Consider the following 72,089-nt stretch of genomic DNA (forward strand, 5'->3'; position numbering starts at 1 on the left):
CTCCCCCTTTTCTGCCCCTAGTGCTTTCTATTGGCTAAAAAAAAAATGGCTGAAGCTGTAAAACGCTTGTAATACACTTCTAAAAATGCTCAAAAACACTGAAATAAAAACACTAGTAAATCTCTACGCTCAGGTATGAATGCAGCCAAAGTGTTGCTTACATTTTTGTATAAATACATCTAATAATAAATAAAAGAGTTTGGGCTGGGCATATACTTTATATGCAGCAGCAGCTCAGAATTTGGAGTAGACTGAGCCTGGGTTTACACTGATGCAGTGCGGAATTTGCAGCGGTTTCTGTGTGAATTCCGCACTGCATCACAATCGCACCCCATTCATGCGAACCACTGCGGGTGTGTTTGCTAAGTTAACAACACCCCAAAATAGGTCTGCAAAACGCGGTGCGATGTACAGAATTGGATCACATGGGTGAAAATACCCATGCAATCTGATTCTAGTGTGGACCAAAAAAAGGGTCCTGCACCTTTTTGGTGCAGATGCGATGCGATTTGAGATATACAAAATGTATGGCTCAAATCTCACTGCACAGAATTCGCATGTGATTTGCACAGAAATGCGGTACGGTTCCTATGCGAATAACATGCAATATGCTGTACCGCACAAGTGTGAATGCAGGCTGAAGGAGCAATTTGTGAGATGGTAAAGCTAGCCCTGGACACCAGCAAACAATCAAACGTATATAAATATTTAAAGTGTTGTGTGACATATACTTTTCTCAATTTGTTTACACTTAGGATTTTTTATCTTTGGTACACCAATAAAATTTGACTTTTTACCAAAAATATTCTAGACTTCATGCCACGTTAGACTCCTAAAGTAACCACTGTGTGCTTTTGATGCCTATGCCAAAGCTCTTTGTTGTTACTGATTCTAGGTTACGGTGACTACACTGAAAAACATTGAGTTGGCCCATCTAAAAAGTAAGCGTTTGAGCATTGTTCTTTTCTTTTAACAAATGATTGTAAGCTCCAAGGATCAGGCTATCCTAACCCTCTTGTATTGAACTGTATTGTTGCTGTATTGTCTCCTGTTATATTGTAAAGCGCTGAGCAAATTGTTGGCACTATATATTTATTTATTTCAGGTACTTATATAGCGCCGTCAATTTACGCAGCACTTTATATACAGTGGGGCAAAAAAGTATTTAGTCAGCCACCAATTGTGTAAGTTCTCCCACTTAAAAAGATGAGAGAGGCCTGTAATTGGCATCATAGGTAGACCTCAACTATGAGAGATAAAATGAGAACAAAAATCCAGACAATCACATTGGCTGATTTGGAAAGAATTTATTTGCAAATTATGGTGGAAAATAAGTATTTGGTCAATATCAAAAGTTCATCTCAATACTTTGTTATATATCCTTTGTTGGCAATGACAGAGGTCAAACGTTTCCTGTAAGTCTTCACAAGGTTGGCACACACTGTTGCTGGTATGTTGGCCCATTCCTCCATGCAGATCTCCTCTAGAGCAGTGATGTTTTGGGGCTGTTGCTGGGCAACACGGAATTTCAACTCCCTCCAAAGGTTTTCTATGGCGTTGAGAACTGGAGACTGGCTAGGCCACTCCAGGACCTTGAAATGCTTCTTACGAAGCCACTCCTTCGTTGCCCGGGCGGTATGTTTGGGATCATTGTCATGTTGGAAGACCCAGCCACGTTTCATCTTCAATGCCCTTTCTGATGGAAGGAGGTTTGCACTCAAAATCTCACGATACATAGCCCCATTCATTCTGTCCTGTACATGAATCAGTCGTCCTGGTCCCTTTGCGGAGAAACAGCCCTAAAGCATGATGTTGCCACCCCCATGCTTCACAGCAGGTATGGTGTTCTTTGGATGCAACTCAGCATTCTCTCTCTTCCAAACACGACGAGTTGTGTTTCTACCAAACAGTTCTATTTTGGTTTCATCTGACCATATGACATTCTCCCAATCCTCTTCTGGATCATCCAAATGCTCTGTAGCAAACTTCAGATGGGCCCGGACATGTACTGGCTTAAGCAGGGGGACACGTCTGGCACTGCAGGATCTGAGTCCCTGGCGGCGTAGTGTGTTACTGATGGTAGCCTTTGTTACGTTGGTCCCAGCTCTCTGCAGGTCATTCACTAGGTCCCCCCGTGTGGTCCTGGGATTTTTGCTCACCGTTCTTGTGATCATTTTGACCCCACGGGATGAGATCTTGCGTGGAGCCCCAGATCGAGGGAGATTATCAGTGGTCTTGTATGTCTTCCATTTTCTAATTATTGCTCCCACAGTTGATTTGTTCACACCAAGCTGCTTGCCTATTGCAGATTCAATCTTCCCAGTCTGGTGCAGGTCTACAATTTTGTTTCTGGTGTCCTTCGACAGCTCTTTGGTCTTCACCATAGTGGAGTTTGGAGTGTGACTGTTTGAGGTTGTGGACAGGTGTCTTTAATACTGATAACAGGTCTTTTGGCTAAGTCCGGGGCAATTTTTGCTACAGGCCTCAGGGCCTGGTCTGTGCACTATTTGGCACGGTACTACTTTTTTATTTTCTATTTATTTAATTTAACCACTCCCACGTCTTGTCACTTTTTCTGTTCTTATGTGTGTGTTTTTCACGGATGGAGGGTGTGGGTCCTCGGGCCTTACCTGAAGTCTAGGGGGAGGATGTGTGGCCCTACGGTTCCTTCCTCCCCTGATCCCTAGGGGGTTTTCTCTTCGGGAGAACCCCCTTGCCTAGTACTGGATGTCCGGCTTCAGCTGGGCATAAGGAACGGTGGTCCACCAGGCCTTTTGGCCAGGAGGACCAAATGGGAACCTTGTCCCTGTCAGGAGCTTCGTGCCCCGGGGGATCGGGTGAACGGTCCAACCCTTCCGGGGGTAGGACAAACACACCCCTAAGTGCACTTTTTCGTGTGGTGTTTTGCACTTGCACATTTTTTGTGAACACTTATGGGTTTTTTCGTTATAGTTGCACGTTTGCGGACTTAAAAAAAAAAAAAAAATAGTGGAGTTTGGAGTTTGACTGTTTGAGGTTGTGGACAGGTGTTTTTTATACTGATAACAAGTTCAAACAGGTGCCATTGATACAGGTAATGAGTGCCGGACAGAGGAGCCTCTTAAAGAGGAAGGTACAGGTCTGTGAGAGTCAGAAATCTTGCTTGTTTGTAGGTGACCAAATACTTATTTTCCACCATAATTTGCAAATAAATTCTTTCCAAATCAGCCAATGTGATTGTCTGGATTTTTTTTCTCATTTTGTCACTCATAGTTGAGGTCTACCTATGATGCCAATTACAGGCCTCTCTCATCTTTGTAAGTGGGAGAACTTGCACAATTGGTGGCTGACTAAATACTTTTTTGCCCCATTGTATATATTGTACATTCACATCAGTCCCTAACCCTCAAGGGGCATACAGTCTAAAGTCCCTGACTTACATTTATACATACACATACTAGGGCATATTTAGACAAGATCCGATTAACCTACCAGCATGTCTTTGGAGTGTGGGAGGAAACCCACGCAGGAACAGGGAGAACATGCAAACTCCAGGCAGGTGGCGCCGTGGCTGGGATTTGAACCAATGACCCTAGTACTGGCAGGCAGAAGTGCTAACCATTTAGCCACTGTGCTGCCCATATAAATCCTATATAATAATAATAATAACTAGAAAAGCTACAATTTCTGGGGAAATTGTGTGAAGTGTTCTTGCCTCCACCAGTAGTCTACAACTCACACTCTAGCTTTTGTCACTCTGCTGCCTGCTCACATACCTGGGTTCCTATGGCAACTCACTCTACAGCAAGGGCAGAGAAGAGCGGTTAATCACAAACTGCTCCAACTTGCTCACTTCACTGGCGGTTGCCATCTTCAAATGGTTGTAGTTTAAAAATTATAAATCCTACACTGAAGAACTTTATATTGTGAGAATCACAAGACCCAGACCTACATTTTTGATGCATAGTATGTCTCTGAAATATTACAAATGAAGGCACAGTCGCAGTTTAGACATTTTTCTTCAAATTTGAGGTGGCTAGAGTGGAGTTTCAATGAATGTCAATGAGCGGCGTGAGTTGCAAACAAATGGTCATATTGTGAAAACTATCAGGACTATGGCTTAGCCGTGGACATTTTTAGTGGCAGCAGAGTAGCTGAGCATTTTGATATAAGATTTGTGTAGGTGGCCTTGAAAATGAGGGAGTGATGGCAGTTTAGAAATCATGTCCTGATTTTTCAGCTCACTCTCTAGCTTTAGTGAGCTCCCACTCTAGTTTTGAACATTCCGCCATTCATTCCTATGGGATTAATTTCGCCACAAAAACGCCGATATTTTGTGAACCATTCGGCAAAACGTTTCACAAAGTAATAGCACACCAATCGGGAACAATCCGCACGTTTGGGTATATTACTGTCTATGTAGTGTAAAAATTGTGGGAGGAGTTAGGGTGGTAAATTTGGCTATAATAATAAGAATATATATGTGAGATAACAGTACGTGGTCTTGCCATGCAAGAACACTTAATAACATGTATGAACTGACCATCTCACAATATATGAAAAAGAGACATGCTGGCCTGGCAACTGCCTATGTGCAGCTCTGACACCCTGCCCCATGGTCCTAAACAGGACAACTGAAGACACACAAGTATTCCAGTTAATGAGATAGCAGGGCCGGGATGACATTCGTAGGCAGTCTTGGTGCCAGCTTATCTCAAAGAAAGCAATAACAATTGCTCAAGGTCTTCCAATCTGCCTGATCACTTTCTCAATGAGTGAGTACATTAGCATCTGTTGCGTGCAAACCTACAGACATTAGATTTTCTTCGGAACCATCCAGAGACCCAAACATCTATAAGCACCTAGTTATGAAACATCATTTATATTGAAAATGTTGGAGTCTATAAATAAAAAATCATGTAGAGCTGAAGGATCTCTCAATATAGCTCTGTGGGTCATTGCAAAAAAATATTTGTTATTTATTTACTTTATTAGAGGTACTAATATAGCGCTGTCAATTTACGCAGCACTTTACATGTGTATATCTATATTGTACATTCACATCAGTCTCTGAAGCTGGCTATGCACGTGTAGATTTTAGGATGAGAATATTCATACAAAAAGTCGTACAAAAATTCTTTGAACTTTCGGTGAATGGATGAATGTCGTTCAAAAATTGTCTTTTGCTTTAAACATTCGAGTTTAAAATGAATGTAATTTCTGAACGATAACCACATATACTGGCCGAACATTTGTTTGATCAAGAAATGTTTTCCTCCCTGCCCCTTCGAATTTTCCCATCACTGCATTTGAAATCAAACATCAATTTGACCACACTAACGATTAGAAAATCAAACAAATATTCTTGATTAAAAAATTCCTGAATTAAAATCTATACATGTATGGCCAGCTTAACCCTCAAGGAGCGTATAATCTAAGGTCCCTAACTCACATTCATACATACTAGGGCCAGTTTAGACAGGAACCAATTAACCTATCAGCATGTCTTTGGAGTGAGGGAGGAAACCTGGAGGAAATTCACACAGGCACAGGGAGAACATGCAAATCCAGGCAGGTTGTACTGTGGTTGGGATTCTGTTATTATAACAGTATGGGGTTTTTTAATGCTGGGAATAGTAAATACCAACAACAGTCTGATATGCATTTTGCTCCTGACAGAGATTGACAATTCTCATCATTTTACAATGTAATTTGTGTTGTAGTATTTTAGTGTAGTTGCCAAACTTCCCCAGAGCCTGTAGGCTGTGTTACATCACCTCTGCTCTCTAGTTGTGCACACAAAGTACAATGCCAGGACTTATGCAAATGAACTTATCAGATGGTCAGTCGATATCTTAGAAATGATTTACTGTTAAAGTCAATCAAATACAGACTGACATTGTGTTCATGGGGTTCAAGCATTATATTCTTTGAAAAACATTTCATAAATAAAATAACTTGATCCTTTCTTATAATCAAAATGTATCTTTCTAAATAGTGCCATATAAAAAGCAATGGTAATTTACAAAGAACAATAGGTACTTATTAACCTCAAAATCCAAAATGTAATATATTGCAGTTTACCAAAGATCAGGGGCGGACTGACCATTTGGAAACTCGGGCACTGCCCGAGGGCCCGGAGTCAGTAGGGGGCCCCATGAGATGCCCCTGGTACCTTTTTCATAGGCTTTTTTGAGTTTGGGCAAGGACACAGGGGGCCCATGATCCCCTATTGCCCGGGGGCCCCATGAGTTGTCAGTCCACCCGTTTTGACCTCATATTATATGATTTTGGAAAATCTAAAGGAAAATTGTACAATGTATGGCCAGCCTTAGGCATTTACAAGCGTCATGAGTTGTCAGTCTGCCCCTGCCAAAGATTAAATGTGGTGGCTGTACTGGTTTTCTTTTTTTAGTCGATTTCCCTTTCTTTTCACCTGATGATTCAGCCAGTAAGGCTCGGTTCACGTTATGAATCGCACAGGAACGCAAAGTGTGTTCCTGTTCCATTCCCATGCAATTCAGTGAGGTGCAATTTGAGCCCATTTATTTTTCAGCCTCGGTTCACACTATGAACTGCATGTGATTCGCACAGGAATCACAAGGAATTCCTGTGCAATTCACACGTGATTAAGTGAGGTGAAATATAAGCCCATTTATTTTGAATAGACTCAAATCGCACCTCACTGCACCGAAGAAGTGCAGGCACCTCTTTTGGAAGCCGCACTGCAATCACATTGCATAGTCAGTTTGTACCATGCGATCCAGTGTGGGCAAACTGCACTGCAATTGCAATGCATTTGGGGTGTTGTTAACTTTGTTCAGTGTTTTCTGCACTGTATATCTGTAAACATAGGCTGAATGGGCTCAAATCGCGCTGCATCACACCAAAAGTAGTCCATGCACTACTTTTGGAAATGCATTGCAACTGGGTCGCATGATACATTTATATCATGCTATCCAGTGCAGGCAAATGCACTGTGATTGCAACCTGCATTTGGGGAGTCATTAGATTAACACCTGCTGCACATTGCAGCTGCAGTGCATTTTGAAAACAGTGTGGGAAATGTACATGGACTGGGTGTTTCTCACACCTCATTCAAATGTGAACCTAGCCATACACATCTCCTGTATTAGAGTGCCTACACTCTGCATGAAGGAGCACAGGAAGCACTTTTCAACTGCAGCATTGTCAGTCCCAGGGAGTAGATGTACTATCAGATTTAAATATACTAAACAAATTGAAGCTAAACTCTATCTTTCAGCTTGTAAGCAGTTACAACAACAGTTTAGTTCCTTTTGGGATAAAGGTTTTACATAAATTATTATTATTATTATACAGGATTTATATAGGGCCAACAGTTTGCACAGCACTTTACAAAATGAAGGTAGCCATTACAGTTACAATACAATTTGGTACAAGAGGAAACAGAGGGCCTTGCTCATTAGAGTTTACAATCTAAGAGGATATATTAATAAAAGTCCATCATTGTAAGCATCCATCAGTGTTAAATGGTTTGTCTCAACCCTCTAACTGTTACACCTACAGGACAACTTGGTCTGTAATAAAACATCAGACTTATTGGCAGGATTGGCAAGTGAAAATAAAAGAAATAAAACATAAAAAAGAAAACTAATCAAGACATCATATCTTGATCATGGTAAACTGAAATATAAATTTGCCTTTGGGTTTCATACTGCACCAAATTTCACCTTTCACTTCCATTTCACCTTGCAGCATAATAAAATATATTGTTGATTGGTTGCTATTTGTATATTGCAATATGTACAAAATGCTTTGCCTTGTTAAATATCTATATATCTTAGCTGATAGTTATTATATTCTTAAATGGGACTGTAGGGTTGTTTTCTAACATGAGTGATTTTGAATTGAATTACAAGGTTAAGCAAGGAGGGATACCCAGCATGGAGTCAGCTCTCTTATCAATCAACAATATATAAAGTACATTTAGATTATATAAACACATTATAAAGTAAAATGCTTTGAGGGTGATGCACAGGGACTGATTGTGGTAAAAGATGAGCAAATAGGTTTTGCATGGGGGGGGGGGGGGGGTGCAACAACAAACATTTCTGAACTTTGGAATTTTGTTGGAAAATGTATGTGGAAGCAGAAGCAATTTTTTGTAGACAAATAAGAATACATTCTTCATCCTGAAGATGAGCCAGAAAGAAGATCATGGTGGATCCCAACAGTACAAAGATACATTTATGTGCAAATGTATCAGCATTCTCCATATAGGGGTAAATGTGATATCTGCGGCCAGCCTGACATCTCCTTTTTTATTGGTAGCTGATAGGATGGCCTTTCTTGGACATTAGATGATAGAACATCTCCAGGCATCTGCCCTAGTCAATGCACCCCTATACAAAGACAATCACATCTTACAACCTCTCATGTATGGATCTGTAGGACAGGCTAGGAAAGGTATGGTCCAGATACCTCCATGACTTGGTTTTCTAATCTGGCCAATTATTCTTCCCGTTGATCCTCAGCCAGAAGAATCTACAGGTCACTCATAGACATTATGGGGGTTATTTACTAAACACTGCAGAGTGCAAAAGTTGGTGCAAAACCAATCAGCTTCCAGGTCGTATTGCCAAGGGCCGGTTCACACTATAGAAATATAGTCCAGATGCATTCCAGATGTGTTTCTGCATGCGTATTTTTGGCACATTCTGATGCATTATTGACGTGTTACCGTGCATTTTTTATGCTTTCCAGTTCATTTGTTTCCCTTTTTCTTCAATTTAAATAGGAGCATGAGCGTTCTAGTGCATTTTTTATGCATACAGTTCTGTGCTGGAAAAATGCATCCTGTCCTACTTTTTTTTCTGCAACTGGAACACATTGGAACTGCAAGCACCGATGTGAACTATGACACTGACAACCATATAACCTACTTTATGTGCATTTTGGATGCAGAAAAAAAGCAACTGAAACGCATGTAGTGAGAACTGGCTCTAAGTGAACAAGTTATAAGCTGATTGGCTACCATGCACAGCTGCACCAGATTCTGAGTGCTCCAGTTTTAGTAAATCTACCACTATATCATCTTCTGATCTGGCCAAAAATAGCCAGATCAGGGATCATCTTAATTTCTATGTGCATCCAGAGACATGAGTTCCCCGATCTTAATGTAGTTGTCTGGATTAGGCAACAATTCCTCAAATCAATGGACACCTTCATTTGCCCTGTGTTCTGTTTGTTTATTTGCTCTACCTGGCCAAAAATCTGCAAGGTTTAATAGGCACCAGGAGAAATGATCATTGCAATGCTCTTGTGTTCTAGCAGCACCATAAATACTACACAGCTGCACTGTATTAGTATTTGGTATTACTATGTTGCCTTTTATTGTATTATTAAACTGAAGTCAGGCTTTATTTTATTTTTTTTTCTTACCTGTAAAAATAAAGAGATCAGAGTGTTCTGATTGGCTGATCTGGGAAACACATTTATTATTATTTTTTATTTATTAGAGGTACTTTTATGCAGCACTTTACAAGTGTATATATATATTTACATACACTTGTAAAGTGCTACATAAATTGACAGCGCTTAGGGATTGATGTGAATAAATTGACAGCGTTAGGGATTGATGTGAATGTACATATATACATATATTGTACATTCACATCAATCCCTAGCCCTCAAGGAGCATACAATCTAAGATCCCTAACTCACATTCATACATATTAGGGCCAATTTAGGCAGGAAGCAAATAACCTACCAGCATGTCTTTGAAGTGTGGAGAAAACTGGAGTACCCGGAGGAAACCCACACAAGCACAGGGAGAACATGCAAACTCAGGGCAGGAGATGCTGTGGTTGGGATTCAAACCAATGACCTTAGTACTGCCAGGCGGAAGTGCTAACCCATTAGCCACTGTGCTGTCCTTTGTATTACCTTTGTACTCTATCTAAAAATAGCTATTAAAAAATGAGTGCAATAAATTGTAATTACTGACAAGTTGCAGCTATTGATAGTGTCATCTAAAAATCCTAAAAATTCCATTTTGAAAAAAAAAATGTTGTGCAAGCTGATTAAACTCACATATAATGTACAGCGCTGAGCGAACTATCATGGCTTTAGAAATACTGTATAATAATAATAATAATAATAATAATATATTGGTATAAAACACAGGAACACACCATAATGCTAATATTATCTTAAATTTTATGTTATTGCATGTCACCCCCTGCAAGGTCTATCCTCCCTGAAATCACCACGTTTGCTAAATAGTAGAGGAGAGGTGCCAGTCCTATAGATGTGCTAAAGCTCTGAGCAGCAACAGTCTGGGTGCTGCGATGAGAGATAATGTGATAATTTCTCCACTCAGGTAGACTGCACCAAAGGGACAATTACATTACTGATCACTCCTGCTGGGCTCTCCCTGCTTGCTTTATTCAGAGCTGCTTTGGAGTGGAAAAATAAGCAGCTTTCCTGACATTTGCCTCTTTCTGCCTAGTATGCTAATGAGCTCAGCAGACAAGCTAATCAGCCCTGGCTATATATGTGGATAGCTGGAGATAAGGCTCAGGTCACCTCTAAGTCAGAGACCTCTAACAGAGCATGGATGATCAGAGGATGGACTACAACTGCTGCAGGACAGGCGACCAATCTGATCCACAAAGTCCTCTTCCCCCTAGCTAGGGACAACAGCTCTAAAAGGGGCTCATTTACTAAAGATGGTCATATACTATGTAATCTGATTGTACAAGCTTTGTATGTTCTCAAATATATTCTCAATTTAGATTTACCAAAATTATGTAGTATAAAGTCAAATCTAAGCAATCCATTCAAATAGCATAAAGTCAGGCAAGTCCCTTGCGATCCATAGTTAATAGTAGATCTAAAGGAGATTCTGCTATCCAATTGTATAGAGCATGATCAGCTTTCAGAGTAATTTTCACTGACTTGATATCACATGAAATTTGGTTCAGGTGTGGTTTAGTATTATTATTATTATTACTATCATCACCATCATTACTAAATAATAACTATTATTATTTTAATTGTGCATCTGATACATTTAAAAAACAAAATTTAGTACATCAGATTAGTTGGGGTTTATTTTTCTAAAAGAGTAGACTTCACTTTAGTTTAGAAAATAAGGAGAAGCTGTGTTCAGTTCAATACTTCAAACTTGTGAAAGCACAAATTATTATTATTATTATACAGGATTTATATAGCGCCAACAGTTTGCGCAGCACTTTAAAAAATGAAGGTACTCATTACAGTTACAATACAATTTGGTACAAGAGGAAACAGAGGGCCCTGCTCGAATCTGTTTTTTTTTCTTTTTGCATTTCACATGAATATAAAATTAACATAATTTCACTGTTTTACTAAACTCAGATATCATTCGCTTTTCAAATCAAATATCCACTCTGCTAAGTGAACAGTTTCTACTCTTTTAGTAAATTAACCCCAATTCACAATTTGCAAGGTGATTGAACATTTGGTAAAAATGTGAAGCTTTGTTGAATTGTGGGCATGAAAAGTAAAAAAAAATGATTTTGCCTGAACTTGATTTAACAATTTCATCCTACTCAATGGAACATTCACTTTGTAAAGTAAATATTCCCTATTTATTTAATAAATCGACAGTATAATTTTTCTTCTACAGTGCTATGGGATACAGAAAGGAACATTTACATATAGAACTTTTTAAAGGTTTTCTTAATGAGCTCTGTATAATGATTGGAAGCAAGTGCTTACTGTTAGGGTATAGATTGCTTTGTTGGAAAATCACCTTTTGCAATAAAAATTGGTCACAAACCTGAAGGGTGAGAGGGAATTAAAGGCAAGAGAAATTCTGGATGATTTTACTTAAGGAGCTTAGAATCTTTACTCAAAAATAGTGTGAATATCCTCTTCAGTTATCCAATCACGTGAGATGCATTTTCATGAAAAAAAGAACATTAAAGAGAACAGGAATGTATCTTTCATTTGATTGGATAATTGAAGTGGATATTCACACGAGTCTTTTAGTCAACATGAACAACTATCATAGTAAATCGGCCGTAAAGTGTGTAATTTAAACTGGGGAATACATTATTTGTCGCAAAAAACATTTTTAAAAAAATTTGAAATATCTGCGTCATTATTATGACACATTTTATTCTTCTATTCGGTTTTTATTTTTATCAAAGTCTGGTCAGAACATGGCATTAGCAAGTGGAAATCTGTCTTTTTGGGGAATTATTTTATTACAAATAAATGTTAGCTATGCAGTCTACAATAAAGATTTGTGTACATTGTCTGTCTTTACAAACTCCAGATAACTATATTATAGGGCCACATAAATTCACATCAAAGCGGACTGTCGGCGTGTCTGCTGGAATAAATCCTGCACAGGGCAATATCGATCAGAGGCACGGGCTCTCAGGGGTTAAATCGAATGCATGCGAATGCTCCGGACAGACAGGGGAAGAAGAGGCTCTATGACGTCACATTGCTGACATCGACCTGACAGCAGAAAATATGGAAAACCAGCGGCTTTGCTGAGCCCTGTCTGTGTGTATTGTGAGGAGCGGAGGGGATTGCTGGCTGCTTTATGCTGGGACAATGTTATCTGGGGGAGCTGATACAATAAGGAGTGGATTGTGCGCCTTGGAATCAACTGACCTATCTACACAACCCGCATTCAACAATTAAATGCTGATTGTCCTCAAATCAGAAAGAACACCGCTTTACTGGCATTGTATTCACACAAAGGTCTGCTGGGCTCACTTATCAAAGAAAGGGGAGAAAATCAAATCAATAAAATAGATATATTCTACCAAACTGAAGGTGTGTGGGTGGAGATGGATCAAGTGTTAAAGCTTCATAAATAATTACTTTCCCAAAAAGAGGAGACAGTTCCTACACAAAGGGATTACTTTGCTTTCATCAGTCACTTAAAGCATTCTCCGTTATAGTTTCATATTTCCAACCATCTCTATTACAAATACTACTACTAATAATAATAATTTATTTTAATATTTCGAAACATGTCTGTAAAAAAAACCTAATACCACTACTACTACAACAATAGTAATAATAATAATTATTATTATTGTTGCTGTTGTTGTTATTATTATTTTTACCCATCTCTGGTAAACAAAATACTACCACCACCACTAATATTACAATAATAACAACGGCAATAATAATAATAATAATAATTATTATTATTGTTGCTATTGTTGTTGTTATTATTATTACTATTATTATTTCGACCCATCTCTGGTAAACAAAACACTACCACTACTACTACTACTAATAATAATAATAATAAATAATAATAATATGTTTTATTTTGAACCATCTCTGGTAAAAAAAAAATACAACTATTACTACTACTACTACTACTAATAATAATAATAATAATAAATTGTAATATTTTGACCCATCTCTGGTTAAAACAAATACTACAAACACTACTATTACTACTACTGCTACTACTAATAATAATATCTTTTAATATTTCAAACCTTTTTTGGTAAAAACAAATATTACTACTACTAGTAATAATATTTTATTATTTTGAACCATCAGCATTACAAAAGGGAAATTCTACTACTACTAATACTACTACTGATGCTGCTGCTGCTAATATTACTTCTACTTGTTCTACTATTACTTCTACTTGTTCTACTATTATTAATAACTATAATATATTTTAATATTTCAAACCAACACCATTCAAAAATATTACTAATAATCATTATTATTTTTATTATTTATTCTATTATTATTATTATTATTATTATCATTATCATTTTTATTAATATTACTTCTACTTGTCCTACTAATATTAATAACTATACTATATTTTAATATTTCGAACCATCTCCATTCAAAAATATTACTATTAATCATTATTATTTATTTTATTATTATCATCATCATCATTATTATTATTCCTTAATATCGTTTTGTTTTCAATATGTATACAACCCGCAGGCTAGCTGAAATAAGAAAAAAGAGTGAAACGAAAAATTAAAGAGAGACTTGTAAAACTTATCCAGAAAAGTACAAAATAAAAACATCAGAGATACGTATACATTACTAGTGGCGAGCAATCGATATCATGCCACAGAATTTCAAATACAAATTGCAATGGATAAATGCTGTAATTATACTAAATACAAGGCTTTTTATATCAGAGTTGACTGAGGTTAACAAAAGTAACAATTGTCAATTTACTCTAAAAAAAAGAAGCAAAATAATGTTTGCAAAGAAGTCACTGGCAAGGTTAAAATGTAACATATAGCAATTGCGTATAAAATACAGGTAATAACATGTATCTATCTATCTATCTATCTACTGTATTTTATATATATATATATATATATATATATATATATATATATATATATATATATATATATATAAAACTATCTATATATTGAGATAAGACAGATAAAATACACGTGCGTGTGTGATGTACCTGTTAGGAATGGTTGAGTTTGCTATACCTTCTAGCAGGACTACCCTTTAGGACAGGATTACACTGACACCCCCCCCCCCCCCAATTATCCCCCTGGTTAGGAGAGCAGAATGCTGTGTACTGGGCAGTACTGGTGACAGATCTGCTCCTGATAACCTCATTCAGGGGACAATCACTTCATTTTATTTCACTCACTTTCCTGCTCGGACAGTATCAGTGTGTCCAACAGCTGAACAGTGCTGGAGGTGTCAGTGGACTAACAGCCTACCTATGTGACCTGCCTTTGACTTACCTGTTCACAATGAGAAGGAGGAGTCTATTTGCTGACCTGTACTACACAAACAGAGACTTGTAATCCAGTCTGGAGGGTCCTATGTGTTATTTTTCTCTCAGGATCCCCCCATAGCTGATGTATCAGGCTATACACAGGGGAGGCATTCTCAGTTATTTGGGAGAAATGATCTACTGATTTGAAGCTAGCAGGTAAGGATAGTATAGATGATTTTTGTTGTTCTTGATAAGAATGTGGGGGTGCTGGGAGTTGTCAATCAGCTTTGATCATGAGGATCATGAGCCATTACTATGTTGGAGAGAAGGCTGGTGTTTTTGTAGCCCCTGGTAGGAGAGATCCACACAGCCCAATGTGGGCTGCCCTCCCTCCCCATGCTTTGGCCATCAGTCAGCCTGTCTCTGCTCCCAGAATGAGGCCAGTGCGGTGTTTACAGTGGGCTCCATGTAAAGTGCTAGGACTGGCACCCCTGGTGAGCACAGTGTTTATTTAGAGTTGCATGAATCCAATCAGCAGTTGCTGCAATTTCAAGGCAGAGAGCTGTAAGAGGCGCCTCCTCCTTCTCCTCCTGCTTCACATTGCAGTGAGACAGAGGAGCCCCACAATCAGCTCTGCCCTGATCTGCACTCTGGACGATCGTTGCTGGATCTCTGCTTCATCAATGGGCTCTGCCAGGATATAGGTTAGCACATGTTCTTCTTACTTTCTCTACCACCTGGGGACACAATGACTTCTGATCTAGCATCAGGCACTGGGGAGATTTTCCCAGCCTCGACTTTAGTAAGTTCAGTTCACTTTTTTTTTAGCTAAGACACCTTGGGGGGGGGCAAGGGGTTAAGCCTGGAGGCAGTAGCAGGGCACCTAGCTGCGGTGCCAGGCACTGGTGTGTCGGGAAGTCAGTGGGCTCCATGTGCCAGCCCTTTGCTCAGCTCTGTTGATAGTGGAAATGTGCCATTTGTAAGGTGTGTTGCCTGAAACATGCAGCCGAATGTAAACCTTGGGAGGCCCTAAGTAAATGGTGCTGCCTGGCACACAGCTGCTGATGGAGGTACATTGGCTTCCCCCGGCTCTCCCCTCCCATAGATCTGAGTCAGAGAGTGTGTGGATGGGGCCAGCACCTCTCCTACACAAGGAAGGGAAAGCAGCAGAACTTCCCAGAGCTGCAGGATATGCTATATAGAAAGTCCTACAGAGCAGATCACTGCTGACTTCACACACTCAGGATTGGGGGCAATCACCTTGTAGCCTTGACCGTGGCCAACTCTCCTGGTTTATTGCTGGATAGTTGGGACTTTATAGGGGTCACCTGATGGGATTGTCAGTTGAGGCTGTTGTTGATATTTGCTGTCTGCTCCAATAATCTGCTCTATTCATATGAGGGCCCCTTTGTTTGGTGTCTGGGTATTTAATGGACTTATGTGTTGAGGGACCTTTGCTATTGCCTTTGGTGTCTCCTAATCTGGTGTCTTCTTGCTTCTCTCCATGGACGGTCTCTAAAAGGACGCAGGGTTCTCGGTGCCCATTCCTCTTACCTGGATGGACCTTCCTGAGGATTCCTGGTCCGATGTCAAAAGACTCAGCCTAGGAAACACCTTGTACCCTTCCAAAATCAAAGAACCCGACAGCTCGTCCTCATCTCCATCGTCTTGTTCTCAGGGAGACCTGAGTTCCAGAAGAACTCACCTGTCGGACAACGAGAGGAGCCAGGCTGTACAGGAGGGTAGGTCGCCCACGACTGCTCACCACCTTGGTCTTACCCATTTCTCCACCCTACCCAACCCGGAAGACATCATACTTTTCAGGGATTTAGATCACATCAACAAACTGATCTTACCCAACAGAGAAGCCAGGTTTAGTGCTTTGCCTGAATCTCAAGGGGACATGTACCAAACCCTGACCATAACTGCGACTCAGGGGCCTGTCAGCTATGATGGCTCTCCAGGAAGCTTCATGCACTCCGCTGCCAGCTCTCCGGTCTATGTGCCCACTACCAGGGTTGGATCTATGCTTACACCCATCTCCTACCTACCTGGCAGTGGCCATTCCCAGGGTTCCCACCCTGTGAGCAATCACTCAGTGTGGTCCCAACCCGCATCAGAGACATCTTCATACAACAGCAATAGTCCACATGCCTCCAGCAGATACCATTACTCTCCCAGTCCACCCATGGCCAATGGGGCCAACAGAGACCCTGGTTACAACAATGGCATCGCAGTGAATGGCAGAGATCAATACACTTCCCTGGCTCGGCCTATAAATGGATCCTATCCTAGTCCCTACTCGTCTTATATGGCACCCCCTCTGCCTACAGCCTGGCCTGCTGGACCCTTTGATAACTCCATGCTGCATAGTCTTCCGAGCAGACCAGCGGGCATTCCTCTGAGAGGGCATCCAGGAGGTAAGGAAAATGTATCCGACTATGTATCCAACAATGTATCACTATCATCTTGGGGTTACTGTTTGATATAGCTTTTTCAACAATATAAAATACATTTAAAATATTTATTGCTTAAGACTAGGTATCTAGATCTGTTATAATGAGCTTAGTATATATATATATATATATATATATATATATATATATATATATATATATATAGTGTGTGTGTGTATCTCTTATCTATATTCTCAATAGGTATATATATATATGTATACACCTAAAAAAGGTACATTAAGTATGTGTTGAAGATCTGTAATGGGGGAATAACATGGCTGATATAGCTAATGCACACCTAAATATGTATTATTTATGCGGGTACATAAACTGTGTTTTAAATTATTATCACCACAGGTTTTATATATATATATATTTTTCTAATTAGCAAAGAAGCTGATAATGAATGAACTGTACGATGTACTGATGTAGATATATGTGATACATATATATATATATATATATATATTAGATAGATAGAAAGTGAATATTATTGAATATTACATCTCTTGATGGCCATGCCAAGAGATCTTAGAGGTAACACTGGGGATAAAATTCTCATTATTAGATATTAATAAGAAGCTTTCTGGTTGGGCACATGTTCCATTACGATCTGGGTATTGGACAGTGTACACTTTTTTTCACCATGTCAGTGTGATATATATATATTTATTTATTTATATATATTTTTCCATTGAATTTTTTTGTTACTTTACATGGTGTGTTTGGTTAAAAAATGTACATATCCCTATTAATTTGTAGGGTTATTGAATAAATGACGTATTCCTGTATTTACAGCAGTAACATGAGATAAGAGATACAGGATGTTTTTTATATCTAAAATTATTGCTACTAGTATTAGTAGTACTCCTCCTGCTGCTACAGCTGTCAGGCTCCAAGGCATGTTCTTGTGTCATGTGTAACTACAAGTCTCAGTATGCCAACCAGATCAGTAGTGTGACCTGCAGTGTCATATCATCTCCAGATCTGATCTTTTCTTTCAGTTTCGGAGGCACCATTGCCGATCAACAGTCATCCCATTGTTATAATAGGAACATTGGTGAAGTATTTGTAAGATAAGGGTGACCACATGGAGCATGTAACTGTCCAGTGACACGCCATCCTTCATCTGTGGTGTCGCCATGTCACACCATGTTATCAGATGGCTGGGACCACTTTAATAGAAGAAGACTATAAGAGTAACACGAAGACTGGAGAGTAATCCCTGACCAGTGGTGTCACTCTCCTCCAATAAGTGTCACATGGCTGAGTGCACTCTCACTTCCTGCTGTCACCCTGTCTGGCCTTCCATTGCACTCCACAAGGGCTGAGCTGGGAGGAGGAAGGGGAGCTCAAGCACAGCCTTCCCCTATAGCACACAGTTAAAATGTCTTTTTAACTTTTCTATGCAATCTGAATGGTTGCTCCAGTTTAACTTGTTCTCCAGTTATAATCAGTCAGCTGCTATGTTTCAGAACTAAACAATGTCCTACTGCAGGCTGGTGATCTGTGGCCCTTCAGCAGAGGCTAAGGGCCACTAGTGGTCTCAGTGGCTATGTACGTACCTGATTGTTTCCTATACCCTTCACCATTATTCATATTGTTTAATTAGAATTTTTCTGCAGGAACACAATTTTAATTTACAGTCATATTACAGATTTATGCTAACAGAATGTGTGTTTATACCTGATCTACATTTCTAATTTTCCTCAATCGTAACTAGAATGAATTATTCCTATTTTAAGGTGCTCGGTGGCCAATTTACAATATGATGTATGTATCCTCCGTGTTCAGTCTTTCTTCATTGTGTGTGTACAGGTTCCAAGCAACCCAACATGTCTGATTTAATGGAGCAGAGATAATTGGAGGTGTTCTTCTAACCAATCAGATTCTATCTTTTACCTTTTACTCTGAAAATGAACAGTTGATTGGTTGGAATTGACATTACATTGTTATTTCCCAGGCTCCCTATACTTTTCATTCATTATAAATAGGAAGGAATATCCACCTGCCAAATCTACCCAGTGAGTACATTTATTATCTAGCTGAGTATTTCTGGTTTAAGTCTTGGAGACTCAAATTAGACGATCAAGTCATAGATTCTTTTATGTTCGTTGAATCTGATTTAAAGAAAACATAGACCAGGGTGGAAAGTCCCCCTTTAGTAATTCAGCTGCTTGGATGAGGCCTTGGCCTTTTTATTCAGCCATATTGTTATAACCCGGGGTATCAGGGGGGTACATCTAAGGTGTAGAAAGGGTGACCTAATATTTACAGTGTTTGTAATCCAATAGTATGAACACAATATAAATCCTATACTGGAATACCATATTACAGGAGATAAAACAGGTCCCAGCACCTGCTACAACCATTCCTGAAATATTTAATATATCACATAAAGTTTTTTATTCTAGTAACATGACCAATCTATAAGAATAAGAATCATTTATCTGCAGCCAAACATCTTCATATAACCGGGAGCCGGATTACTACAGAATGAAATAGAGATTTACTAAACTCAGCACGAATTACTAAAATTGCCATTTCAGGCTTCATTACCTTCAAACACATAAAATCATTTCGGTCTTCATTATTTCAGACAAGCAATCGGTTTAAGGGAAATATGAGAGTGCCAGATCACGTTTTTGTTTTATAAGATGATATTATTTAATGTATTATTCCAGCTACAGTATGAAGATAACCTGCTAAAAAAAACAGTGGTTAGCACCTCCGACTGGCAGTACTAGGGTCCTTGGTTCGAATCCCAACCACGGCACCACCTGCCTGGAGTTTGCATGTTCTCCCTGTGCTTGCGTGGGTTTTCTCCAGGTACTCCAGTTTCCTCCCACACTCCAAAGATATTCTGGTATGTTAATTGGCTCCTGTCTAAAATGGCCCTAGAATATGAATGTAAGTTAGGGACCTTAGATTGTACACCCCTTGAGGGTTAGGGACTGATGTGAATGTACAATATATATATGTAAAGTGCCACATAAATTGAGGGCGCTATACAAATACCTGTAATAAATAATAAAATAATTAAAATGGAAAGCCCTCATTAGATTTAATGCTTGAGGATGATTTACTAAAGAAATCATTTGAAGGGTAGTATGTATTAACGTCCAGCATCTGATCAGATTCAGGTGAAATTTACTTGTTATTTTTTTTATTTTTATCAACTTTATATATGTGAAATAAATCCAAACTAAAGCTAAAATGAGCTGCCATTACCTGGGCTGGACACTGATCTCTGTCAATTGCCATCCAATGTAATAGGAGTGGATGCACATATGTTATAAACCTATATGACCAATCTTAGCTTGGTTTCCTTATTACAGGATTTACCTCCTTCTGTAAATCCAGACATGATACAACCATCCATACTGATCTGACTGCTATGTACTGGCAGACCCCTGTATACTGCCTCTCCCCAGGTGACAGCAGTGACATCCCAGGTGGAGACTGTCACACTGTTGCTCCTGACAATCCTGCACTCTTTATATCCTTTATTAGTCACCACAACGATTCCTGACACTGAGATCAAACTAACTGCTGCTATTTTTAATATGGACACAACCATCAATCTGATAAAGGCACTCCTGTGAGGCAGTATACTCGATCTTTGCGATAATTCCCAGGTTTATCTGTGAGATAATACCCTTTGATCGATGACATAGTCGTGTGTACACGTTCATCTGTGGACTCATCCTGGATGACTTGTATGAAATCATACAATTTAGGGGGTTGATCCACATGAAGCAATGCATCCATAGATCCATGAGATATACATAACGATACATAGATGTGCTGGAGAACTTTGACCTGACAGGCCATATATATATATATATATATGTGTGTGTGTGTGTATATATATATATATACACACACATATATGTATATATATATAATTTTTATTTTTTTTGCAATAAGATCATAGTCTGATCAGTGGTATGACATAACACACAATCAAATACATTTCATATAGTATAGTTGATATATTATATTTGATGGTATTCTAGAATATTCTGAACAGACGCTCAATTCACAAAGCTAACACACTAGGATAAGGAGACTTTTTTTTAAGTGAAAATTATTCTCAGTTGGGTCCAATGAAATCTCAAATTGATAGTTATGGCTAAACGAAAAATAATTATTACTGTGTTGAAACTTTGTCAATGTAGTCTCAGTCTAAAGTTTTAAATCCCCTCCCCTACATCTTGCATTTAAATGTGTTTCTTATATTTTTTTTTTCGTTTTTTTAGGTCATTTGTTTGTTATTTATGTTTATTAGACCTCATTCACACAGCCATAAAAATTCATTTTTTATTTACAGATCTGAACGCAGCTGACATTCATACAGGTGCTAAACATATACTGCGTTCGGATCTAGAACAGAAAATCCATCCGAGGACATAACTATACACAGATCAAGCATTCTTGTATTAATAAATTGTAGTTTTACGCAAAAAGCTAGTGCCATCATATGCAGGAACTAAAACATCACTACAATTTTTGATGACCATGTGAATGTAGCATAAATTCTGATTGGTGGGTTGAAAAGCCCTTTAGTTGGTAGTCTTGTGATGGGTTATATATTCTGACCACAATATGAAGATTATCCAATTTATATAAAAGACCAATGAGTGACAGATACGAGATCACATAAGACAGGAGAGCTGGCCACCATCCGTCAGGTGGTAGGTCCCTCATGTGCCATGGCAGAGCAGAGGGCACCAGCCCTGTGTCATGCTGTGAGATGCATACAATGAAGAATCGCCATTGTCCTGTCTCAGTATCCTCACAGCTTGTAAACATTGAAGAGTAGATCGTCCCTTCCAGAGATTAGTAATTTGTAAACTCTCTGACAGTCTGTTTATCATAAAATTCCTCCGAGATTTTTCTTTACAGTCATTGAAGATCAAGGAGCAGCCAAAGTGAAACAAAATATTTTCTTTTCGTTACTTAACCTAGCTGTCTAATATTTCCCCTCCAAAAAATTAATGTAAACTCAGATAGTCCATATCACCTATTGAAATAGAAATAGGAAAAAAAAAAAAAAACTAAAATAGATTGATTAAAAAACACTATAACAATATATATATTAATGGCGTTTGTTTCTGGAATATCGGAAAGTGTATAGTAAACTCAGTCCATGTATATAATTTTTTTCAATAAAATGTTTGTTTCTGGACTATCTAATAGCGTGTATTAAAACTCGGAAATATACCAGCGATTCTGAATCTAATTTATTTTGTATTCAACAAATTCCTATATGCATTTCGTTTTTCAGTAGAACCAAAATAAATAGTCGTTGGTGTTGATTTTATTATTTGTATTATTATTATTGTTGTTATTATTATTTCTCGTTTTTTTTAAATTAAGCAAAATAAATGTTTAGAATATATAAATGTTTAGAGTATATCAAGCTCCTAAAATCTTGGCATTAATCATCTGTATAAAAGCAGAATTTTATGTTTGAAAGAGAATTTCTTTTTTTCTACATTTTTGCCTGAAAGGTCAACCTTCTGCAGGGTTTAAACCTTAACTGGGGTTATTTCTACCTATTACTCATTGCTCTAAATTGTGCAATATAACAGGGACTCATCCAGGGTCTGACGGATTGCTGTTTAACTCTAACGTCCTTGAAGTGTCAGGGTTTTATGGATTGCTAAATTTAAAAAAAAAAAAATGTCCTGTCCCTGCTATCCCTGTTCTAGAAATTAACTTCTGTTTTGTAACATTGCCACTTCCTGGAATAATAGTAACCTTCCTATACTAAACTTGCTCTATCTGCATCAAAGGTTGATAATAATAATGATAATACTAATAATTATTATTTTTTTAAATAACACTACTTACTGTGATTATTATTATTATTATTTTATGTTATAGATTGCTGGTGTCAAATGGTTAGAGAAATAAAAATCTATATTGAGTTTTGTCAAATTTTCTTAATTAAAAAAAAAAATGGTGTTACACAACCAAATCTAATAGTTACTGCAAATGATAATATGCAACAGATTACTGTTGATACTACTACCACCACTACTACTTTTACAACTTCATACTGTTTTTACTAAATTTATATGTTTTTCTGTCTCAATGTAACATTCTGCTTTTGTCAAAGTTATTGTATTTTGCTAATCTGTTGATGATGATTCCAAAAGTATATACTACATGACATTTCCTTTTATAGTAATGAACCCAGATCGCAGTGTGTATTTATTATAGGAATTATCAAATCTGTTCCATTAGACAGGAGCTGACAGCTATAATATACTATCTTCAAGCATGTAGTATTTTGTAACTATTGAGTTTCTAAAGATCTGAAATGCCCTTAGATTTGAGCAGTAGCTGGTACTGGAATGTCAGTCAGTAATTAGTGGTAAGGGAAAGGTTGTGGGTCAGTGCAGACATTTAGGGGTTCATTTACTAAGGGCAAATGTTCACTTTGCAAGGGACTTTTCCCTAGAGCTTAGTGAATGAGGTGAGGCACTGCTGACTTCTACCATTCAATAAAAAATAGTTTCTTTATTATGTGCCTGATTGAGTATTCTTTGCAAAGTGAAATGTCATCATATTTGCTAAGCTCTGGGGCAAATTCCCTTGCAAAAAAACAGCCTATGTACCTTTGGTAAATTAAACCCTATAAGCATACACTTGGATAATTGACTATAGTTGATAAATCTAGGATTTTCTCCCAATCAGTGAGGTCCCAGCCTGCAGAATACAGGTAATGTCTAGTCCTGGGTATTATGAATATGAAATGCTGGGATTTGTGATCCCACTGCAAGTCAGTAGACATAGTACTGCAGATTGTGGTCATGGAACATGGAAATTTAATGCAGTAAGAGTGATTTTCCATCTGTGGAGGAGTAAAGAATACAGTAGTGTGAAAGAAGAAATGTGACAGTTGTTCTATTACAGCAAAGAGAAATGCCCAGTACTGGAGATCACAGAAACACCAGATCACTGTTCCCCTTTTTTCGATTTTGTTTTATAATGTGATATTATTTAATGTATTATTCCAGCTACAGTATGAAGATAACCTGCCAAAAAAATAATGGTTAGCACCTCCGCCTGGCAGTACTAGGGTCGTTGGTTCGAATCCCAACCACTGCACCACCTGCCTGGAGTTTACATGTTCTCCCTGTGCCTGTGTGGGTTTCCTCCAGGTACTCCGGTTTCCTCCCACACTTCAAAGACATGCTGGTAGGTTAATTGCAACCTGTCTAAATTGGCCCTAAGGCCACACGGCGGCTGTTCTGCCCCTTGTAAATGCATGTTTTTTTTATTTTGTAATTCCAACATTCCTGGCACAGAGATCACTTGAGTTTATACATTGCGTTTATGAGCGTTTGCATGTGTCTGCATTCAGCTGCTGCAGTAAATTCTTGCCTTTTCTACAGCAACTGTTTACTTAATTTTCCTTTGTACTGTGATTAACTGCGTTTATGTACAGATAGCTGTGGTACATCATTCCTGGATGCTGTCAACTTTCTTTTTCCTAAACGCATAAAACCGTATGTTATGAAAACGTTGCTAAACGTAGTGTGTGAATGGAGCCATAGAGATGAATTGTCTTCATTTAGCTGCGGTACAGAAGTTTCTCTAACTTCAGTTGGAGGTGATTGTAGCCGTATTAGTGCACTTGCGACAGAAACAATTGAGTACTGTCCGTGATACTTTTTTTATATGCACTTGCTTGGACCTTGAAGAAGGGGGCACTCCCCGAAAGCTTGACCTCAAAATTGTATGTTAGTGCAAATAAAAAAAGTAGCACGGACAGTATTCAATTGTTTCTAACTTCAGTTAAAAGCTGAAATCTAACCACCTGTGTGAAAGGGGCCTAATATGTGTATGAATGTAAGGTAGGGACCTTAGATTGTATGCCCCTTGAGGGTTAGGGACTGCTGTGAATGTACGATATATATATATGTAAAGCGCTGTGTAAATTGACGGCACTATATAAATACCTGAAATAAATAATAATAACATTGATTCCACTTTTGCTCCATCTTTTAAAATAAATGAGGAGTCTGCTATTTATTAGATTAGGAGAAGTAGAACGTTTTTGTACAGGATTGTCATAGGATACCATTCATAAGTAGTCTGGCTATAGTCTCTTAGATTGTAAGCTCCCAGGATCAGGCTCTCCTAACCCTCTTGTATTGAACTGTATTGTTGCTGTATTGTCTCCCGTTATATTGTAAAGCACTGAGCAAACTGTTGGCACTATATAAATCCTGTATAATAATAATATAGTGATGGATCCCATTGTGATTATGTGTAGATCGGAGCTGATCGCTGTGTCTGTTCCCACAGATGTTCTGGAGGAGCTCCCGGAGAGCAGAGAGTGTGTGAACTGCGGCTCAGTGCAGACCCCCCTATGGAGACGGGACGGTACCGGTCACTACCTGTGCAATGCATGCGGCCTGTACAGCAAGATGAATGGCCTTAGCCGACCGCTCATCAAACAGCAGAAGAGGGTGGTGAGTGACCAGGGACAGCTGCTGCTTCATCTGGTATATAGGATACAGGATCTCTTCTGTATGACCCCAAATCTGATCAGCACACTAAGGGCTGGTTCACACTACAGAAACGCAGCCCAGATGCGTTCTGGATGTGTTTCCACATGCACGTTTTTGACGTGTACCAGTGCGTTTTTATGCATTCCAGTTCATTCTCCCCCCCTTTTTTTTAATTTTAAATAGGGACATGCGCATTCTAGTGTGTTTCAGTGCATTTTTGATGTAATTTACCACGTTCTAGTACAGTTCTGTGCAGAAAGAATGCAGCATGTTCAACTTTTTTTTCTGCAACTGGAGCACACTGGAACTGCAAGCACTGATGTGAACTATGACATTGACAACCATATCACCTATTTTTTGATGCAGAAAAAAAGCAACTGAAACACATGTAGTGTGAATGGACCCTAATACAGACATTATATTACTGCACTCAGTCAGGTGTCACTTCTTTCCTTGGCTATTAAATCATATTCCTACTCAATACAGCATCTATAAAGGCACTACCATTTAGGCTGACCACACACTATACAATCTGATTGTGCAATTAATTTTAGATCTACCATCATCTAGTGCAAGAGCCTTCCTGCTTTGATACAAATTGAATAGATTGCTAAGGTTTGTCCTCATATTATTAACTTTACATTCGCAGGGCCATACACATTTTACTGATGCAAAAGTTCTTTCATAACCCATAAATGTGTAAAATTGTCCTGTTGCCTTTCTCAATACCCAAATGCATACGCATGTCCTCAGAAGCAGAGTTTTAGATTTTAAGTCTAGATTTAGATGTGTGTCTAAATCTCAATTTCCTCTGAAGCTTGATCTGAGTTTAGCTCTTGCTTCATAGGCTACCAGCAGGTGATGCAATGCCTCCTCAATGCCCGTTTTAACCCCATTTTTGCAGAGAAACTGCGCCACCACCGCTTGCATTGCAAGTGGTTGTGGGGTATTTGTGGTGCTTCCGCATTTTGGCCTCATGTACTTTGCTACTCCTATACATGAGTTTAGGAGCTTTTGGTGCTTTTTTGCCAAAGCCCCTGAACTCAACTAAATAAAAGTATATGCATCCATGTGCTCATAGGATTTTATCAGAGTTTAAGAGCAGCAGAGTTCAGGGGAAGTTTAAACGTTCCTTTCCTGACCGCAGAAGAATTGCGTTCAGGAGAGTAACGGTTTTTCCAACAAAAAAAAAGCTAAATGCAGCATAAAACATGTGTAAATGCGGTACCACGTTTAGCGCTTGGATGTTTATTCAGTTGATTGGCCAGAGGATTTTCCATTGACATGGATAAATGCCTAAGCGCTAAACACAGCTAGCGTTTAGCACTTGGTCTATTATTCATGTTAATGGAAAATACTCTGGCCAATCAACGTCCCCAGGTGTAAATGTCCAAGCGTTAAACGTGGTACCAACGTTTATACATGTTAAGGAGAGCTTAACGTCTAGAGGAGTTCATGTGTACATGATGCCTTAATTGAATGTGTAATGTCCGATAGGCTTGCTGCGTGCCAATCGCTATGTGAAGGGTAAACTTTGCCTATTGCAGCTTGAGGGGGAGAGGGGGGGGTGTTTGTCAGGCTGAAAAAAACTACAAATTTTTGCTGCCCCCAACCTCATGTCCAAATGAAGTCTCAGCCCGGGTTCACGTATGTGCAGTGCGTATATCGCATGTGATTCACACAGGAACTGCACCTCATTCCTGTGCAAATCACATGCAATTTGTGTGCGGTGCGATTGAAACCATACATTTTGTAAGGCTCTAATCGCACCGCACCCGTATCAAAAACATGAAGGACCCTTTTTGGGTCCAAACCAAAATCAGATCGCATAGGTATTCACACCTATGCAATCCGATTCTGCACATCGCACCACATTTTGCGGACCACTTTTGGGGTGTTGTTAACTTTACATACACACCCGCAGCAGTTCGCATGAATGGGGTGCGATTCTGATGCGGTGCGGAATTCACACTGAAAACGCTGCAAATTCTGACCCGCATCAATGTGAACCCCGGCTTAAGGATCTGAATGCAATGCATGTTTACACACCTGTGTGAATGTCCTGTTGAAAATAAAGCAATTGCATACAGAGCCATAATTAAAAAGACGCTTGCAAATGCCTAAGGCTGGCCATACATTGTACAATTTTCCTTTAGATTTTCCAAAATCATATAATATGAGGTCAAAATGGGTGGACTGACAACCCATGGGGCCCCCGAGCAATAGGGGATCATGGGGCCCCTGTGTCCTTGTATAAACTCAAAAAAGCATATTAAAAAGGTACCAGGGGCATCTCATGGGGCCCCCTACTGACCCCGGGCCCTCGGGCAGTCCCGAGTTTCCAAATGGTCAAGTCCACCCCTGGGTCAAAACTAAACACTTTCAATTTGTATGCAATCAGACAGGCCCTTGCACTACATAGTTGAAGGTAAATCTAATGGAAATTGAACAAGGAAATTGTATAATGTATGACCAGCTTAAGATACATGTGCCCAGCCATAAGAACACATTTCAGAGTATTTTTTATTGATGGATCTGAATACAGGTGTATTGTTTTCACCAGGGACATGCAAACAGATGCTTAAACTTGTGCTGAGTTTAGATTTGTAACAAGAAATCAAAATGTCTGCATTGGAGGGCATGCAATTTATTCGCTTATGCATGTAAACATATGTATATGCATAAACATAGATGCAAAAAGTGCATTCTGGGATTGAAAACGGAGGGCATTGAAACACCTACGCATATTTATACATTTAAACACTCGAGCATTTACTGATCAGGAACAATTGTGCTGGAAATGAGTAAAATTCTTACGGCTGTGTCACGTAACCTTAACATATACAATTTGATTGTACAATCTTCTTTAGATCTACTATCAGCTCTAGTGCAAGGGCCTGCCTGATTTGATACAAATTGAAAAGGTTGTTTAGGTGTGTCCTCCTATTACATATTTTTGGTAAATCTAAAGCCTAGTACAGACGGTCAGAAAACTATATGAAAAATACCGCTTTCAAAGCGTTCGTACAATAATCTGATTGTTAGTACACAGCTTTCGTCTAAAACAGATCGAAGGGACAAGCACAGAAATGTTTCTTGTATGATACCAGATTGTACAATTTTTGTTTGAAGAATACAGTTTTCATCTGAAAATACAATACAAATGCATTACTTAATTTCCAAATTTTTATTCTGTCGTACAAAAATTTTCGTAACTTTAGTATTCTCTTCATTTTCAATATGAGACTAGCATGCAAAAAAAAACCCCAAAAACGGATGATCATTTGTCCAATATTGTGTGTACGGGGCTTTAGGGGGATTGAACAGAGATTGTACACTCAGATTGTATAGTTTATGACTGCACATCTGCAATATAGCACATCTCTAGATTTCAATTAGCTCTATTTCACCTTGCTAGTCCCTGTTCTGTATATACAGTAGCTCTTTGTTATTAGGCTGGAATATGCCACCAGTGGGAATGTTCCATCTATAAGTCAGATCCAGGTGATTGGACTAGATATTAAAGTTCACCCAAGCTTTTCATAATTACAAACTGTTAGGTGGCTTGGGGTTGATTTACTAAAGCAGTAAAGACTGTTCACTTTGCATAGTGAATGTTAATAAACAAGGTGAAGCTGTGTTCACTGAGATCAACCAATCATATGCTAGCAAAACTGCTTTTTTTAATCACATATGATTGGATGCTCATAGTGAACACAATTTACTTTAGTTTACTCTCTATTTTACCCCTTTAATACATCAATCATTTGGACCAGTTAGTTGTCACAGAATACCTGAAAATTAGTTCAGCTATATAGAATGTGTGCTCCCTTCTGTCCCAAGCACATGGAATCTATGATTCCGTGTCATTCTTTAATAAAATAATAAGGTACCAATGAATTCATTTAACAAGCCAGATAGGAAATGCATTTGTGTTAACTAATCAGAATTCATCTTTAGTCCTCATGCACACTTGGAGTTTTAAAAATGCCAGTAACGTTAGCTGTATACAGTCACATTAAAAACGCAAGTTTTTCCACATTTTTTAGCGTTTAGCTGCATTTGAGGTTTTTAGCGGTTTTTACACAAAGACCCATTTTGGCTAAAAAAAACCCTCCGGTTTGTCACATTTTGATGTGTTTACCTGCGTTAGAGCATTTTGACAGCTAAAAAAACTCCTCTAGAAACCCACTAGTTCTGGGGGGTTTTGCCAGCCAAAAAACGCTGATTAAATCCTATGTGTGCATGGACACATAAGATAACATGCTGGGGGTTTTACTGGCTGTAGAAAAAAATGCCAAAAGCCAAAAACAGCCGCTGTAAAAATGTTCATTGTGTATGAAGACAATTATACCATTTTCTTGAGAATTTTGCTTTAGATTTACCAAAAACCCTATAATATGAGGTCAAACTTAAACAACATTTTCTATTGTATCCAGTTAGGCTGGCCCTTGCACTACATAGTATAAGGTAAATCTAAAGGAAATTGGGCGGAAATTGGACAGAAAATTATAAGAAAATTGTATAGCGCATGGCCAGCCTTAGTTAGGCTGGCCATACATTATACAATTTTCTTCAGAATTTTGCTTTAGATTTACCAAAAAACATATAATATGAGGTCAAACCGAAACAGCACTTTCAATTGTATCCAATTAGGCAGGCCCTTGCACTACATAGTGGAAGGTAAATCTAAAGGAAATTGGACAGAAAATGTTAATAAAATTGTATAGTGTGGCCAGCCTTAGATTATTACTTGAATGTGATTGGTTGCTGCACAGCATTGGTTTATGCAATCATTATCCTTCTGATGTTTCTTAGCAGGCTTCCTTTGACTGGCCATACATTATACAATTTTCCTGAGATTTTTGCTTTAGATTTACCAAAAACCACAAAATATGAGGTCAAACCTAAACAACACTTTCAATTGTATCTAATTAGGCAGGCCCATGCACTACATAGTGGAAGGTAAATCTAAAGAAAATTGGGCAGAATTGGTCAGAAAACTGTAAGAAAATTGTATAGTGGCTGGCCATACACTATGCAATTTTCTGCCCAATTTCCGTTATATTTACCTTCAGCTATGTAGTGCAAGGGCCTGTCTAATTGGATACAATTGAAAGTGTTGTTTAGGTTTGACCTCATATTATATGGTTTTTGGTAAATCTAAAGCAAATTTTTCAAGAAAATTGTATAATGCATGGCCAGCCTTAGCACATGAAATGGTTTCAATATTTTTAGATGTGTTTTAGGCTTGGTTGTGTGATGCATGCAGGGCAAGGCCATTCATTTGAATAAGCTGTTCTACCTGTGAGAAATTCTGGGAAAGATGTCCTCGGCCCTTTTGTAAAATCAAACTGCAAGCATATTTTTTGGCCACTTATATTATCATGAAAAAAAAATGCATAAAACACATTGTTGTATGTTTTTTCCCATGCATTTACATTGAAGTCAATGGGCCAAAAATGTCCCATTCGGCTTCAAAAGTAGTATGTACATTTTGGAGCTTCACATGTTGAGCTACAGGCACCTGAATACTTAAATGTGAAGAGGTGCAGTCTAAAATCATGAGTTTTGGCTTGTTCTGAGTTTGGAGGCTTTGAACTTCAGGCTGCAAAATGCTCTGGTGTGAATGTGGGTTCAGCAGAAGCTCTGTGGTATTTTGTTGTATCTGTATATATCTTTGCATTGCTACAAGATACATAGTTACAAAGTTATGCTGGTCACATGTTTTCCAACAAAATGTATCAACACATAGATAGGGGTTACTTTACTATATCAGTAGCATGGTCATTTTTATCACTTGGTTTACTGAATGAGGTGAAGCTGAGCCTGGTCTTTGCAAAGTGAATTTTACTTGGCTTCACCTTATTCACTTTGACCTCATGCACACTTGAGCTCAAAAACAACTGGTGTAAAGGCATTTTTCTTCTGCCGATAAACACTCCTCTATGCTAACCTATGTGCTCATGCTCACTATAGGCATTTACAGGAGTTTAGAGGCAGGGGAAAAAAAATCATGTGTGCATTCTGAAGAGGAGCATTTGGGTTGAAAAAATGTGCAAGCAGGCATAAACATGCGTTAATGCTAGGCGCGTTTATGTGCATTTGTGCATTAACCTCCCTAGCGGTCTGATTATGTCCATATTTCTGTGCTCAAAGCGGTACATTTTTATGCATGGAAATATGTATTTTTTTTATTTTAGGCCTGTAATTTTTAGGAATAAATCACTGAAATATGTCCGAACAAGAGTCTAGTAAACATCCCGGGCATGTTAAAATTTGAAACACGAAAACATAAATTATAATTTATTAAATAATCATAAAAAAATAATATAATAATAATACATTTTATTCAATAATATAATCAAACCAAAAACACTGAAATTTGAAATATAGCACCAAGTTCGCACATCACTGAGCAAAGTCGCAAAATAGTTTTCAGTGTCTGATGACGAATTTCCCCACAAATCATTATCACTCAATTCTACAAGTAGTTCTAATTTACTATCGCTGTTCTCTAGCTGGTCTAAAACCGATTTTGACCTAAAGGGACCCTTTTTGGACGCCATGGACATTTCTCAGTTTCCAGGTGGAAAGAACAGTAAAAATGCAGGCAGGGCACAGGACAAAGCACTAGGGACAAAATGTATGTGAAATGGTTTGATACAGTAATGTTTTACAATGTGATTTTAGTGAATTTAGTGAATGTCACTTTTTGTCATTTTCAAATTTCCCGCCGTTCTATCCCCCGTACGTCCTGACGTCGCAGGGAACGGAACCCAGAAGACAGATGCTGGCATCCGCCGGAGGACATTGCTGGGGACACTGCAGGAGGGACATCGCGGGAGCGCAGAACAAGGTAAGAGAAGAACAGATCCCGGAGCAGTGCCGCATGGTAAGCCCGAGTGTAGCTCGGGGTTACGGCTTGTGGTACTGAAACTTTACCCTGAGCTACACTCAGGAATACCGCCAGGGAGGCTACTATATTCTAATGGCCAGAATAAATTACATTTCTGACAATAGAATGCATTAGGGCCAGTTCACACCACAAAAACACACTCCTGATGTGTTCCCCATGCATTTTTGTTTACAATTCACACCACACTCCATTCTGGTGTGTTTTTTATGAATTTTGCTATGCCCGTTAGAGCTTACAATCTAGGGGATAGAACATGTTTGTTATTTTAATTAAAAAAAAAAAACAAGCTTGCTTGCCCTCCAGAGGATTTACCCCCCTTCCTGACCAGGTCATTGTTTGCGTTACGGCACTGCATTACTTTAACTGACAATTGCGCGGTCATGCAACCTAGATGAAATTTACGTCCTTTTTTTTTTCCACGAATTGAGCTTTCTTTCGGTGTTATTTGTTCACCTGTGCATTTTTTATTTTTTGTGCTATAAGGAAAAAAAGACTGACAATTATGAGAAAAAAAACAATATTTTGGACTTTTTGCTATTAAACATGTCCAGTAAAAACAATTTTAAAAAATCAAATTTCGTCATAAATTTAGGTCAAAATGTATTCTGCTACATGTCTTTGCTAAAAAAAAATCCCAATACGTGTAAATTAATTGGTTTACATGAAAGTTATACCGTTTAAAAATGGCGGTATATATATTGGGATTTTTTTTTCTCCTACTAGTAATGGCGGCGATCAGCAACTTTTAGCAGGACTGCGGCGGGCATTCTGACACTGAGGGGGGAACTAACTTGTCACTGACATCCCCAGTGACACCAATACAGTGATCAGTGCTAAAAAAACAGCACTGACACTGTACTAATGACACTGGGCAGGAAGGGGTTAATGTGAGGGGCGATCAATGGGTTAACTGTGTGTAGGGAGTGTTTTACTAGGAGGATGGGGGGGTGTTCTTCACTGTAAGCACACTGATCAGGATGGCTGTACTGTGCACAGCCATCCCAAGCAATGTGCCTGAGCTGACAGGGAGGAAGTCTTCCTCCCCGTCGGTGATTGTCAGTAATCACTGGCCGGGACCCGGTGATTGATGTACATGGCCGTGAATGGTGGTGCAGGTAGGGCACCCATGCCCCCTACCCGGAAATGCAAAATCACGTATATATACGTGATTTTGTGCACCCATGCCACCGTGTAACAGTAGAACTGCTATGCGGCGGCGGGTAAGCGGTTAATAAATCAACCCCACTGTATGAAGGCCAGCTTTACCAATTTGTTCTAATTGCTCTCGTTAGGGAGAGCATCATACTACAAAGTTGTTGGTATATATTATTGAAGTAAAAAATTAAATCTGAAGCAAATCTGATTGTTTGTGGTAAGCACATGCAATGATTGCCATCATTCATTTCTCGGGATAGCTTTGCAACCATTTAAAGGGGAATTTATTATCATTTTACCAAGAAAACATCATTTGGATTGTTTACTATTTGGATAATATAACATGCTTTTGCGTAGTCTGCTAGAATCTGGGTTAATGTTACAGTGTAATGAATGACATTGTAATAATGAATTAATTTTGGTTAATTGGTTTTGGTGTCTAGTGACAGAGTTGTATCAAGAGCTCCCGGTTTTATGTGGTTCTTCTATAGAGTTCAAGATTTGAGACAAATTGCACATTTTGCTATAGAAGTTATGCAAGTGTTTCAGGAATTAAATATTCATCATGCCATGGACATGTTCCTGGTCATAAAATGGCAGCCATAAGATTGAAAATGTTAGTACCAATCCATTTTATTACACTAGCTGGAATTAAAAAAAAACCTTTTGTTTAGTACATACATTTAGCTTCAGAACATGAAAGATTGGAATCTTTTGACAACTAGGGGGAGATTTACTAAAATTGGAGCACTCAGAATCTTCTGCAGCTTTGTATGGTAGCCAATCAGCTTCTATCTTCAGCTTGTTCAATTATTTTAGACAATTAAACCCAGAACCTGATTGGTTTCTATGCAAAGCTTCACCAGATTTTGGTGTCCATTTATGAACCAGTGGTAAATGATTGCTGCTCAGTTCTCCAGATTTCTCAGAGATCACAGTTCTCCTGTGAATGCCTTTTATGAAGCAGTGTAGATCAGTTCTCCGAACGAAGGGAAAACGGTCTACAAACTCTGGAAAACGGCTGATTTTACTATAATCTTGCGAGATTACAGTAAAAGATCAGTTTACTAAGCAGAGGTAAATTATCACTGCTTAGTTTGTGGTTCCTGCGATTTTCCAGCTCCGGGCTGGAGAATCTGGAGGAAGAACACAGATCTCCAGTGAAGGGCTGAACATGTTCTCCACTGATCTCCTCAGTGTCATCAACTGTGAATGACCAGAGAGTAGCTGTGATCCTCTGAATCGCACCTATTCTCTGTGTCATAAACGGACACCTTTGCACGCTCCAGTTTTAGTAAATCCCCCCTTGGTGTCTGTGTCCTTCTTTGTGTGATTTCTCCTCTCTTCCTGCCCAAGTAATGGAAGAAAGACAGAATAGGGAGTGAGGGGAAATCTCCCTAAATGCTAGGGGCAAATCCTAAGGGTAGCAATATTTTTTTCCAACAATGCAGGTTTGCCTTTTTTACTATCATTTGCTGTCTTTCAAAGTGAACATGCTTTTCTAAGTGAACAGCCTCTAGTCCTTTAGTAACCTAACCCATTAAATCTGGGAAATGCTATAAGTAAATAGTTTCTAATGATTTTCCCATGTTAATGAAAGCCATGCTGACATCACTTTAATTTCTAACATTCACAGTTATTATTTCTAAATAATTAGATGTTTTGACATGACCAAAATCCTAAACAAATTGTATAGTAGATGTGTCTCATAGGTCTAAAGAAGGAGCTTTGATTTTGAGACACAAGTGAAAAAATAGGTCAATCAATTGCATGAAAGTAAAAAGGCGCAAAACAAGCTAACACACTACATGCATGAAATGCAAACATACTTCTTGGTATTATGTTGCAGTGCAGGAGTAAAAAAGAGGAGTATAGTTCACTCTTGAACATTTAGCTTTGATAACGTTCTTTCCAGTTTATCTACAGTGAACTTTGTATAGTAGCATTATTATTCCATAGCATTAGCAGGCAAGACAGTCACATGTATTATTTAACTGCTGCATGTCCAAGCTCTTTTGTCTTGGTGACAGGTTCCCAGTAAAAGTTAACTTATGTAAAAAAGAACTATGATAAAAATATGCAATAACTGTGTGCAGTTGCTACATGAAAATATATAATATAATATTCAGATTTTTTTTAATGAACTCGTACCTTTATAATCTCCATATTTACATGCATGCCAAGCTGGCCAACAGAAGTTGACAGTAATAAAGGTTTAGATAAGCTCTAAAGCTACAATGATAGTTACAACAATAGTTTATATTTAAAGGAGAAGTAGGGCCAAAGTTCTTTTGGCCCTACTTCTCCTATGGGTCCAAGGAGTGCACTTCTTTCTACTCTCCTGTGACTAGTATTCAGCCGACAGCAGGCTAAAGCCTGCTGACGGGTGACAACACTTGAGCCAGACCAGCCTCTGGAGAGTTCTCGACTTTAAAGTCAGGATCCATCCAGATTCCTGGTCAGTAGCTGCTTCATCATGAGCCAGCTGCTTCACCCCCTCAACAGCCCAGTGCTCCAGTGAGCACTGGAGGGGCAGAGCAAGGAGGTGTTAATTGACAGTCACTGGCTGTCTGTTCACTGATGACCGAGAACTGAGTGATCAGTGGTCTTTGATCGCTTGGCACTCAACCTTAGAGGCAGCAAGGGACAGATGCAGACTCCACCTAGGTGAGTATGTATGTATTTTTAGTGAGTATGTAGGTGTTTTTTATAATTTCCATACTCCTCTTTTAAGAAGATTGAGTGCCCATTTAGATCTATGCATGTGCTTATAAGGTGCATTTTTGTAGCATTATGCAGGTGTATTGTCATACCTCGACATGCATTTCCTTTGTGCTTTGATGTGAGTTTTCAATTTTTTGATGTTGGAATTTGGAAGGAAAAGGGTTAACAGCCAATGACCAAGACTTGGAGATAATTGTTGCCAACACATCCAAACAATGTTATGCATTTGATGAAATGCAATTTACTTCTTTTAGACTTCCCAACACATTAAAATGCAGAACAAATGGACATATCATACTTTTCATAATACCACACTGCAGTGTTTTGATGAGAACAAACACCATCTTTATTATGAGGAACCATGACACATGTTTCAGTGTGCCAGGGTATGATTAGTCTGGAGGGTCTATTCATCCTAGATTGTAAGCTTGAAAGAGCAGGGCCCTCGATCCCCTCATGTTTTGCATTGTATTGGTATTGTTCTGTCACATGTTCTGTCCCCCTTTGTAATGTACAGCGCTGAGCGAACTATTGGCGCTTTATAAATACTGAATAATAATAATAATAATAATTTATGCATTTTAACACATGTGAATGCATGCATGCAGGATAACCATCATTTTATATGGATCTAGTTCTCATCTGTGTCAATTTTGTTAATGTGTGTTTTCCACTGTTGGATGCATCAGCATGTGTTATAGGGCCGATTTATAGCAATGGCAAAGCATGGTAATGTACACTAGTTAATAAAAACCATAAGACAACTGCATTTTAACAGATGAGGGTCATGATTAACCCTGAGGATCTGTTCACACCTATGCATTCTAACAACTGTGAACACATGCACAAGTTACCATTGTTTTAAATGGTTCTAGTTTACATCAGTATAATGCATTGATGGGTGTTGTCCATTGTTTGATGCATCAGCATGTGTTGCAGGGACAATTAATGGCAATGACAAATTATGGAAATGTACATTTGTTAATAAAACACATACAGGTGGGAATCCAATCTAAAACAATGTGAATTAAGAATGGCTGTAAGCACCTGTAGCAATGTTATTCTTTGTCCCAACCATAAGCACTGTCACTTTTACTGGACAGCTTGTTCTGCATGTAAATGTGGTGAAAGCTAAGAAAGTGAACTCAGAAATTCAGTAAACAACATCAATCTTTATATGTATTTACTGTATGTATTTATCAAAATACCATATTTTTAATTATATTTATCCTCTATACAAAAGAAAAAAAATAATTCTGTAATGACAGTCCTGGGCAGCATGTGTTCTGGATTGAAATGCCCTATAAGAGAAAATCATTTACAGAAACAGGCATTTATTTTTATGTAATAGGCTATATTTATCAGGTTCATTGGGCTGGGAAACCTTTAATGAACAACTACCTAAATGTATTGTTATTTGACCATAATATATATTATGCCGTTAAAAACAAAAGAACAGCATCTTGAGCTGAAATGATTGTATAACAAGATTGTACATAGCTCTCAGAATGTGTGTACCATATATAAATAGACATTGCCAGGGTAATTTCATTTTCCCAGAAAACCTGCATTTGTAAAGTATCCAATTAGGGTAAATGTAAATGTTTTATAACCAAATCAGAGAGGAGACTGCAATAGTGAAAAGCCAGAGATGGCATTTTACATAGTTGATTTGGGCTCAGAAGGAGACCTGAGCAGCATCAAAGGCTTGACATTAGTTACACTTAGTAGGGTAAAAGGTAAAAACATACTGGGGGAGATTTACTAAAATTGGAACACTCAGAATCTGGTGCAGCTGTGCATGGTAGCCAATCAACTTCTAACTTCACCTTCAACTCAATTAAGCTTTGACAATAAAACCTGTAAGCTGATTGATTTCTGTGCAGAATTGCACCATATTTTGCACTCCTCAGTTTTAGTAAATAACCTTCACCATCTTCTATCAATGGCTAAAATATATGTCAAAGTTCATGTATCTGTGCAGATGTTGGCATATTTTACATTGTGTTCACATTTGCTATCATGCTTAGTGCAGCCAGTGTCCTTCAGTTGTACTAGTAAAGGGGAATCTGATGTTCTATAGAAAATGTTTTGTCTGTTTTACTGAGTGCACTGCAAAGCATTTAATTAAGAACACATCCTACTGAATGATTTTCAGTGCACACAGTGTGAAACAGGCAAGTGCAGCAGCCTTTCAAATGCCCATTTAGACAAGCCCTTGAAAACATTTTATTTGCTATAAAATACTACAGAATATTCAGTTTATGCTCTTTTAAAAGAAACCTGTTACAAACCTTAAAACTGAGCATGACCTAATATATGTATAGGAAAATGTTACTGCATGTCTTAGCACTTAATAGATGCAGAAATATATGCACAAGGAATTGTAGGCATATTCTTCCATTCCTGACATTTAAAAAAAAGCCAATTTCAGCTCATTACAGTCATGGCCGAAATTGTTGGCACCCTTGATATTTTTCCTGAAAATCAAGTATTTCACACAAAAAAGGTATTGCATTAACACATGTTTTGCTATACACATGTTTATTCCCTTTGTATGTATTGGAACAAATATAAAACAGAGGCAGAAAAGCAAATATGACATAATGTCACACAAAACCCCAAAAATGGGCTGGACAAAAGTATTGGCACCCTTAACTTAATATTTGGTTGCACACCCTTTGGAAAACATAACTGAAATCAGTCGCTTCCTATAACCATCAATAAGCTTCTGACACCTCTCACCCGGAATTTTGGACCACTCTTCCTTTGCAAACAGCTCCAGGTCTCTCTTATTGGAAGGACACCTTTTCCCAACAGCAATTTTAAGATCTCTCCACAGGTGTTCAATGGGATTTAGATCTGGGCTCATTGCTGGCCACTTCAGAACTCTCCAGCGCTTCTTTGCCATCCATTTCTGAGTGCTTTTTGACGTATGTTTGGGGTCATTGTCCTGCTGGAAGACCCAGGATCTTGGACGCAAACCCAGCTTTCTGACACTGGGCCCTACAGTGCGACCCAAAATCCTTTGGTAATCCTCAGATTTCATGATGCCTTGCACACAGTTAAGGCACCCAGTGCCAGAGGCAGCAAAACAACCCCAAAACATCATTGAACCTCCACCATATTTTACCGTAGGTACTGTGTTTTGTTCTTTGTAGGCCTCATTCCGTTTTCGGTAAACAGTAGAATGATGTGCTTTACCGAAAAGCTCTATCTTGGTCTCATCTGTCCACAAGACGTTTTCCCAGAAGGCTTTTGGCTTACTCAAGTACATTTTGGCAAACTGTAGTCTTGCTTTTTTATGTCTCTGTGTCAGCAGTGGGGTCCTCCTGGGTCTCCTGCCATAGCGTTTCATTTCATTTAAATGTCGACGGATAGTTCGCGCTGACACTGATGCTCCCTGAGCCTGCAGGACAGCTTGAATGTCTTTGGAACATGTTTGGGGCTGCTTATCCACCATCCGGACTATTCTGCGTTGCAATCTTTCATCAATTTTCCTCATCCGTCCACGACCAGGGAGATTAGCTACAGTGCCATGGGTTGCAAACTTCTTGATAATGTTGCGCACTGTGGACAAAGGCAAATCTAGTTCTCTGGAGATGGACTTGTAACCTTGAGATTGTTGATATTTTGCCACAATTTTGGTTCTCAGGTCCTCAGACAGTTCTCGTCTCCTCTTTCTGTTGTCCATGCTTAGTGTGGCACAGACAGACACACAATGCAAAGGTTAAGTGAACGTCTCTCCTTTTTATCTGCTTTCAGGTGTGATTTCTATATTGCCCACACCTGTTACTTGCCCCAGGTGAGTTTACAGGAGCATCACATGCTTGTAACATTCTTATTTATCCGCAGTTGTGAAAGGGTGCCAATACTTTTGTCCAGCCCATTTTTGGAGGTTTGTGTGACATTATGTCGAATTTGCTTTCTTTCCTCCCTTTTTTTGTTTTGTCCCAATACACACAAAGGGAATAAACATGTGTATAGCAAAACATGTGTTAATGCAATACGTTTCGTGAGAAATACATGATTTCCTGGAGAAATATCAAGGGTGCCAACAATTTCGGCCATGACTGTATATATGGATCTACTGAAAGTTTTCTCTGGAACTATCCTTTGCTTATACATGTTTTAATCATTTTCTCACTCTGAATTGCACAAGCATATGACAGGCTATTTAATCGCAAGATTAAAAGTGATTCATTATTATTGGGAATTGTTATACAAACCCAGCGAAAGGTTTTTGTTCCATAGACCAAGTACATTCAAGGGACACTTGAAAAAAATGTTTAACCAGTTAACAACAAAAAAAATGATTGCTGTAGAACATATACCCATAAAATCAACCAATATTGTAAATGTCCTTACTAGCTGATTACATATCAAAGAAGTGGTTGAGCTGATTCGCTTTATTTCAGGAAGAACATTTACCGTATCTTCTTTTTACTGGAAACAGATAAACATAAAGAATGACTTTGGATTAGCTGTCAACTGCAGTTCATACTATTTCCATTAGGGATGGGATTCAGATTCAGAAAGCTTGTGGGATCAAGATTCACAGTCCTGGTGATTTTTGTACGCATATTGGGAGAATTTTTTAAACCATAATGTACTGCATGGCATTTGAACTATTGCCAGCATACTGAAAAGGACCAAAAAGGGGTGCTTTTGGATGAGGCTATCCACTCACTATAGAGAGTGGGGAAGGAGTGAGAGGGGGGGGGGGGGTGCGTACACCAGCTGGACAGTTTTGCATCAGCAAGAACAGTGCTAGCCCTCAGCAAATTACTGGCCAATTTCTATCTGTCTGTCAAAGCAAGTCTATTACTATTTATTGTAAAAAAACATGTGTCACCCCTAAAACTACCTGTAAAAAATTGTTTTCCAAACTGAATTGAATCAGATTGGAGTGTTGCTGCTCTATGAAATCCAAGCTAATTGTAAAGAAAAACAAAAATCACAGCCAAATATGCACTGCCAGTGTGTTGACAGAACACAATTTGGACTATTCATAAAATACCATTCAAACACACCACTTTTAACTTTTAAAGCAGTCCAAGCGTGGCTTTTACTGGGTTTTGGGTTTGTGTATTTTCTGTGTGAAAACCCTTTTTGCTGCAGGGGCAGACTGACCATTTGAGCACTTGGGCACTGCCCGAGGGCCCGGGGTCAGTAGGGGGCCCCATGCAATGCCCCTGGTACCTTTTATAGGCTTTTTTTGGGTGTGTTTTGAGTGTGGGCAAGGACACAGGGGCCCCATGATCCCCTATTGCCCGGGGGCCTCATGAGTTGTCAGTCCGCCCCTGTTTTGCTGTATGATATTTTCAGAGGGTTTTTGTTTTTTGCATTGGTACATATTCTCTATGCCAGTGTCCAGTTCCTGTGCCTTTTTTTGGACAGTAGTTTGCCTACTAGCCCTAAAATTGGCCAAATGTAATAAAAGACTTCAATGAGATTACCTACTAAGTTCAGGTTCACAAATCAAACCTGGGCAGATTCACGGATCGCTAATTACTATTCACATGTACAATATCGTTTCTTCGTCTGTGTTGGTCTCCTTTAGTTCTTGTAAGATATTAAGTGTGCACAGAGAAAACACTTGTTTTATTAAATTTTTTTAATTTGTCCTGCAGGAATAATCAGATCTATTTCCTTTCATTTTATCTAGCCATCTTCTAGAAGAATTGGCTTGGCTTGTGCCAACTGTCATACTACCACAACAACATTATGGCGCAGAAATACAGAGGGAGAGCCAGTATGCAATGCCTGTGGCCTATACATGAAACTACATGGGGTAAGTATTATGTTGGCTAACTTGTAACAGCCACATCCCAGCTTAGTTGTTTGGTATTAAAAGAGCCAATTTTCCCAATATGGCCAGCTGCTTTTAACACATGCTGAATTAAGCACTGGTGTTATATGTTTATTGGGGATCCTCATGGTGAGATTTCCAGAGTTCCTAACTCAAACCTCATAAAAGAAGGTTAAAAAAAAAAGGGCCAAAATAAAACCCTATGCCACCATCCTCACCCTTGTCTTCCCGTTGTTAAATATTACAAAACTAAGATGCACACTTCGGCCCAACCCTATAGTTCTACCTAATAATGTACTCTTTTCTACTCTAGTATACTATAGCTGAACCCCAGAAAAGCAGATAAACACTCAGATTAAATTCATATAATGGAGATGTTCTACCTTTCAAAGAATTTTTATTTCTGTCTATCCAGTCCAGGGATTTACACATCCTTTGCAGACAGCACAGACAGATGGAAGACACAGTTTAGCTACAAACGGGTAACGTCTATCCACCCACAGCCTGCTGATTGGACAGTGAAAGAACAGCAGAACACTGCTATTGCAATGTTAGAGCAACAGCAACCTTTTCCATTGAAAAAAAAAGTGTAGGATGCTCAGGTGCCCTGTGATTGTAACACGCATACACAAAAATTAGGAGCCCCTTTCCTTTTCGGTATGTCATAGCTGTTGAGGGTGGGCAGGTGAAGACATTTCATATCTCTTACTGACTACCAGTGCTCTTATAGGAAGGTTATAATGGGGTTTGTTAAAACTCATTTTATATACAATTATAACAATTTATTAACTGATCTTTTTGTTGATTTTTTTTTTACGTTTAAAATCTTAATTTTAGAAATTCATATATGAAAACAAATATCAACTAAAAATTAATTTTTTGGTACCTTGTCTTGTTCATACTGCTGAGCATATTTAATAAACACAACTGTTAACAAAATAAAATTTTATATATATATATATATATATATATATATATACTTTAATAGATTTTTTGTATAGTACTGGTGAGGAGTTGGAGCTTATGGAACTGGAAATATTTCCTCACTTCACTTCAGTAAGTGAGGGTAAACCTGTCCAAAAGAGACACAGATGTTAAATCCCCCACCTGTTCTATTAGAATAAGGAGAGTTAAAACATTTAGTGACACCTTGTGCATTATAGTTCTACAGGGTATAAAAAGAAATCTTAAAGCAAGCACACAAACAGTAAAATGAAAAAAAAAAAAAAAAAGCTGAAGCTGGTCTTTAATACTGTGTTCTTACATGCCACTGGAGAATTCTGTGACTTAAGAAAAAAAAAAAAAAAAAAACTAGCCCGTCAACAGCTGCTTCCTTTTGGACTGCTGCTCAAGGAGGCCCCTTAAGCGTGTTATCATCGACAACATATTCCTAATTTCTGCCTGACATCAAACATTTTGTCAAAGCAGCATCATAAAATTAAACCATTTAAAAATACAGTCAATCCATTTTTAAAAACATACTTTTAAAATATAATAATTGTTTTTTTTTTTCTATTTCAGGTACCACGGCCGCTGGCTATGAAGAAAGATGGCATTCAGACTAGAAAAAGAAAGCCAAAGAATCTAAACAAATCAAAAGCACCCTCTAATAATGGTACGTAAGTTCTTATGTATGTTACTATATACATTCAATTGGTGGAATTATTTTGCATCCTTCAGTGTTGGGCTTGCTTGACTGACCCTTATGATGCTATAGTGCTGTATCAGAAACATGATCTTATATTATGAAAAACAGACATGGTGATTTAACCTAGGGAATCACTCTTTTGTATGTACAGTGAATATGTGAACTTTAAAGGGAAACTTTTTAATTGTGGTTTTTTTAATTGTGCAGAATGAGTTACTAGTCTAATGATTACCTAAGAGTAAATTTTAATGAGACTTTATCATTATTTTTTTCTTCCTTTCTGTATCTTATTTTGGGGCCATTTTGTGTATCAGGGAATACGATTAGCACTTCCTGCACATTGGTCACCGAATGTACATAGATATTTACAAACTAAACACAGAAACAGGGCCTGTAAACATTAATGCTCATTGATAAAATGTTTCACATACAGCCCATTCCATTTACATATACTGTATATCTAAATAAAGAAGGAAAGAAACTATGGCTTTCCTTTCAACACCCATTAGATACATAGTTACATAGTTAGTCTGGCTGAAAAAAGACAAAAGTCTATCCAGAACAAAAAGTTCCTCTTTTTTTCCCCTGAATACCTCCAGGAGATCTATTACTACTGTGCTAAAACCTAAAATTCAAAAGTCACTAGCAGATTTAATTTAATTGCCAAAGTGCTTTGACGTTCCTTCCTCTGCCTCTGTCGCTATGGGCTGTCCTTCATTATCATCCTACAATGAAGGGCTATTAACCCTGCATTGTATTTGGATGAGGCAGGCATGCGACTGCGACCAGAAGCATCTTAGGGAGGAGACTTTGCAGGACAGACAGCACCTCTGCAGGACCCTGCTAGATCAAGGAATGAGGTAAGTATTAAACCTTATTCCTCTAATTCTAGGCAAAAGTGAGCATTTATTCCTTGCACTGTGGGAGGCCCCCAGCACATGGGTTGTTTTTTTCTTGTGCCCAGAGTTAGACTTTAGAAGCACTTTTGCCATCTGTAAATGACTTTTGAACTGCTCAAAAATATGATCATCACGGGTTCACATCATCTCTTTTTTGGTGGATCACCATAAATGAACATCTTCAGCTATATTCATCATCAAGTATTTTTTAGAGTATTTTGCATTATGGAGACTATCCTGAACAGCATTAATTATTTCCATTACATGGGCCCTGTTCCAAGTTTCCTGTACATCGTAGGCCCTGGATCTCACTCTTGTGACCATGACCCACAGAGTACCAGAGTATAACTTGTTAGTGTTTTAGGCAGTGCAGGACAGCTGTACTTTAATATGAAAGATTCTCTCCCTATGTGCAGTTCAGCATATATTGCCAGGGAGGGAATATTTTAGAAGCTTCCTGGCTTACAGTCAAACAGTACAGAGGGAGATGATCTCTTGAAACCCATATGGAAAAAAATATTTGAAATCCTACAATTTTGGCCATATTCAATATATTTCAAAATATATTTAAATAAAAAAATAAAAAAAAAAAAAAATATATATATATATATATACGCACTGCATGTTGAAATGTGTTTTTATTACAAAATATATGAAAAATATTTTTTAAATACATTTCAAATATACTGTATGTCTTTAAAAATACAGATCTACATTTTTGGAATGCATGTACAAATATATGTAAAAATATATGTTAAAATTACTTTTTTATATGTTAAAAAAAATCTGAAGAATGTATTTTTAAAAATAAATTCTTCAGATTTATTTTAACATATAAAAAAAGTCATTTTAACATATATTTTAACATATATTTGTAAATGCATTTCAAAAATGAAGATTTGTATTTTTATAGACATACAGTATATTTGAAATGAATTTTTAAAAATATTTTTCATATATTTTGTAAAATAAAATGCATTTCAACATGCAGTATATATATATATATATATATATATATATTAAAAAATATATTTATTTATTGAAATATATTGAATATGGCCAAAATTGTAGTATTTCAAATATATGGCAATATATTTGGGAAGAATATTTTTAAAATATACTTCAAATATATTTTTCTTCCATATGGGAAGGCTTGACATAGTTCTGCGTTGTTCTTCTTGAAGGGGAAAATGTAAGATGTTAGAAATAGGAAGAGAAGGAAAAGAGGAGATTGTAAAATCATGGGTATTTTCAAAATATTAAGACAGAATGTTTGTGTTGGGGGGGGGGGGGTTTGGAGTGGAGCAATCCAACCACCCGATAGTCTAATAAATGTGATGCCTGGGTCTTTTCAAAAAGGTAGCTTTGTGCCTGGTCATCAGCTCTCACATGGGCATCTAATGTAGATAAATATGCAAATTCCCTCTTTGTGAATGAACTTTGTGTGTTCAGTATGACTAAACTATTGTATGTAAAAAACAATGACTTTTTCAGGTACCAGTAGCCACCAAATCCCTATGACTCCAACTTCTACAACTTCACCAACAAACTCGGATGACTGTATAAAGAACGGTTCTCCTAACAATCAGAGCACTGCTTCTGGGGTAAATGTCATAATGATAGCTTAAGAATACAATACACTGTCTTATCTCTCTCCCTATCTTATCTAGGGGAAGTTATCTCAGCAAACATTTAGCTTTCTGTACTTGATAGTATGTTTGCAAGAATTTTATCTGCCCTACTTGAGCACATGTAAAATATACATACTCAAACAGAAATTATATATTTACGTGCTGACTTTTTATTTCAACATTCTGCTATCAGATATGAATATGGTTTTGCAAAGAACAGAGAGACCTTAATGGAGAATTCATGCCTTATGCTCATGCTCAATGTTACTGAATACACTCCCTTGGTATTATCATGATACTCTAGCACTTTGTTTGCTATATTGGCTAATTACGGAACATAACTACTTTCCACACTATACTGATTTATTTATTTAATTTATTTATTTCAGGTAATTATATAGCACCATCATTTTATGCACATATGTACATTCACATCAGTCCCTAACCCTTAAGGGGCGTACAATCTAAGGTCTATAATTTATATTCATACACATACTAGGGCCAATTTAGATAGGAGCCAATTAACCCACCAGCATGTCTTTGGAGTGTGGGAGGAAGCTGGAGTACCCAGAGGAAACCCACGCAGGCACAGGGAGAACATACAAACTCCAGGCAGGAGGTGCCATGGTTGAGATTCAAACCAACAACCCTAGTACTGCCAGGCGGAAGTGCTAACCATTTAGCCAATGTGATGGTATAGTTTCCTTGGCATTCAGTCTCCAAAACAGTAAACCAGAATACCCAAAGTCTTGCAAGTCCCAGGGTGAATGACAGAATTTGTGAGGTGTAGTATGACGTCATTGTCATACTGCGCAGCACAACATTGTCTTATCCCATCTGTTTCTGTGTGCACGGATGCTCTTGATGATCTCCACAAGCATGGGAATAAGTGTCAAGGCTTTATATACCATCTAGAAGGTACAAGATAAAAACTTCCTGGGTTCCTGACAAGGGATTTTACCCTTACCTACTCTATGCAAAACCAAAAACAAATGTTTTGGCTTTAGTTCTACAACATATTTTATTGAAGAAAAAAATGAAAGTAAAAATGTTAGTACATCTCCAGATAAAGTAGTGAATGTTTCATTAGCCTAGAGAACATGATTACCTTTCTAACTTATTTAATTTCCTCTTAAACATAACCAAACTAGATCTTTTCCTTTCCCCTTATAAAACTAACTTTCTTTCACTTACCAACCCCCAAGGAGACTTCTAGTAGTACATACCGTATAAGTAATGGATGCAGGTATTACTATATTTTGGTGATTCAACCTAAGGGACACAGATAACAGTTGTTTAACGTCTGCGCACATCTGTATCATTACATATGCTCCCAGGATAATCATGCATATAAAAAACTGCTGGATTACAGCAATCCATACAGCATTGCTTAGCTGAAGTGAAGGAATGCTAAAAGAATTTACTGTTTAGGGCACTAAATGGATTTATTGCAAAACAGTTCCCAGCACTGTGAGATTCTGGCATAAATCCATTCACTAAAAAGTGGTGTCAGCACTTTCATCTTCATACCACAGATATTTTACCTACACACCCAAATCTTCACACACAGGGATGCTCAGCTGTGTACCAAAGCCAGCAATATGGATTTTCATGTTAATATGTACAGTTTAAACATAATACGTTAACTATTACTATGTATATGTTTGCACAATATTCTGGAGCAAAGTTAGAAATCAATGATCAACATTTCAGTCTGCCAAGACAAACCCATATCTTAAAAGTCCATTATAAATATTAACATTTATTTTTTGTTAGGGTGAAATGTGCTAATTGGGAACATTTTAAAAGAGTAACATTTACGTGTGGCCCATTGAATCTATGTTAACATCTTTGCAGATGATAATAACTATCCGTATAATATTCAGAAAGCTACGCATGAAAATCCTCTGAACAAGCAACCTACAAATAAGAATTTAACTTTTAGGCTGCATGTACACGGGACACTTCTGAACGATGGAAACTGACTGCTGGAAAACATAGGTTAAAAAAGTCAGTTTAGCCGCGTTTGCATACCGCGTTTATGCGTGTTTAAAAGCATTTTTTAAAGATAACCTCAGGAGACCTTCCAAAATGCCCAGAATGCACTGAAAAACAGTAAAGAATTAACTGTTTCAGACATTTTGAGAGAAATAGAGAGAGCAGAAGCAGAGAGAGCAGTATTTTTTGAGATTAGCTGTTTTTTTTTGTGGTGTTTGGATGTGTTCCAGCTCATTCCTGTGCAGAAATTATTGCAGCAGTGTCTAACATATTTTCTTTCATGCAAAACCACAAGTATGGTGTGCTAGGTCTATTTGAGTACTGGGAAAACGCTTTGCATGCATTTTTCATGATGAAAAAACGCTCTGGACAGCATCTGGAAATGTTAGCATTAAAAAAAAATTCCAAACACTTATAAAGACGGTTAGCAGCGTTTAAACGTGTTTACAAGCGTTTGCTGATTGAAACACTGATAAAATCTACTCCTGAATGTAAGTTTGGTGCATTCAAAAAAACTACTGTAAACTCAACTGACTGTAAACAATTGTAGACGACATAGTGTACATGGACACATAGGAAAACATTAGGGAGAGTTCAGGGGCTGCTGAAAAAAATGCAGAAAAGCCTCCTAAACGTGAGGTTATCAGCTGCAGTGTACATGGAGCCTTATTATTGTTGAGTTTGTCAGGATGCATGTTCTCTAAAAAATAATAGCATGACCTAAATGTCTACTGACAGTATAAAGGGCCTTAATACCCCTGCAACCATTATGACTGATCGCTCTGTCAATGCTGTATTGTTAATAATATCAAAGAACACATTGCCACCAACACTTCCTCAAGACTGGCATTTAAATTATCCTTATTGCACATTTCTGTTTTACCAAAGTTAGTTTGCGTTTCCACCAATGCAATTCTCTGAATTTTTCTATTTTATTTCCATTTATATCTTCTAAGCTTTTGGCCAACATGACTGTAAAGCTTCCCATAGAAAAAAAAACAAGTCTTTAGCTTTATGACAATTTTAGAACGTCTGACCTCAGGTTCTATCATTAATAAATCTATTGGTGGGCCCCTTTCCCCGACCAGCCCAAGGAAAGTTTCATTCCTGTTTCCTTTATAGCACTGGTTCACCCTGCTAGCATAAAGCACTCTTAATTTATAAATCATGAATATTATATTAAAATAAATACATGACTGGTTCACTTTAAGAAGGGTGGAGTAAGGGTAATTAATCAAAACCACTAAATGGGAATAATGGGACTCAATAATATTGGCCTTTTGCTGCAATTCCATAGTTATTAGATCCTTCTTGCAAACCTCGATGTCATAATTTACAGTGACAACTTAAGTCTAGCTGTGTGGAATTCCTAACGGAGTGTGCCTGATATGTCTGGCTGTGTGAATTCCTCAGAGAGGCAAAACACATATCTATCTTGCAGTTTGAATTTGGAAGCCTTTGCACAAAGTAATAGATATTGTTGAGAAAAGTAATGACTAGCTTTCTAGTGCAACATAAATAACAACAGTAGATAAAGAGGTCGCGTCCCAATCCCAATAGATTCTTTTATATTCACATCTCCTCTCTCTTTATAAATAAATTGCTGGCAATGACCAAAAGCATGTTAGAGTATTTCTCAACATGGCGGATAAGGAAGGTACAAAGGTGCTGCTACAATGGCTTGCAATAGTTTTAATGATTCCAAATATTTTACAGCACATACAGTTCATCGACAAGCATAAACCAGGATTTTGTTTTATGAGTTGTAATAATAGCTTACTTCCAGTTACTGCTGGATTTCTTTTTTCTTACTGATCTATTGTGCAACCTTCAGAAACACATGTAAAACATTTTATTGGCATGAGTTACTTTTATAATCTTAGATATTTATGAAATACTCTGTTTAAAGAGCAGCAATATAGATTTAAAGTGTTACTAAACCCACAACAGTAAAATCATTCTGTGTATGCAGTAATGCATGCTTGTTATACTCACTGTGGAACCTAATGGGTTAATCCCAGGGGCGGACTGAACAATGGAAAACTTGGGCACTGCCCGAGGGCCCGGGGTCAGTAGGGGGCCCCATGAGATGCCCCTAGTACCTTTTTCATAGGCTTTTTTGAGTTTGGGCAAGGACACAGGGGCCCCATGATCCCCTATTGCCCGGGGCCCCATGAGTTGTCAGTCTGCCCCTGGTTAATCCTCTGCATTGTGTAAAAAGGCTGTTTGATCCTGACTTCTCCCCTTCTTCCAGTGCCCCCCCTCTTATCTCCTGATAAGACATATCCTGTGGAGACACTGCACATGCTCAGTTTGGTGTGCATTGCTAGAGAGTTTGTTTTTTTCTTGGAAGAGTGCATGTGATCAGTACAGGACCAATCAGAACTGCCCAGACAGAGGTCAGGGGTTCTACATCTTCCTAGAGAAAACTCCTCCTACAAGCTTTTACCAGTGCTCTGCTGAACACTGATAGAAGCCACAAGACTGCTCTACCTGCTGATGAGAAAAGGTATTTAGCAGTTTATATTTACTAAAATAATTGCATTTCTATGTTCTGTGTACTGTGGGAGACCAGATATAGTGAATACAGGGTCCTGGGTTTAGTAACACTGTAAGTACTTTAACCATGTTGTCTAGCAGCAAACATTAAAAATACTAAACTGACACCTGAAAACAGATTTAAATCTTTTTGTATTTGTACTATTTAAAAGAGAATATATAGGAAAGTGATAATGCTGTTTTTCATATGCAGAAAAATGCTTACAAATAAATTTAGTGTGTTGTTATTAATTAATGTTTATAGCAATCATTTACTGTTCCATATCACTTGTTTGAAATACACATTTATTAATTATGTGGATGGCCTACTTAGTACAAAAAATTTAGGGGGTGCCTTTTTAAAACCTTACTAGACTTAACAATTTCTATTAAAAAAAAAAAAATTGTGCTAATCTGTAATCCTTTAAATGATTTTGTATTCCCCTAAGTATGAATGGTTTGGGTGATTTAGTATTAGTAAAGCTCTCTCTATAATTTTATATATATATTATTTTATATTTTTTTTTGTAATTTGATGAAATGCATTGAGCAGAAATACATGAACGTTTCACAGTATCTACATTACAATTAAACGTGAGCACTCATTTTCATATGAAGGCTAGTTATTGATTGTTTGCTAGTTATATTGTCTAATTTTATTTGTCAGATACAGGAAATTAATAGGCAGCTGTAGTGCATCCATTTTTTAATTTTATCTTTGACGAAATTGCAAATAAGTTTAATACTAAAGAAAAGAAGACTTAAGATCGCTATACACTAGTAGAATTCCATTCCAAATTTTAAATTTTCAAAATGTTTGTTTGATTTTCTAATAGTGGGATCAAATTGATGTTCATTTTCAACAGCAGTGCCAAGAAAATCCAAAGGAGCAGGATTAATTTTTTTTTTCAAACTAACACATTTTTAACACTGAATGTGATATTTATTCAGGAATTACATTCATTCCAAAACTGATTGCTAAAAGCAAATTAAATGTTCAATTTATTTTGAACAACATTAATCTAGTCATTGGATGTTCAAAGGATTTTCTTGCGTATGAACGTTACCCAGCTTTAAACTGAAGTAGGGACAGAGGGGAACATGTGCAGCCTATTCTCCTTAAGTATTTTTTATCTTTAAGATATACTTGCAACATAAACATTTGTATAGTTTGTGTAATGCAAATATTTTGGTGGCCTTGAGCCATCTACAATTAGAGGTAAAGACAAATGGTCATGTTTGACTGACCTTGAAATGCCCCTTAAGAAGTTGCTTTTAGTTGCACAAACAATTGATCCCTGGATCTCCTTATTAATTCAACATATCTTAGACTGTGTTTGTGTGATATGGACTGATGTGAATAGAATATTATGTTATAGCTAAAGAGTAACATACCTTCTCTTACATTTCTATAAAGGTGGGGTCTTCCATGATGTCTTCACAGCAAAGTGGAAGTACCAGTTCAGATAACAACACATTGAAGTACACAGGACAAGATGGCCTGTATTCAGCAGTCATTTTGGGATCCTCACCTGAAGTTGGTGGATCAGTCAGACAAGATACATGGTGTGCTTTGGCCTCAGCTTGACTTTTACCACCAGAATGGCAACCTCTTCATTCATGAGTGCTTTCTATAGCAAGCTGATGGACCTGGGATGCTCAAAAAACATTTTCTTCATTTCCATAAAGAACATTTCCTTCACATTTTCATTTTTAGTGTTTCAGTTTAAGTGGAGCTTTGTGGGAAATGTGATAATATGATCTTCATCTATGCAAGAGGCTTGGGTCTGAAATACACACCTTACTTAATTACTTTATAAACCATCTTTGACCGGACATGTAGACATAGATGAATGCAATGACTGTGTTATATAAAAGCCTGTATACTCCAGCACGCATTGAGAAATGCTGCCTTTTGAGAAGAAACTTGACCCAGTTTTCTTTTTAAGGTTCACAAGTAATGGATTTTCTTCCTGCTGCCTTATCTGCTATGTTTGGTTGGATCCAATGTTTAAATCTTTGTAAAATTTCAGTAAAGGTTTACAGTCACTCCTGTCACTTCACCAATTTAGAATACTTATCACTACTTCAATATAAGCTTCTGATGGGTAATACAATAATACTGGACAGATATACGAAGAGCCACAAAGCTCTTGTAGAAGCTTACATTGAGCAATTAAAGCACCATAATGAAAATGATCAACATGAGCTATATCGATTAATAAAATAAATTCAGCTCTACTATATCCTTATGGTGCTAGCCAGTTGGGTTTTCCATTATACACACGGCACACTACTAGGTGGATTATCTATTGTATACACTACAAGAAAACAAGGAAATATCTGTTATATGTCAAACCCTGAAAATCACTGGTCCATGTAATCCAGCAAAACAAATGACATGTGGCCAGCATACACTGGCGAGCCTACACTAGTTTAAAGCATATACCAATATAAAGTACACTGTATTAAGTTTTCAGTGCAACTTGTTATGGCGACTTATATCTGATTAATCTGATCCACCATAATACTAACTACCTTTCAATGTCAATCATATTATTGGTCATGAGGTTTGTTAAATCTTGTTAAAAGTAAGCAATTCTTTGCTATAGAGTTTACATCAAGTCTTTAAAGGAGTGATGCTCCTTAACATTCTGCAAGTACCTCACCATCCCCCTTTCTGAGTTACATACTTGCCTCAAACCCATGGCTATGACCTTCTGAATTGCTTCCAAGTCTATGTGGATGTACTGTGCCGGTGCAGCCAACACAAAAGTATTTTGCAGAAGGATGGGAAGGAGGTAGGTATGCATCTGGGGAAGGGAGAAGTAAGGTGGTAGGATTGGTGGTGAACATAAATGATAAAAAAGTGAATTTGTTTGAAGTTCTGCTTATACTTTAAATATGTGTGAGAAATGTCTAGAAAGTTAAAAAGAAACACATAAAGACAATATAATTTTACCCAGTGATTGTCAGTCTGCTCAGTCAGCTTTTTTCAAAATTCCCCTTAGGCCCCTTTCACACAGGGTGGATTCTATTCCGATCAGCAGTGGATCTGCTCACAGATCCCATGCTATAGGAGCAGAGCAGGCAGATGACACATCCGTGTCCGCTCAGTTTACACCTAACTACCTTCTGATCCTCTCTGCCTACACGGAAGAGCACAGATCCCCTTCCATTTGTTTTAGCGGACCCTTAGGTAGGCGGATGTAAACGGACACAAGTCCGTTTACACTTGCTTGTCCATAGGGATGAATGGATCTTCCTTTCAGGTCCACCTGAAAAACTGACAGACAGACCTGATTGGAAGGACCATGTGAAATGGGGCTTAAAGTAGAACTCCAGCCAAACTTTTATCTGTTTTATTCTGGGGGGTTTTGTACAGATTATGCAATGGTTTAAACTTCTGTCAAAGTTTTTTTATTGTTGCCTTTGTTAATATCAACATAAACTGACAGGGGTTCTAATCATTTCCTGCTTTACTTCTAAAAACCTTTATTGCTGTCTGGTTTTCCACTGGAGATATTCTTCTTACTTCTTATCTCGTTGGCACAACAGGAAATGAAAGAAAAACTCCTTGATAGCAATAAATCCATGAAAATTTGTCTGAAATTCTACTTTAAAACGACTGGTGTTTTTTCTGAACTATTAGTATATCTTTTCAGTAAAGGTGGTGACCAAATATGTAGAGAAGGACGGCATGGTATTTTCCTATGTCGCTATATTTGATAATTGCCAGTCTCATACAGGTGTACAGAAATCTCTTTATGGTTCAAACAAAACTTGTATCCATGACATTATGCAGCAATTCTGAAACCAATGTTCAGGTGGAGGGTTTTTGTGTTTATGAAGTAATGTGACTGGTTTAAGCCATCTCTATTTACGTACAGGGTAGAAGATTGTATTTTTTCCATAATACAATATTTTTTTTGAAGAGAAAAGAAGTGCAATTTCCATTGCAGCAATCAGTGTTAAATCATTTACATAAGATTTAACAACTTTTGTATCAAATGTATACAATGTAACTTAATGGTACTTTTAATTATTTAATAATGTTAAGCTGGCTTTTTTTTTATAATGTTCCCCGTTTGTGACAGGCAACCCTTTTAGAAGAATGAAGCTAGCATTTTGTGTTTTCTATTTCTCTAATTTTAATTTTACTTTAAAGAACAAAGATTCTCAGGAAAATGGTCTTTATTGTTGAAAAATGCAAATAACCCCACTACCTAATTGCTGTCAGATGTAAATGCGTACAAAAATGCAATATATTTGAGAAAGTTCATCTGGTAAATATGTATATATGTTTTAGGGTAATGAACCAAAATTAAGCAACTGGCACATTGCTAAGTTGGTTTTATGGGTTTTTTTTTTCTTTTTTTTATGGGATGTTGTTTTGAACAATAGACCTTTAAAAATAATAAAAATAGCATATTGTTTTTATTGACCCATTTGATGTTTGTCTTGGTAATGACATTATATACTAAGTGTTCTAAAAAACAATTATACCTTATATCATTGTTTTAGCAATTTTAGCCATAAATCAATGCAGTTTTCAGTGACAGGAAGAAGAGTAGTCCACTTAGTGATTTCTAACTTGTTTCAAAAAGAAGCAAATGTTGCTTATTCCCAAAAAACTCTACTTGACGTTGACAGTACAAGCAGACAGAAGTCAAGTGGCAAAGTACACATTCGGTCTTGGCAAAATATCTTCTTTATTTTCATCAGCACACTAATAAAATGAATGCATATGTAGCACTAGATAGTGATTTTTACACAGGCGCAGTACACTTTTGTGTCTAACACAAGGGCTGGATTTCAACTTTTTTGTCCTTTAGTCCTCTTGCACACTGGGCGTTTTTACAGCTGCTGTTTTTGGCTTTTGAAGTTTTTTTCTACAGCCAATAAACTCCCCAGCATGTTATCCTAGGTGTCCATGCACACAAAGACTGTAATCAATGTTTTTTGGCTGGAAAAAAAAAACAGGACTAGTGGGTTTCTAGAAGAGATTTAGCTGTAAAAATGCTCTAACACTGAAAAATGTGGTAAATTGCGGCAAACCAGCTTTTTTGACTTTGCTAAAAAAAAATTTTTTCTTGTCAAAAAAACTCTAAAAAATGCTAAAAAACAAACATGAAAAAACGCCACTAAACGCTAATACAAAAATGCTGAAAAATCTGCGTATTTAATGTGTTTTTACACAGTTAATGTTACCAGTGTTATTAAAATGCCCAGTGTGCATGGAGCCTTATACCAGCTGCATTTTGCTGCCCCCATTTCCCCACAATACACACAAGCCGAAAATAAATTCGCAAGACTTACCATGTTACTGTATATGAAAAACAAAGATTGTGAATCAACCTCAAATTAACACAACCAGTAATGTATTCACAGAAATAACATATGTACTGTACTGACACAACCAAAAACCTTATCAGAAATAAAATCAGTACCATACTGGCACAACCACAAACATGTCTGCAAAGACTCAGTTGTGTCCATTTATGAAATTGAGATAACCTGAGATGACTATTGTGACTTATCTCCATTGTGTAGTGGTTTATGCAGCTGTGATGTGGAATGGAGGCACATAGTGACTGCATTCAATACAAGCAGCCAGTTTAATAAGGTATGATGAAAGCACCTGACTAGCAGCTTGTTTGAATTATCTCCCCTGCTTCTCCATGTTAGAGGATGTTGCAGCAGGGAGAGTAGATAAAAACACCTGAGATGTCATGAGGAAGTAGATGAATGGATTCCCCTGCTTCCTCTTTTTCAGCTCAAAAGCCCCAGTAAAAGTCACTCATATATACAGTATTTTTGTTTCAGAGAAAAGGTGCAGGAACTCACCGTCCCCCCAGGTCACTCCCCCTAGAACCGCCTCCTTTAGAGACCAGGGAACCAAGTATAATTTGGGGGTGCTATACAAGTAATTTTGTATGGAATTTGTTAATAAAAAGCAATGCAAAAAATTTTAACTATCCAGCACTTACCAAAGTAAGCTCAGAGAAACTTCCAGATGATTCCAGCATTCTTGTCATGTTTTTTTCTCTTGCTTCTCACATCAGTAGCATCCCAATATATTCAGAAAAAAAACCCAAATATCAAGCAAATAGATGTTTCCATATATTCAGCAAAGAGACATTCCTAAATATCCAGCAAAAGGACATCCCCAAATATTCAGCAAAGAGAAATTTCCAAATATTCAGCAAACAGACACCCCCAAAAGATCAAGCAAAGAGATATTTCCATATATTCAGCAAAGAGACATCCCCAAATATTCAACAATGAGACATTTTTGAATATCCAGAAAAGAGACATCCCCAAACTTCAAGCAAAGATACATCACCAGAAATCAAGCAAAGCGACATCCCCATATATTCAGCAAAGAGACATCCCCAAATATTCAGCAAACAGACATTTCCATATATTCAGCAGAGACATTCCCAAATAACCAGCAAAGAGACATTCCTAAATATCAAGCAAGAAAACATCCCTATGTATACAGCAAAGAGATATTTCTAAATACGCAGCAGAGGCATCCCGAAATATTCAGCAAAGAGACATCCCCATATATTCAACAAAGGGACAGCCCTAAATATTCAGCAAAGAAGCATCCCCAAATACTGCGCAAAGAGACATTCCCAAATATCAAACAAAGAGACATCCCCAAATATCAAGAAAAGAGACATCCCCATATGTTCAGCAAATAGACATTTCCATATATTCAACAAAGAGACGTTCCCAAATATCCAGCAAAGAGACATTCCCAAATATCCAGCAAAGAGACAACCCCATATATTCAGCAAAGAGGCAGCCCAAAATATCCAGCAAAGAAACATTCCCAAATATTATAGCAAAGAGACATTCCCAAATATCCAGCAAACAGACGGCCCTATCCAGCAAAGAGACATCCCCAAATATTTATAGAGACCCCCATATATCCAGCAAAGAAACAAGCTTCCCTACAGTGTGCAGGGAGAGGCGGAGCAGAGAACAGATTACTCTGCCCTCCCTCTCTCAGGCTGCAGCTGTATGATTCTGGAATGCTGTTTCGGCACGTTCTGCCAGAAAAAAAGCAGAGAGCGATCCTCAAAAATCACCCCTTGCAGCCTCTAAAAGTTTTGGGACCTTTAAGAAGACTGTCCAGATTTGGCCCTTTGTTTTCCTTTATCTAGCCCTTGAGGCATTATTCCAGCCACTGTCACCAACCATGGGACACTATTCCTTCCACTGACACCAATAATGGGGCACTATTCCTGCCACTGAGACCATTTGCTGCATATACCGTTTGCTTCTCTTCTTATGCCTTTTTAACACAATTACACTGTACATATCTACATAGTCACAATTAGTATCATAATGATACAAGCAAAAATGTCTGCTGAGACACAGTCAGTGCTATGCTGACTCAGTTAAAACAACACCCTGTATCTAAGATTTCCTTTTACAGAAAATAATTGCTTGTGTTACTGTGTTTAACATATGTTGTGGAGCAGACAGTGTGCAGAAATCTAGGATATGGGGCTCTCATCACATTGACAGTGTATAGAGTACAATGGTTCACATTATGTAAGCAGTCATAGTTCATATAGTGGTTGGTAAGAACAAAAGCACCAGCATCAGTGGGAGGAAAAAATACCCCAAAACCCCACTGACCGGTGAGGAAAATGCCCCAGTATCAGTAGTCAGCGGAATAAATGCCCTGGTAACAGTGATTAGTAGGAGGAAAAATGAAGCAATATCTGATAGAATGCCCATAGGTTAGTAGTAAGTGAAAGGAAGAATGCCCTGGTGTTGGTTGAGAGTGGAAGAATAAACATCCTAGTAGCTCCCCATTGTCAGTGGCTGGTGGGATAAAGAAATCTCCAGCTCTGTTGGTGGCCATTGATAGAAAAAAAAATGCATTGGCATCAAAGGTTAGGGATAGATGAAGTGACTAGCATTAGATGTTACTCAGAAATGAAAAAATCTTCCTACGTAAGTTATACCTGTTTATCTGCAGCCATTTATTCTGTAGATCATTCTAAAAATACACAGATCAAAAGGATTTTTTCTCAGCTCTAGCAGCAGAGGGTAGGGAGCTCACACTGCAGATCTCAGTGATAGTGAGCCCTGATTGGAGGAACATCTCTCAGTGTCAGGAAAAGCTGTCAGAAGTGACTCAATCAGATAACAGCAGTACGAAGCAGCAGAGAGAAATCATGCTCAGTGCTTTGAATAGAGGCAAGTACGCTGTATGTAAGGATGTGCTTTGTTCATATTTCATGTCTGAGGTTTACAACCACATTTACATTTTTTTTGGCTAGGTTTATTCTATTTCACACATTTTAAACTTATGTTTTGTAAAGCAATTTTTTGCCTTTATAGTTACCTTTCTTTGATTGAAACTTCATACAGTTCTGTAGACTGTAGGAGAGAAGAGAGAAAGGAGAGGGCAGATAGAAAAGTCTCATGACTGTAGTTTTTATGTGTAATGTTAACTTTGTTGGAACTAGTAAACATCTAGAAAGATGTTTAGAGCTCCACCTGCTGGCTGAATATAATAAATATCAAATATTCTTATTTAGTAGTTCATATTTACTAAACAAATAAACTGAAAAATATTTTATAAAATCATATTTTAATTCCTTTCTTTCTAAAGGCTTGTTTAACAATGCATGTAAAGGCAAAACATTTTTTTCTAGTTTTGGAGTGAGGTGGGGTTAGACTCCAGTGTCCCCACTAAGGCGCATCATTCCTTTTGTTTGTACTGGACTGGTAACCCTTGTCCCTGAGATAAAAAGTAAGGGAACATCCTACATTTTAATGTTGTCATAAGAGCAGGAGATGAAGGTAAATCTGCCAATTGCGAAAAATGTTTTGTTGACAGCTAAAGTTTGGCTGCTGAATCCAAACCCCATTGAAATCAATAAAAATAGTAATTGCGATTTTCTAGACTAATAGTCAAGGGATTGTCAAACAAATTCCATGGGGGCTGGGCACTGCTCTGGAGTACATGTACCAAAGCAAAAAAATACTTTAAAACCCACGCCTGTGGGATGCCCTACACCTGCCTATGAAGTGGTATATCTGTATGAAATTGCTAGCAAAGGAAAGCATTGGCCACTTACTTCTGTTTATAACAAAAGGCCAAGAGTTAGCTTCATCTATTACAGACCTTTACACTAGACGAGGGTCTGATATAGATGTGTATGTATGAATGTGAGTTAGGGACCTTAGATTGTACACCTCTTGAGGGTTAGGGACTGATGTGAATGTACAATATATATGTAAAGCGCGGTGTACATTGACGGCGCTATATAAGTACCTGAAATAAATAAAAAATAATGAGTGGCACCCCACACACAAAAAAAATGTTGTGGGATTCCCCCTTAAAACACATATTAGACTCCTACCCTTGCTAGGGGGTTAATATGGACATCAAAGTTGATCCCATGCAAAAAAACAAAAAACAAATAAAAGTGTGGGGTCTCCATAAATTCCAGACTCTTAAGTCTAAGGGTGGCAGAAAACAAGGAAAAAAGCATGAAGTCCCTAAAAAATTAATTCCAGACCCTTGTCCGAGCATGCATCCTCACAGGCCAGTAAAATGGAACCATAACAGAGTACATGCCCTCATCCTGGGGGTACCTTTTCCCCAATTTGATAAGCACAAGGGCCTCTTTGGGTATATATGCACCTTAAAGTTGTTGTATGGTCAAAATATTTTATGAATAAAATGAAGCACCCGTACAAGCTTTACTATTATGCTTTTTCTTTAAGCTGCTCCCATCTCCTTTTAGCTGGCTTACTAAATGTTCTTGTTTGTGTGGCCCCCCTCTTAAACCTTTCCAAGCCATATGCACTCAACATGAGGGGGGTACCATGCTGGGGCGAACTCCTGGCAAAGCACCTTGTCCCTGTGTTGATGAGGGCAAGACCCTTATCCCCACAACCCTGTGACATAATTGGTCATGTCCATATATGGTCATTGATATCACCTAGGAGACCCCACCCCTTTATTTATATCAGCTGTCAATCAGCAGACCTGTCATTTGGAAGGAATGAAGTTATGTGCCTGGACAAATGTCAGTGGTCAGCAGGCTTTTTCTTTTGATGGTTCAGTGGGAGAAGAGCATTGTGATTGCTGTGGATCTAAATCACTGGATGATGTGATTGCTGGTAGGTACATGGTGGGACTTTGTCTTTGTCTGGTGGGACAACTGTCTTTGTACCCTGTAGTACTTACTCATTCACATGGTGAGGGAGGGAGCTGGTATGTGGGGGTTATTAAAGGGTCTTCCAAATTCTGATAAGACCCCATCAACCACTGACCAGGGTTGTTGGGAAGAGACCCTTGTCCTCATCAACATGGATACCCCCCATGTTGAGGTCTTGTGACCTGGTTTAGCGGGGGGGGGGGGGCAGCTCATCTCCTTTACTGACAAGCCAGACTGCATGCACGAATAGAGGGCTGGTATGGATTTTTTGGCGGGCCCTCACTTTTTATTTTCATTTTTGCGTAGGGTTCCCTCCTAAAATTCATACCAGACACGAGGGTCTGGTTTAATGTTTGGCAGTAGGAAGAAGGGTCAGCTGCACACCGGAGGATAGATGAATATAGTGTGTATTTATTGATCCATAGGACACAAAAAACACCAGGACATGAATACAGGACCTGGTAACGCGTTTCACACGATCTCGTGCTTAATCATAACAATTACTGTTTGGCAGGACCCAATGTATTTAATTTTGCTTTGTTTCTTTTTGCATGGGGTTTCCCATTAAAACTAATACCAGACCTGAAGGGCCCAGTATGAAAAGTGGGGAGAACCCAATGTCATTTGTTGTGGGATCCTCCGTTAACACCTAAATGAGATTCTCATCTTGCATAAGGATCTGGTATAGCTGAAGTCAATCCCAGGTGCTTTAATTATTGAACAGAACAAAGTGCCCAGGAGCTGTCATTTTGTTGGAAATTTGAACACATATTTCCTTTGTCAGTTAAGGGTCACTAAAGCCACTGCTTTCAGACAATTTTTTTTTTTTTAACTTAGGTACATGTCCCCCAAGGGCAGTGCCTAGTCCCTCATCTCATTTGATTGACAATCCTTTGCCTATTAGCCTTCAAAATCTTAATTACGACTTTTTAACATTCTGCCAATATTGATTTCAATAGGGTTTGGATTCGGCACCCAAACTTCAGTAAAGTTTGCAGAACCTACCTTGAACCAAATTCAGGTATGTTCAGCTTATTATTAGTGATTCGGACAATTAGAGAAAAGGAATCACCCGGGGACAAATACAGCAATTAAAACTTTCCTGTGGTTCCAATCCCTCACCACCCTAATCCAAACAAAAATGTTTTGCCTTTAGTTATGTTTTAGGGTAAGAAAACAAGAAGCAATGCACCTTCCTCTCCCTTTAAATTGTCCAACCCTACCTTTACTGCAAATCTAAGGATACCTGAATGAGTGAATATCTCCTTGAACAAAACAGAAATCAGAGCAATAGAAACATGTGGGAAAAAATGGTGTGAACTGTAACATTTGGTAAATATTTAAGATTTGTAAAATATAGTGAGGTACAATAATGTTGTTAGCATGGACTAATAAGCAAACAATTTGCAATCAACCTTGTTTGAAGGGCATATTGCGGCGGATACAAAGACACGGGCTAATTTACAGCAGAGTAAATAATGTAAGTATTTGTGCTATATCACATGAACCTATATCCTACATCATACACCACTTTATGATCAATGCCAGATTTCTGCATAGCCAAGGTCGTGGTCTAGGGTGCCAGGACTGCCAGAGTGGCCCAAAGCCACCAACACTTCCTATTGCTGGCTGTCACTAACACATACCATAAATAGTATATGATGCAAGACTACCACTATGCTTGCTAATATCATCCAGCCATCATACCAATTCATTGTTGATATCTGTTCAAAATTTAAAAATTTTGGAGGAGGATGACAGGGGTGAGTGCACATTGGGACCATCTTCAATGTACTGCAATGTTAAACCTGAAGCTATTAACCCCTGCAGCATTGGAGGTTCAGAGCTGTGAAGAAGACCAGGTATCACTAAAGAGAGGGTTTCTACAGGAACCATCAACCTGCAGAACTTAGGACATACTTTAAGTAACAAGTAAGGTTTGTAACTGTAGCTGTAGCAAAAAAAGACATAACTAAATTTCAGCTTCAACTTGCGAAATACCGCTTGTTAACATACATGCAGTAAAGCACTACAACTGAGTGCATATGTGCGAAACAGCTTTTTCAATATTACACTGTATCTAATTTACTTATTTCTCTTATCTATTCACAGTATATTAATAAATACAATAAGAATACAATTGGATCGTTCAATACAACAGTGTATGTGCATAATTTTTAGTATCTCAGACCAGATGAATCCCCACTACCGCCATATGAATATAAACAAGAGCAGGGAAGTGTCCCACTGTTACTTACAAAGGACTTATGGAAAGTGTAGGCAGTGCACAAATTAAAACAAAGTTTAACTACCCTCTAGACTTAAGCTGTGAATCATTTAAATACAGCAAACATTAGCATAGCTAAATCAGAATTCAATGTGAGCAAAGGAATTTCAGTAATTAAAAAAAACAAAAAACTATGACTTTCCTACTGCATGTGGGAGTTTGACTTAAGAAAAGGCAAGCCACCACTATCCCATGCTACCACCCTGGTTTTTTTCACATTACAAACATTTCTGAGGTGCTGAGTGCTTTTTATTCCAGTAAACTCCCCAATAATCCTTGACATCTGGCATTTCTGCCACAGCTTACATTTCTGAGTTAAACTGATCAAACCTTAGCATGAATGTTATAACAAAGTAGCTGGAAATTTTCTCATCCAAAAACCTGCTTTACTCATCAGGTACTGTACATATGTGTACAAAGAAATTCTTGAACTGCACCACAGTTTATGATACTGCACTCACTGGTCAAACAGCATCTATCTAAAAATGATATAAATATATCAAATACCAATATCTAATATAAAAAGATAGTGCTAGTTGGAAAACCTTATTTAATACCTTAGAATAAAAAAAAACCCATATATAATGCAATAAAGTGCTTAGTGCTGCTGTGCAAAAAATATGGATGACTATATAGGAATTCATACAATCAAAAGGTTCATGCATATGTAACATAGTAAATTGCTTGGTGCTGTGCAAAATTAGAAATGCATACAATAAAAATAAATGTCCATATACAAAAAAGCTGTGCAGAAATTCATGTATCAATCGATTAAAAATAAAAAAAACTGATCAAGTCTAAAAAATGTTTTTAACAATTCATAAAAGTCCCACATGTCCAACATGAACTATCCAAGTGCTCTTCTTATGTTTTTCTATTAATCAACAAAATAAAGTGCTCTCCACCACCTTAAGTACTGGGTAAACTGGCAGCTCCAAGCCGCGAGCATGATCATAATGTGTGTGGTGATGTCACATCTGAACCCTGCCCTATGCGTTTCATCATCAAACGTCTTCCAGAGGCAATTTGCTGGCCGGAGGCAACATTGCCTATGATTAAGCCTGTATACTTGTGTCAGTGGAGACACACAATAAATGTAAGTGCAATGGTTGCTTTTAACAATAAAATATTTTAATATATTTTACAATATGAGAGATTCATCTCTCCTCCCTCCTTTTTGCTTATAAATACATGGAACAGTCTTCTTGAATTAATTTTGGATGGAAGTCGGGGAGAGTGATGTGTGTTAATTGCTGGTTTTATCATTTTACCAGCATTGGGCTCTGGTGAGTTTACCCAGTACTTAAAGTGGTGAAGGGCACTTTATTTTGGTTAATAGAAAAACATAAGAAAAGCACTTGGATAGTTCATATTGGGCATGTGGGACTTTTGTGAATTGTTAAAAAAATGTTTTGAACTTTTATTTTTTTTATTCTATATGGATTGATATACAAGTTTTTGCACAGTTTTTTTTGTATACGGACATTTATCTTTATTGTATGAATTTCTAGTTTTTGCACAGCACCAAGCACTTTACTATGTTATACTGTATATGCATGAGCTTTTTGATTGTATGAATTCCTATATAGTCATTCATATTTTTTGAACAGCACTAAGCACTTTATTGTATATATATATATATATATATATATATATATATATATATATATATATATATATATATTATATACTAAGAAATAGGGTTTTCAGACTAGCACTGACTTTTTACTTTAGATAACTGTATATATGTATGCAATATAAACAATTTACAGTATTTAAGTATAAGAACTGGATAGAATAAATGATGAAATTTGATTCAAAGCTTTAGATCTTCCAGTGAGTAGGGAAAACATTTGTGTTCACTGTCATCATGGGTTTAAGGTAAACCCTGGCATAATTATTATAAATTTCCCTGAGCCCAATTCTATGGAACTATAATGTACTTCCTGGCCTTTGTACATAGGTCAGCTTGCTTAGAAGGGCCAATGCTGTGGGCTTCTTATGTGCTAGCCCCCTCACAATCAAATGATGGGGTCCCAGCAGTAATTCATCATTGTGTTTTGGAGTGGTTTAGGGATAGCTGACAGTCCGTGTGGGGAGAGTTAGTTGCTATGCAGTGCTACTGTCAGGGGCTTACTTACTGTCCAGCCATTGTGCAATATTTTTGGCCATTGTCTCACAAATTATACACTCAATTTTTATTCCAATTTGTTATTGCTATGTTTCTTTCTATTTACTGCATAGTCAAGTGCTTGCTTTCTCTCACGACAATGGTTAATTTCTTACAAACATTTACCTGTCTAAATTTTGATTTTTTTTTTAAACAATTTGGTATACTGGGATAGGAGGGGGTTTGGGGAATGAGGGGTTTTAAGGTGTTTTTATTTACTCTATTTTGACATTTTAATAAACATTTAAGACAATTCAGCTTAGTATTGTGAAGAAAGAAGCTCACAAACTATACCAATAAATTTAGGCAATTTGTAAAAAGCTGGGGGCTTTATTTTTTAAAAAGTAAACTTTCCTATATTTTTTAGATCTGTTGTGACTGTTACTTCCACTTTAGTGAAGCTGAAAGGAGTTAAGAATCTCCACAAAATACATACTCTAAATATTCAATAAATTATCAATTCTTGAGAAAAGAAAATTCATATTTATTTTTTTCATCTGCATATAATTGGGTGTTAAAAGTGAACAGGGATTTTCTTTTCATGTGACTGGATAATTCAAGCAAATATTTACTTTATTTATTTTGTGAAGATCTTTAACTCTTTTTTTTAAATAATCTCAACTGTGATTTTTGGTGCATCATTACAAGTGACTGATTATGGAGATAAACTCCATCGCACTGTTTATAGGGAATTCTCTGGGTTCACTGAGGGTTTGGTGATCAGAGAATCCAAATTTACCAACGAATTCCATTAAAGTCTATTGCAGCCATTTTTAGAGCTAACAGACAAGCTATTGTCAAAGAGAATAAATAAATACAAATGTGCAGCTCATAAAAAATGTAAACGTAATAACCTAAATTCATACAATGAGTAAAAACACAATAATAATTCATCAGTAAATAAATATAAGCTAAAAATAAAAAATAATAATTTTTGAAATCCAATTCATACACATAATAGGGACAAACAGGCCATGCAAGAATAATGATAGAAATTCCACCAGTTCATATGAATAAAGTGCATTGCTTTTGCTCTAATTCAATCCAGATCAACAAAGTGATCTGTAAACTTCCACTGTGATTATCAGCACCAGCACTCTGCCACTCACCAGAACATTTTGTAGGATTAGAGTCAGGTGTATGATTAACCAATTATACCAAGAAGGTGCTAACGATCATCAATTTCATATGTAACTTGAAACACAGTCATTAACTGAAACAGAAACAGCTGTGTAGGAGGCTTAAAACTGGGTGAGGAACAGCCAAACTCTGCTACTAAGGTGAGGTTGTGGAAGACAATTTCATGTCACAGGACATACACCATGGCAAGACTGAGCACAGCAACAAGACACAAGGTAGTTATACTGCATCAGCAAGGTCACTCCCAGACAAAGATTTCAAAGCAGACTGGGGTTTCAAGATGTGCTGTTCAAGCTCTTTTGACGAAGCGCAAAGAAATGGGCAACACTGAGGACAGTAGATGCAGTGGTTGACCAAGGAAACTTAATGCAGCAGATAGAAGATACTTCATGCTTACTTCCCTGTGACATCAGAAGATGTCCAGCAATGCCATCAGCACAGAACTGGTGGAAACCATTGGGACCCAGGTACACCCATCTACTGTCAGTAGAAGTCTGGTCAGAAGTGGTCTTCATGGAAGAATTGCAGCCAAAAATCCATACCTCTGATGTGGAAACCAGGAAAAGCAACTCAACTATCCATGGAAACATAGTAACTAGGGGGCAGAAAAAAAGCAACAGGTGCACTGGACTGATTCGTCAACATTTTAAATATTTGGCTGTAGCAGGAGGCAGTTTGTTCACTGAAGGGCTGGAAAGCGGTACAATAATGAGTGTCTGCAGGCAACAGCGAAGCATAGAGGAGGTTCCTTGCAAGTTTGGGGCTGCATTTCTGCAAATAGAGTTGGAGATTTGATCAGGATCAATGGTGTCCTCAATGCTGAGAAATACAGGAAGATATTTATCTATCATGCCATACCATCAGGGAGGCATGTGATTGTCTCCAAATTTATTCCGCTGCAGGACAACAAGCCCAAACATACAGTCAATGTCATTAAGAACTATGTTTAGTGTAATGAAGAACAAGGAGTCCTGGAAGTGATGGTCTGGCCTCCACAGGGCCCTGATCTCAACATCATCGAGTCTGTCTGGGATTACATAAAAAGGCAGAAGGGTTTGAGGCAGCCTGCATCCACAGAAGATCTTTGGTTAGTTATTCAACATGTCTGGAACAATCTACATGCAAAGTTCTTTAACGTGCAAGTGTACCTAGCTGGATTGATGCTGCTTTGAAGATGCTTTACAAAGGTTGGTAACACCAAATATTGATTTGATTTGGATTTCTCTTCTGTTCATTTACTTTCCATTTTGTTTTTTGATAAAAAAATAACAAATTTACACTTCTGTTTCTGAAGGCATTCTTAATTTACAGTATTTTTTTCTCATTTGCCTAAAACATTTGCACAGTAGTATATATACAGTATGTAAAGTATGTAAATTGTCAGCACTATATAAGTACCACAAATAAATAAAGCTTTGAATAATAAATATATTAAAACCCCCAAAACACCACTGCTCTTAAACAGAAGTCCACTTTTTTCAAAGAAAGCCTTGCACCAAAAAAAAAACAAACTATGGATGAGACAGCAATTAAAATTGACCACTGCTATCAAATCAACCACAAACTAAATGAACGACAAAAAAGCTAATAATAATAATTATAAAGAAGGCAGCAAAGGGGTAAATGCTCAAATAGTGAGCAATCAGAGGTAAAGTGCAATTTCCTATCTGCCTCAATTTATTTCCCTACTGAGTTTTTTCTTAGCTTTCCCAATCCTTTCCCTGTAACAGCTTCCAATTCACTGACAATATGGCTGTTCTACACCCCCCTTTTATAATGAGTGAGCTGGCTTATCCAAAACCTCCATACTGGCTCTTCTAGATGAGCTGGTCATTATTCAAAGACCATGCAGCACATTCTGGTATGGAAAAAATTTGGTCCTGAGAATCTGTACATATGTTTGCCGAGATCTCAAATTTCAAACCAACGTGATGTGTTGTGAAACCCATGGCTGCAAATCCAAACTTCACCTCTAACTAATTATAGTGCTCAGTCATTCAAATCCAGAGGCCTTCATTGAGAAACATTTAATCAGTATACTTGAATCACAGTACCAGATTTAGCTATTACTTGAGGTCAAATCTGTACCTGCAGTTCCATTAGGAACTGTGGGGTTTATTTACTAAAGCTGGTTCACTCAGAATCTCGTGAACTTCTGCAAAGAAACCAATAAGCTTCCAGGTTTTATTGCTAATGCTTAATTGAACAAACTGAAGTTTGAAGCTGATTGGCTACCATGCACAGGTGTACGAGATTCTGAGTTAACCAGCTTTAGTAAATAAACCCATGTGGCACTTGGAAGTGTCAAAAGAAAAGCAGGGCTTTAATTGTTTGAGTGTATTTAAACCCAAGAAGAAAAATGGAACATATCGGAGCTAATCACCTGGTTATCCAGCCAGTAAAACAATTCATGTCCTAGGGTGGCAAGGCTCACTTATTGTACTGTATCTAATTAGGAGCAGTGCTGTCATACTAAAATGCTTGCTTCTTATTTGGGCCACAGAACCTCTCCCTCTCTCCCATTCACTATAACAGAGAGGAAAGTGTTTTGTAGCTAGAAAGAACTGGGCGGGATTAATAACATTGTTATCTGACAGCAGTGCATCAAAGGGACAGCGCACAGGAAGCTGAAAGCTCGATGGATTTAGGGCAGGATCAACAGGTAACTGTCTGTACACATACCACAAAACACTTTCAGCTGTGTGTTTCAAGACCAAAAAAAGAAGAAATCAAAAGAAGTTATTTGTTAGGGTTTACATACACTATAGCTGAAAATTCCCTTTGATAGATTGCTGTCCCCACCCTCTGTTGTACAATTGCCCACTGACTATAGAGCACTGGATCCCAGAGATTCAAATACCAATAATCAGAAGGTCTATGCTAATACTAGAATAATCCTTGTCAATGCACATATTCTGTTATATACCTTTTTAACGTATTTACTATATATTCTTTGTGGTTAGAGGGGAGCCCTCCAATGCCAAGTGATTACATAGGTAGCTGCTCTGTACACATTGTTGGGTTTCTGAAGCACACGAATGCAAACACTTTCCGTCTACCAGTTGTTAGAAGCACTTTGTTTAGTGTGATATGATCAGAGAATGCTAAAGCCTCCTTAACCACAATCTTCATAGCACCCACAAGAGTGACACAGAGTTCAGAAGGCATTGATCTGAACATAAGCAGGATGTCTCAATATAATATAGACTATACAGAATTATTATATAATAAAGAGTTTCTTTTTCCTTTTGAGATATTTACAGTACAAGAAACCATGAATACTTTGGTCCTGACTTACTAAAGGCTTTATATGATTTCTTGTCTCAAGATGTGAACCTTTTAAACTCAAGTGCATAACAACATTTAAAAAAATTCACAGCCTATACCTAGGCTTAGGACATGCTGTTTTTTCTTGCTTCACCTCAAAAAACTTCCTCTGAAGGAGTCCATAAAATCAGTCATAATACATCTGGTGGATGAAGAACAAGTAGTTCTGGAAGTATTGGGTTGGCCTCCACAGAGCCCTTATCTCAACATCTTTGAGTCTCTCTGGGATTATATGAAGGGATAGAAGGATTTGAGGCAGCCTACATCCACAGAAGATCTCTGGGTAGTTCTCCACAATGTTTGGAACAACCTACCTGCTGAGTTCCATCAGCATTTGGTTGATGAAGAACAAATAGTTCTCTAAGTATTGGGTTGGCCTCCACAGAGCCCTTATCTCAACATCTTCGAGCCTCACTGGGATTAAATGAAGAGATAGAAGGATTTGAGGCAGCCTACATCCACAGAATATCTATGGGTAGTTCTCTACAATGTTTGGAACAACCTACTTGCTGAGTTCCATGCACCTTTGGTGGATGAAGAACAAGTAGTTCTGGAAGTATTGGGTTGGCCTCCACAGAGCCCTTATCTCAACATCTTCAAGTCTCGCTGGGATTAAATGAAGCAATAGAAGGATTTGAGGCAGCCTACATCCACAGAATATCTATGGGTAGTTCTCCACAATGTTTGGAACAACCTACCTGCTGAGTTTCTTCAAATCTATGTGCAAGTGTACCTAGAAGAACTGATGCTGTTTTGAAAGCAAAGGGTGCTCACATGAAATGTAGCTTTAATTTGGATGTATCTCCTGTTCATTTAGTTTCCATTTTGCAAATTGATAAAAATAAGCTATTAACCCTTCTATTTCTGATAGTATTCTTAATTTACAGCAGTCTTTTCACACTTTTCTAAAACTTTTGCACAGTAGTGTATTTCTCCCAAACCCAACTTCTAAAGTTCAGGCATCTTTGTATTGCTTACCCACTGCAAGGCCAGACTGTTTCAATCCCTTCCAGTCCAGGACATTTTTTCAGTTTTCAGCAATGTCACACTTTGAGTTACAATTGCTCGGTCATGCAACACTGTACCCAAATGAATTTTATATCATTTAAAAAGATAGAGCTTTTTTTGGTCTTATTTAACCACCACTAGCACTTACTTTTAACAACAGAAAGGAAAAGACTGAAAATTAAAAAAAACTGCCTTTTTTAATATCTGGTATACAGCTTTGCAGATGTATAATCTTTCTTCATACATTTAGACCAAAAATATACTCTGCTACATTTCTTTGTTGAAAAAAAAAACACATCAGTGTATTATTATTTAGTATGTGTGAAAGCTACAGAACCTATAAACTCCCTGATGTACTGACTGCCTGTCTCATTTCTTGAGGTCCTAAAATCCCAGGACAGTACAAATACTCCAACATGAACCCTTTTTGAAAAGTAGATAGTCCAAGTTATTTAGTACGAGGCATGGTGAGTTTTTGAAGTTGTAATTTTTTGGCACATTTTTTTTTTTAAATGAAGACAAGAAAAAATGTTTCTCTTTTTTTTTCACAAAGTTGTCATTTCAAAGTTATTTCTCACACACAGCATAAGCATACATGCAATTACATTCCAAAACACATTCTGCTACTTCTGAGTATGAGGATACCACATGTGTTAGACTTTATATAGAAAGGCCCAAAATTACAAATCTAATTTCCTGACTACCTATTTTTGGGGGCCCTGGAGCACCAGGACAGTGGAAAAACTTATAAAATTACCACATTTTGAAAAGCAAACACTTTTTGGAAAGCAAACACCACAAAGTATTTTCTAAGATGCATGATGAGTCTTTTGAAGACTTATTTTTTTTCCACAGGTTTTGAGAAAATGTGGAACGAAAATTAAAAAGTATTTTTTTACACAAAGCTGACGATTAATAAGATATTTCTAACACACAGCAA

At 37.8% G+C, this 72,089-nt stretch overlaps 1 protein-coding gene across 1 annotated transcript; it reads left to right on the plus strand.

Moving 5' to 3' along the window:
• The first annotated feature begins 15,319 nt into the window (after nt 1-15,319).
• Nucleotides 15,320-55,462, plus strand: GATA6 (GATA binding protein 6). The gene is made up of 7 exons (XM_089678388.1): nt 15,320-15,411; nt 16,230-17,127; nt 25,489-25,655; nt 42,161-42,286; nt 43,826-43,919; nt 46,346-46,455; nt 52,436-55,462. Exons 2-7 carry the CDS (start codon nt 16,266-16,268, stop codon nt 52,604-52,606), a joined length of 1,530 nt encoding a protein of 509 aa, XP_089534514.1. The 5' UTR covers nt 15,320-15,411; nt 16,230-16,265; the 3' UTR covers nt 52,607-55,462.
• The last annotated feature ends 16,627 nt before the right edge of the window (nt 55,463-72,089 follow it).

Source organism: Staurois parvus, unplaced genomic scaffold (genome assembly GCF_062004578.1).
Source record: "Staurois parvus isolate SC_StPar_1 unplaced genomic scaffold, SC_StPar_1.0 ptg000015l, whole genome shotgun sequence".
In the NCBI taxonomy this organism is placed as follows: Eukaryota; Metazoa; Chordata; class Amphibia; order Anura; family Ranidae; genus Staurois; species Staurois parvus.

Coding starts and splice junctions, on each gene's coding strand:
- GATA6 (XM_089678388.1), top strand. CDS start 16,266: ATGGACCTTCCTGAGGATTCCTGGTCCGATGTCAAAAGACTCAGCCTA. Junction 17,128..25,488: donor TCTGAGAGGGCATCCAGGAG/GTAAGGAAAATG, acceptor CTGTTCCCACAG/ATGTTCTGGAGGAGCTCCCG. Junction 43,920..46,345: donor AAAAGCACCCTCTAATAATG/GTACGTAAGTTC, acceptor TGACTTTTTCAG/GTACCAGTAGCCACCAAATC.